This window comes from Mus caroli, unplaced genomic scaffold (genome assembly GCF_978045245.1).
Source record: "Mus caroli unplaced genomic scaffold, Mus_caroli_1 scaffold_16, whole genome shotgun sequence".
NCBI lineage: Eukaryota > Metazoa > Chordata > Mammalia > Rodentia > Muridae > Mus > Mus caroli.
Window position 1 is genome coordinate 36,565,847 of NW_028227271.1, and position 72,089 is coordinate 36,637,935.

A 72,089-nucleotide genomic window follows, 5' to 3' on the forward strand; every position below is an offset into this window, starting at 1 on the left:
TGTTCTATAAGAGGGATGGCAACAATGGAAAGGAAAGTGGGTCTCTTCTCAGGAAACAGGAAGCAGAAACAAAGCACAAAGTAACAACAACAACAAAAAAAAATAATGTTCAACTCAAAACTAAATTTAACCAAATACATGTGTTCAAGTTAATAATTTAAAATACACATGTTCAAGTAAATATTTAAACTATGATTTTATAAAAATAAATCACTAGATCTGTGGGTTCTATGTAATACACAGACCCTATCACTTTAAATAATTTGAGTGCCTTAACCATAAAGAATTATAAATTAATAATATATGTAATTCTACAGCGAATACATAGACCTGCAAATAAATCTTTGGAAATGAAGTTCTCTTACACAAAATGAAAACGACCAAAATGGTTCAGAAATAAGCAGAAAATCTAAATGGACAAAACACCCCTCAAAGGATCAGAAACGCTGTTCAAGATTCACTGTAAAGTCCCTCAGAATTAGTCTATTTCACAGCTGAGTTCTTTGTAGTCTGTACAAAGCGTGTATTTCCAAGACTCTTTAGAAACATCTGATGGTTTTATAAACATGAAAAGGTCAACAATGGAGTTCTCTTAAGCCAGTATGCCTGTATAACTGTGAATGCAACCCAACACCGAATTGTAAACTTACTTAAAACATTATATATATGTGTGTATATATATATATGTATATATATACATATATACACAAATATATATACATATATACATATGCATACACACACACATATATATATATATATATATATGTATATATATACCATTTTAAAATTTTAATTCACTTGTATAGTTCTCAGGAAGGAACTTTGTAAATGATATCATGATACAATGTCAAAGGGCTAGACACACCTGGAAACCTTACAAAGTCCTACAGACTATACCATAAATAGTAATTATTAAAACTACACATCTGTTTTATATAGGACCTGGTGAACAAATTTTACAATGTTAACTGATAAGTACTGTTTGGTTATTGCCATCATAATATCATAGAATTGTGAAAGCAAAAAGACCAGGTTATAAGAAAAGAAGTTAAGATTCCATCACTAAACAATGAATGGGGCTGGAACCCTGCCTCAACCCTGCCTAGAAGTGTAACTTCTAGCTCTTGTGTAGGTAGGGTAACAGAGAGGGAGGATAAGACCTATGAACAGCTGCCAGGGAGGAATCGACATACTTTTGTAGCTACTGTGACTTTAAGAAAAATACTAACTGAAAGTAGGCAGTGATTCACTATGTAAATCCATTCCTTCTCAGAGGATGTTTAACATGATGAAACTGTGAAGGCATTGCTCTGAAATCCTGCACAAGATAGGAGGCCGATTAATCCCATCAATATTCAACATTTTGAGTTCTCACAAATGCAGTGTGACATAAAGTGACACAGTAATCTAAAACACTGTAAAGGAATCCTCTGAGACAATACCTCAGAGGCTCTAAACTTACTCTGACATGTGACTGCTTTTCCTGCTTCCTCCAGCATCAGCACCATTTGGGATCCTGACACACTGCCTTTGCTCTGATGCCACTTCCCACTCCAGCGATCACAGTATGCCTTTGCTCATCTTTCAACTGAAACACATGGAACCTGGTTGGTGGTACAGATCTTTGATCCTAATACCAGGGTGTGGATCCAAGAGGTTTCTGAGTTTGAAGCCAGCCTGAGGCGGTGAAGAAAACAAAATGGTGTATTAATAGGTGGTCCTGTGGATTTGCTTTCTCTCCAGTCTCCTTCTACTTATTTATTCTTGCTACATTGCAGGCTGGCTCTTGTCCCTACTACTCAGTCCCAGAGGACTCATATCCTGATAACAGAGAAACTCAATGCTGGTGAAGTCTCTCTCTCTGCCATGTTGCCACATAAGAGGGATCTGGCTGGCAAATGAGTTCTTTCTAAGATACAGGACTCATCTCTATAGAAGATTGGAGTGTTGGCTGCTCGCATTTGAGTCTCTTACCAGGAATTTCACAAGGAACCTCACCCTTTCTCACCTAGTAACTGATACAAGTGAATTATGAAGGTTAGGATCTTTGTGTCAACTCAGGAGGTCCTTGAGTAGCTAGGGACCAAATATCCTTTGCTCTCATTCAGGTGTGGTTTCTAAGAGTGTACTTTAAAACCCTCTTCCTGCAAATCTGTCTCAGGGTCTATTTTCCACTGACCTGTGACAAACATCCACTGCACTGAGAGTGCTGGTCAACCCAGCTTGCTGATACCATATTGCTTAGCTGTTATGGTCTCCTCTGACAGAATAAGTCTCCTTTTCCTATGTCTCTTTTGTGGGGTCCTTTACTTTCTTCTAGATCCTAATGTCATGCCTCCCCCTCAAATCCAATCCTATTCTCTCTTCATGTGTATTCCTTCCTTGGTGATTTCGTTCCCTGTGTGGCTTAAAAGAGAATATGTATACTGAAAACCTATAAATGTCTGTCTTCGGTAACCTCAATTGCTCATCCCACAGCCTCCACATCTCAGTTAATGAAAAATCCATTCTTTTAGTTTCTCAAGCACAAACCTGATTTCTAATCAGTTTGGACGCCTCTATGTTTTTCAGACTAACTGTCTAATCCAACAAGAAATCTCTTGGCCACACCACTAAGGCATGGTCCAGAATCTGCTCCCATTTCACCTTGTACTCTGTTCAAGGCTCCACACTTGCTTGTCTTTACTTTTATTTTTTTCAACAGAGCAGCCAGAGTGAGTCTTTCTAAACATAAGTTACAATGTTGTTATAAGTTAAAATGGCAAATATGGCAATGACCACAATAGGTATACAACTGTAAACAGCACGTCCCTGATGTGACCTTTGCAATCAGTCTTCTGAATGCTTTCCTCCTAGAGCAGAGCATGCTGACTGGTTGTTGTTGTTGCTGCTGCTGCTGCTGTTGTTGTTGTTGTTATTGTCGTCAATGTAGCAAGAACCCTGTGGTCACACTAGGTCTCCAAGTTTGTACAGTGCCAATATGTGTGGTGAATATGTGCCAAGATGCATAGTAAAACTAGTCAGGAAGGCAGGGAAGAGGCAAAGTAAAGGAAGGAGTGGACTTCAACATTTTTATCTGAATAGAAGCATTTTTACTAGTTAAGATCTATTGAACACAAGTATTTCCTGTTTGAGTTTCTGTTGTTCTGACTCCTTTCGTGTAATTCATACTGCTGCTTTTTAAAAAGTTTTCAAAAAAATTTCCTCCCCATTAAACTCTCCTCATCTGCCTTTGCCTCCATTTTCTTCTGCCTCCCTTTGTCTGCTGTCCCCCAGTAAATCCCTTACAAAGAACTGTTAGGTTCACAGGTTCTCTCCTGCTCCACTATCTAACCATCCCTAGCCTATCTACCATTCCAACATTCCTACCAGCCCAACACAGACCATCCATTCAGTCCTGTTCTCCATTCTGTAAATTTCTTGTGTTACAGTTTTGGTCACTTTACAGTGGTTGCCCACCCTGGCCATCTATTTGTTCCAGGAAATCAAACAGACCTTGGGCTGTCTAAACACTCAGCATGTAAGAACCCTGCTGTCAAAGCAATAGGAATTCTGCTAACAGTATATGTTTCCAGACTTTTCACACTTTTGCTTATGAAGGAAGGCAACCTTCCAATTGTTGGTTCATATTGTGGATCATGGAGCTCTTAATGCATAGATGTACCAACTACATGTAAAGAACTACACTTTAATCTGGCAGAAAGGTAGCTGCTATTGTCAGCAAAGATACTTATGACAGACACCAACAGGAAACAAGTTCTTTTGAGGTTTAGATAATAATATATAAGGAAACTTAGTAGCCTCAAATCCAATGCATTAATCTAACACTGTCACTTAAAACTCCCCACAGAACAAATAAAGCATATATCTGTGTTTGATGTATGTGCATGTAATTGTAAATGCATGTGTGTGCATGTTACAATGTTTACTACTTCTATATGTATGATGAAGTTCATAAAAGAAGAAAAAAAGAGTGATGAAACATTTTCAAAGCATTTTCCCTTCAAGCCTGAGGACTTGAGTTTTGTCTCTGGAATCCATATAAAAAGCTAGAGGCAGTGCTCAACATCTGTAACCTCAGCACACCAAAGGTAATAAAGGAGGTTGAGATATGAGAATTATCTTAAGCTCATGCGGTAGCTAGCCTGGGAGACACAGAGCAGAAACAACATGAGAATACCTGTTTCACGAACAAAGAAGGAGGGACTGACTCCTGAAAATTGTCCATTCATCTCAACATGTGTGCAGTAGCACACACACACACACACACACACACACACACACACACACCACAAATTTAAAACATTCTAAGTGACATAACTCAAACCCAATAAAGACAAATGGCACAAGCTTTCTATCTTTGAATCTTTAGACGTGTTTAAATTGAAGTACACTCAGAAGTCAGGGTGCTAGAAAGGGCCATAGAGTCTGGGTGATTCAGGAGAAGGAAGTTAGACTCAGCTTGCATGATGGAAAAATAATGGAACAGATAGGGATAAATTGGTGGGTAACAGGAAGTCAGGGAAGAGGAAGGCGTATAAGAAGGCATAACTAACACTGAATGCCTTTGAAAAAGCTATGAGGAAACCTACTAATGTAGAAGCTTTCTAAAATATAGACACATAAGAGAAGTTTAAATAGAATTACCCTGTAACAGAGAAATAATGCCTCAACCAGGCACCATAGACTAGCAAATAAAAAGCCTAGTGCTGGGTATGTGTTACTTCTTTTGGAGGTGTTGGTGATTGGGGTTCCATAGACTGCCCCATCAAACACTACAGGATATTGTCATTGCTCTGTGCTGCTATCTATAAAATATGGGAATCTATTGCTCACAACATCATCATATACTTGAATCATAGTACATAGGAAAATCAGGCTGGTAACAACTTATAAACTTCATTTCTCCAGGCTACCTTCACAGTGCTGGAAATTGCTATACACATTATCCAGAGGAAAAAAGTCATTAACATATTACCCAACTGTGAACCCTGTGAATTATAACAACAACTGTCCTAGCAATATCTACCCGATGCTACAATAGTGACATGAAAGTTGTAGGAGTAACCAACCACATTTTGTTTGAATTTAAAGTTCTTCACATAACACAAAACTCATGCTTGGCATAGTTAACTGGGTCCAGAACCTATGACTACATGGTCATATACTCTCAGAAAGAAGCCAATACTATGATTCTGTTAAATTGAATAGTAATGAACTGTACCCTAAGTTCTATTATTTGTACCAATAAATCAGTGCGCCTCTCAACCCTCATTGGAGAGGCTTCTTTTCTTAGTGTATGCCAATTAACAGAGACCCACAACTGGTCAAAGTACAGAGAATATGAAACCGTGGTGTGTTCAGCTTTAAATGGGACAACTAATAATCCCTCCAAGGATCAGGGATCATCATGGGAAATGGGGCAGAAAAGGCATTAGAGCCAGATGTAGTGGACATCTGCACCAATACAGTATTAATCAGACAGGCCCACTGTACCCATGAACTCACAGTGGTCATGACTGCATGCATGAGACTTGAACAAGATAAAGCCAACTAAAAGTCCACATGGATGGGGAAGGCATCCATGAAATCCCTTGCTCCTACCTGAGGAGCCATTACAATGGATGACTGCTGGGTGAAGAAAAATCAGTGTCCCTCAGGAATACAGCCCTCAAGAAGCTATTTATGCTCTGGGAAATGGTCCTATACCCAGGCACATATGGGTAGCATTAAATGGACTCATTTGTTGGCTTGTTTGTTTGTTTGTTTGTTTGTTTGTTTGTTTTAAGAGCACATAAAGTTGGGAGGGGAAAGTTGGGGAACATTGCAGAAGAATTGGAGAAAAAGAAATGGAAGTGGGTTTGATTAAAAGAAAGAAATAATTTATACATGTATGAGTTTTTAAACAAAAACATTATTTAAAAAACTATGTGGATATCCTTTTTTACTGAATAAATTAATTAAGTAAATATTTATAATGACCAATCACCATTCAATAGCCATAATCTGTTCATTTTTGAGGGAAACAAGTATACTTTTTCTCACTTATATTATAGCTAGAAATTAGCAGGAACACAAGAAAAAAGCTTACTGGGTCATTGTTCACTGTTGCAGAACATATTATAATGAACAGCAGGATGCTATCCAGACAGTAGGAAATGGGAAACTAAATAAAGGCTATTATGTGTCTCTGATTATACAGTGTTCAGACATAATGGTGAGGTTTATTTCGAGACATGGTGAGTGAGAGTGAATTCCCTGCTTTGAACTAGGGCACATGAAAGCAATATGTCAAAAGTGTTTAGAATTTCACTTCACCTGGAAAAGACTCATGCAGACATTTCTGAATATCCTAGAACACCCCTGATATGTTCTCCAGGAAGTCAGAACTTGAAACTCATAAAAGGCATTGTCTTTCATTTTTGTCTTTTCCTTCTCTGATCTCTTGCCGATGGCCATCATTCTACCATGGGGCAGGGGGTTCCATTTCCACCACTAAGTCTGACCCGAGTCAGCTATCTCCAGAGACCTCAGATACTATCCCCATCCTTCTGGTACCAGAGATGAGAAAGGTCCAAAAGTTCTAAGTATCCAATACCCTTTGTATCTCCTTAACAAGAAGGGAAACAATTCTTCTCATGGAAGTCCCCACTGATAATCTAAGACAGATTTAGCTGCAATGTCCCATCTCTTTTAAGTTCAGACCTAAGTGACTGTGGCTGCCCTGAAAACTTGAAATTCCTTCTGCTGCTGTACCCCTTCAGATCTTACTGTCTGTTTCCTCCCCCATTGAGTCCCTTTTTTCCAGAAAATGACATATGTCAATATATCTCTGAATCTTCTCCCTACTCCTTTCTCAGGAAACAAACACCCTTGGCCTTGCCAGAAATTGTTGATCAAGTTTCCTAAAACACATATGAAAATATACTGTGAATTATACTCAGAAATCCTTTTAGTAAAAGCTAAAACATCTTAAGGTATTTTGTGTAATTATGTTTAATTCATTATATAGATTAAGTATGGATGATGTATTTTAGCAAATTTTTAATTTTCTCATTTTTCTAACAGTGAGCATAAATTAGGTTAGTAATAGAAAAAGAGCAACAAAAAATGTCTGAAAGATAAAAGCAGTGTCAAGTATGATTCATTTGAGCATCTATTTCTTCTCTGATTCTACTCCATTTAACTGGAAACTTCATAATCTTTGGGTGAGATTTTCCTCCCTCCATGCCAACTGTATGATACAACAGACACTGTTATTAAGTCCGAAAAGCCACAGATCCAATGTGAGCATATGATTTGGCAGAACCTACTAGACAACTTATTCTGAGATATTTGAATTGTTAGGGACAAAAACTAATTCTTCCTTAATAGCGAATGTGTTTCTAAAGTCAAAGTCCACAGTCTTTGAAAACATAAATCAGATCTAGAAGACTACTGTGGCATGGAGACTCATGTTATTAATTATTTTGAACTTTAAGATTAAAAGGAATACAACTAGGCCTCATTCTCACTCACTCATTCCTCATTCTCATTCCCCAGCCCTTAGATGTTTCCAGATCAGCTGTCAGACATCCAGAACCTTCTGTTAGAGCAGCCCAATGTTGCAGTAGAAGTATATTATCCAAGTGAGTAAACACAGGTTCAAAGGCAGGCTCTTTAGGTAGCTACTTATTCAACTTCAAACAAATGACTGGCCTGCTTTACAGCTCTGTTTTTCTCTTGATGCTAAGAAAACATTAAGGACTCTGTCCTGGAAAACCCCCCTTCCTGATATATTTTTTGTTTCTGCATGGACTACCAACAGATATGTGTTGAATGAATGAACTTCTCTGTTTGACACAATATTTTATTGTGCAGCAACTAACAGAGTGGAGCTTGGACTGCCCCTCTAAACATGTCATTTGGGATGGTATTTATTAACTTAAAGCCTGTATTACGTGCATTTTCCAAAACTGTCTCTCCTAAGGCATATAATATAATAATGATAATAGCTAACATATGACAGGAGAAAACTGGGGTACATTTCATGGTTCAAAATAACTAATTTAAATGAGCCTGCATCCCATCAATAGCACATGGAAATTGACAGAATTAATGGAGGCATGGACAGGATTCTGCAAGATCTATCCTTGCTCTGAACTTCTGTTTCCTCATTTTTGGAGTTGCTGTGAGGGTTAAATGAGAAAACACTCATATGATAGTCACACACAGTTAGTGTCCAAGTAGAGCTCTATTGTAAAATAAAAACATCATGACACTGAGTGGTAACAAAGTTAAGGATATTTTTTAAAATCTTGTTTCCATTTTCTTTATGCTTATTTTCTCCTCATTTCATGCATTTCTGGTTATTGGAGACTGAATGGAAGTGTATTTAGGTGTATAAAATAGATGAGTGTTTTTATATTATCAATGTCATCATAGAAAGAATGAGGCAAGGCTACACTAGACACTTCTATGGTGAAGGGGGCCAGCAGAATAGGGCTGTGTTCATACAAACAGTGCAGCAGGCCCTCAGAGAATCTCTGGGGGGGGGGGTTGTGTGGCCATGTGGTAACCCCTTGGGAATCAGAGATACCAATCAAGAGCAAATGGGCCAATAACTGTCTTCTATGAGTAGAATGTAGACACTCTGAGGCTGGGGACATGGTTCAGTGGATAAAGCACTTGGTGTTCAAATGTGGGGACTGTAGTTCAGATCCATAGAAGTTACATAAATGCTGTGTGGCCATGGCAGCCTGTCTGTTATTCTAGTGCTATTTCAGAAGGCAGAGATGATGATTACTGAAGCAAGCTAAGTCACTAGACTAGGTGGATGGCTGATCTCAGAGACACTGCTTCAGTGTACCGGTAAGGTGGAGAATGATGAAGACTTCTAACACCAAACTCAGGCCTCCACATACAGTTGTTATAGAGGGCCACCAGATACAACCACTCAGACATAGGTTATAGTCAACTGAATGTCTTTATTCCAACTGACCGGGACTACATTCAGGTATTAAGAACCCAAGTACAATACCAATTGTTTATGGTAAGGGGTTTTTTAAGGAAAAACTCACATACTGACATTTTTACTCAGCAGCAGTAGTGGGAGGAGATTATCAGCAAGCAATCAGTTTAACAGAAACTAATATATGTAGTTATCTGGAGTTGGAGGTTCTGCACAGGCAGGCATTTTAACAGAAGTTAGCATAAGTTAGCTGGGGCATCTTGACCTCATATTCCTAGAGTTGAGTAATTTTACACAGAACTACATCAAGAAGATAAAATTCTAGTAAAACCTAAAATAGCCTCAGCAAAAATACAAGATGGATGAATCTCTGCACTGTCCTGATCCATCTCTAAGTTACACATACACACATATCAGTGCACAAAATTGTGTCAACACTCATAAGAATATCTATACATATACATACAAAAAATAAGAAAGAAAGAAAGAAAGAAAGAAAGAAAGAAAGAAAGAAAGAAAGAAAGAAAGAAAGATAGAAAGAGAGAGAAGGGGAGGGAGGGAGGGAGGGAAGGAGGGAGGGAGGGAGGGAGGGAGGAAGGAAGGAAGGAAGGAAGGAAGGAAGGAAGGAAGGAAGGAAGGAAGGAAGGAAGGAAGGGAGGGAGGGAGGGAGGGAGAGGGAGGGAGAGGGAGGGAGGGAGGGAGGGAGGGAGGGAGGGAGGGAGGGAGGGAGGGAGGGAGGGAGGAAGGAAGAAAGGAAGGAAGGAAGGAAGGAAGGAAGGAAGGAAGGAAGGAAGAAAGAAAGAAAGAAAGAAAGAAAGAAAGAAAGAAAGAAAGAAAGAAAGAAAGAAAGAAAGAAAGAAAGAAAGAAAGAAAGACAAAGACATTTGTTCTAGAGCTGCATTCGCAGAAGATAGTGAAATTTGAATGGTAAAACAGAATCAGAGCTGAGCTGTCCTTATGCTAGTGGAAGGTATTTACATGCAGATGTGAGCACACTCCTTGACCAGATAGTAAATGGAATGATGATTATGAGAAAGAAGCAAAGAGATAGGACAGTGTCCTGACTACAACGTGACCAGAATTCCACCCTCAATTCTGAGCATCTATTGAAGAACCCATTTTATGCAGAGTTAGTGAAATGCTGAAGTGAGTCTGAATGCATTTGATAGGACAAACACTGAAAATATAGCCAGTTAGCATAAAGGAAATAGCTCAGGAACTTCTCTGTGTTTAGATTATTTCAATAGCTGCTATGGTGAGAACACTATGTTTGTTCAAACCGCACCCAGATGCAGGTTTAGGATGAGTAGATAGAATAATGGGGGAAGAAATCTGCCTCAATTATAGGAGGTTTTCTTGGTTTTTTGTTTTTGTTTTGTTTTGTTTTAATCTCATAGTTACCCAGGAATGAGGTGTGCTGATTCAAAGGATCTGAGCTGACACAATGGCTCCATATTCACTTCATGAACATAAGGACCTAGATCCCACACTCATGTGAAAAGCTAAGCATGGCCTCTTGCATCTGTAATAATAGCACTGGGAGGCAATGATGTAAGAATCAGTGGGGCTAAGTGGCCAGTTAGTTTAGGTAATCACTTTACACTGCCTTGTAGTTCCTGAAAGCTCTGTCTCAAAAAAGGTGGAGAGTAAAGAGAAAGAATATTTGTGGCCTACACACAACACACAACACACAGACACACATACACATGTGCACTTGCATGAAACATGCACACACTCATATTCCACACACTTATGATGAGTCTCATCAGTGGTGTGCAAACATAGCTCACATCAATATACTAAGGGGTGAAGATTCAGACACTGCTTGAAGATAAGATCTATAAGTTGCGTTTTATTTCTTAGTATTTGTGCCTCTACATAAACTACTCAGTGGCAAATGATCCCCACAGCCTGTCTTTAGTCCAGGGGTCAAGTTTTTTTTTTTTTTTTTTTTTTTTTTTGTTAAATGCTATGTGAACCTTTGCTGCAGTAATTTTATGAACTTAGCTCTCTTAGATATTGAGAAAAATAAAAGATGCATTAGTAAATATGTAAATAGAAAACTGTAGATAGGACATCTAAGGACCTGTGGTCCTTAGAGAATCATATTACCAGCTGAGAACCCTTCCTGATGGCAGGACCAACCCTTCCATGGTAGCTAGAATTACTTCCCTTTGTGGTTCCTAGGTTTTCCTTTCTTTTTCTTGTGGAGTTTTCCTTCACAAACGGAAACCTTTTTCCACTTGTTATACAGTCAACTTGTTTATTTTAGCAGCCTACACTTATTCTTAGTCAATGCCTAGTCAATGTGAAATGTGGAGACTGGCAGAGACTGTCCTCGATTGTGTTTTTTGATTTAGCAATACTTAGGAAAGCCTTCCTTCACAATAAAGACACTTGTACTTAGCACAGCCTCATAAATACATGCCTTAGCCCACTGTTGCATAGTTGTGAATGTGTATGTGTTGCAAAGTTTTACTACAATTCTTAATGGAATGAGAAACTGTTTGCAAAAGACCAAAAGGTTATCACTGAACTTGAACTGACAGCTACTGACCTGGGGGAGATTTATTTTTAGGTAGGAAATAATCTGTTAAGAAATTTGTGAATGGCTCATGGGAGAACTGGGCAGACTGCAGATAAATGAAAAGACAAGCCAGCTGAAACATGCAGAAGAAAGACTAAGCCACTGAAGTGCTTGGGAACAGGCTCCTGATGCCGTACCAAGCACACAGGGGTGGGGGTGAACCCAGAGCAAAGCTGATGACCCTGTGAATAAAGATGGAGAACCTTTGCCATTCCCAGAAGCAGAGACAGCAAAGATGTCTTGAATCTGCAACCTGGAGGGACTTCTCCTGTAATAAGAAGCATTAGGTAGGGGAAGTGGGGCTGGCACAGTGGCCACAGCGTTTACTCATGTTTGAAAAAAAACAGATTCAACCCCTGCTGCTTCTGCCCTTTGAGAAGATCTCGAAGAAGCTGCATCTGTATCAAAGACTTTGCATACCACTTGACCTTGGCTCAGTACATCTTGACTACAGTGATGAAATGTTGTAGGTCAGGTACCAAAATTACCCTTTGCTATCTTTATCCCCTTTAAAGAGCCTTTTATAATTAACCTCAGTATCTGACCTTACATCCTCCGGGCTTTCCCCAAAACTCTTTAGCTTGGTACACCTGCCTGCCCCCTCCTTCAGCACTCTAGTTAAGAACGTGATAAAGACAATATTTAAATAGCATAAACATCTCGGCCTCTCCAGAGCCTGCCTCCTCACAGTCCCAGCTATGCAGTTTGTAAACACATTGATTCCTGACTTTCTTTCCCGAAGCTTCTTTTATCATAGAACTTGTCAAGGAACTTGTCCTCAAATCTCTAATTCTGAGCCATGGTCACTGATGGGTGGCTCAGAATAAACGGCTTTCAGATCGTGGAGATGGTCTATAAAAGCCAGACTTTCACTTGCAAAGCCTGTTTTGTTTTTTTTGAAAGAAGCCAAATAAGTAGAATCTCTCCAAGTCTATTCCCAGCAAATATTTTTAAACACAAAAGCTGTGTGCAACAGATGTCATGGTGAAAGAGGCTTGGAATCCTCGAATTTCGGGAGCTTTATTGGGCGGATCATAAGTTCAAGGGAGCCTGATCTGGAAAGCTAGGCCCAGGGAAGAAGCCTGTGCTTTGCAGTAAAAGACTGTCCCTCATTTTCAAAACAAAAGAGAGTCACTTTGGATAGCAAAACATGAAAGGCTTAACCATTGACTGTGCAGCTTCCAGAGCAAATGTAGAATGTCCTGCAGCTTTCTAAAACAAAGGATTCCTAAACACTAGAGCTGAAGTAACAGGTAGTACCTTTCATTAGAGATGAAAATGAGAAAGGGCTGCCTAACAGTGTCTGCAGAACAGAGCTGCTGTCATGGGAGTTACCTGTTACCAGATCGACTCTTTACAATTAAGATTTCTGGACCTTGGAGCTGCAGAGATTAGGAGTGCTGCACTCATTAGAAGTGCAAACTGCTCTTGCAGAGGACTAGGATTTAGTCCCTAGCACCCATGTCAGACATGATCTCTTTTGACCTCCATGGGCATCTGCACAAACATACATACATACATACATATCCACACACATATACATAATTCAAAAAATACAATAAATATCTTTTTAGAAGATCTCTCTGCCCATTCTTAGGTCTCTGACTCAACAAAAAATGTGGCAGGCTCAAATACCAATGTTCATTGATGTATTCTAGAAGGTTCCAATGGACAGACCAACAGAATGATTCTGTGTTTGGTAATTGCCTATATTCTTTCTTTGGAATATTCATGGAGCAGAGGCAGCAGGAAAGACCCTGGAGATGGGGAGATCAATTTATCAGGACCTAGACAAGTGACATGCTCTTAATTCATACAGCCCTTTTGTAACAGGCATCACTCTGCACATTGCTTGTGGAGCGAGTAACAGGGGCAGGGGCTGTGGGTGATCTCTTTGTGTCTATTTCTCTGCTGAATGCACCCTTTAAAACATCAGGCGCTTTCATAGTCCTCTGAAGCAGGAGTTCCTTATGTCACTCCAGCTTGGGATCTGCCTCCTTCCACAGGCACATGTGTGAGGCACAGCTACCTCCTCTAATCCAGGTCCCTGATGAATGCCCTCTCTTCAGTCCTGCCTCTCTTATTCTTTCTCTTGAGCACAGCAGTCAGTAATCTCTATCTGTTTTTATCAGACATGGAATCTCTTTAGAATATTACCCATTGGAATGTGTCACATAATGGCTGTTCATCAATATACAGTGGAGATTGGTCCAGGGATCCACAATGGATGCTGAAATCTTCAGATGTTTAAGTCTCTCATATTAATTAGCGTAGTACTGGTGTAACTCCTATGCACACTTTCCTGAAGATTTGAAATCATCTCTTGATTACCTATCCTATCTACTGCCATGCAACACTCTACAATTAGTTGCTATATTGTAACTAATTTAAAGAATATGATGGGAGAGTGTGCACTTTCAGTACAAAGATTTTCCTAAATATTTTTGGCATATGATTGGTTGAATCTAGGAATGTGGAATATCTAAAAGTGGAGGACTAACTACAATTATTTGCTAGTTAGGTTAATGTCTCTTTTTTCCTTTAGAATGTAAATTGCATAAAATAAGAAACTTAACTCTAATATTCTCTCTCCTCCAAGCCTAGGACATGGGACACTGGAGAGCTCAATGAGTAAATATAAGAAGATACTCATTCAAGGATCCAACAAGTCCATGGAATTTAGGCTGTTCTATATACCTCAGATTTGGGTACTGTAGCCTCGTGCAGATTAGTCCAACAATCCTGTGGAGATATTTTTACCACACTCATCTCTGGGTCAGAATTTGATTTGCCTCCTAGGTGTCAGTAAGATGTGAGACATTAGTCTACAAAAATCAGGGAGTCTGGAAACAGCTTGATCAGGCTTGACTCTCATGGAAGTTCTTTGTCCCAAACAGAGACACAGTTCTTAGTACATCTCTTTGGAGATTGTATTACCATCAGAGGTCCTGGATGCTAGAAAATGGGACCTATACCCCTTTCCTTTGAGGCAAAGGACACTGCTATTTCTTAGCACTAAAGGCCATGGTATTGGTCTATTCATTCCTTTATTAAAATATCTGAGACTGGATAACAAATGTAGTATACACCATAAAAACATATTATTTGACTTTTTGGAGGTTGGGAAGTCAAAGTGAAAGTTCCACCGGGTTCTATGTCTGCCAATAACCCAATCTCTGCTTACAATTTGGCTACTTCCTAGATTCTCTTGTACATTCTCCAGTGGGAATGGATGTCTCCTCATATGACAAACAAATGGGCAAAGAGTATAGATAATTCCCTCCAGTCTTTTTAAGAAGGTGCTAAACTCATCACTGAGTGTGGGGCCTTCATTGCCTAATCCCTGCCTAAAGCTCCACCCCCCAGTACTAATGGACTAGGTTGCAACATAACTACCACAGACGACACAAATATTCAGACCATGGCACCGGGTGCTGCCTTAGTCATACTGAAAGTGAAGTGTTTTTCTGAGGAAGTTGGGAGTACTTTCCAGGGTACACCCTACATGTCACTTGGCCTAAACTGTAGAAGCAATGAAACTGGCACAGAACTTCCTGAGGAGGGCCAAAAGTCAGCCAGACAGAAGAGCCACTTCCAATGTAATAAGCATGGATGGAGCAATAAAATAGCTTGCAATAGCCTTTCTGAGCACCATCTGTTTTCACACTGTATGGAACAGGGCAGGGAGGTATCCAGGCAGTGTCTATGCTTAAGTGTGTCAGCCTTGGCTTTATCGCTTGACTCACTGCCTTCTGAAATTTTACTCACACTGAACCCAGAGAAGCATTCTGTCAAGTAAATAGGACAAGTATGGTTTCAAATCATCTGAATGTCTCCGTGTAGTAAGTAGAACTCCTAAGACAAGTATTTATATACATAGTATTTACAAGTATTTACAAGGGAAGTATTCCCCTTCTTGCCTTCCACTTTTCGCAGGCATCATCTAACCTTCAGTGTATTTACTTCTTGCCACAATCTTCCACCTACCTTCTTCCATCTCAACCTCTGTACCACAGAGGGTGGAGCATCTTGATTAAATTTCCCAAAAGAAACCCAGAAACTCTTGAATGCTACTTTCCTTATATCTTTCTCTGCTCAAGACCCAGCAAAAAACCATACCATCCTGAGGCCCAGAGGCCGTGGCAGAAAAGTTAAAGTCAAATGCAGGTTAATATCAAAAGGGGTGGCAGAAACAAGAACTGTAATGTGAATGGCGTCACTTCATCTGTCTTCCCCAAAATACCTCTTTCCTCATGGCTACTGAGAGGCAGGAGTAGCTGAGAGTAACAGAGTGACATCTGTGCCCCCATATCTTCATTTAAACCAGACATTCTTCTTTCTCATGACTGTAGGGGCCAGACAGGTCAGAGACACCACAAGAAAACCCACCGAAGCAACTAACCAGAGTTCATAGGGTCTCAATCAGGGAGCCTGCAAAGGTCTGACCTAGGTCATATCATATATGTTATGGTTGTGTAGCTTGGTGTTCTATTGGACTCCTGATAATGGAAGCAGAGGCTGTCTATGTCCTTGAGCTTGCTTTTGTGACCCTTTCCTCCCACTGGGTTGCCTCATTCAGCCTTAATACGAGGGGAGGTGCCTAGTCTTATCATAACTTGATATGCCCTATTAGGTTGATATCTAGGCAAGGCCTGCTCTTTTCTGGAGGGAAGCAGAGGAGGAGTGGATCTAGGGGAGAGAGGAATCTGGGAGGAGATGAAGGAGGGCAAACTGTGGTCAGGATTTAATATACAGGCAAAGATAAAACTTTTAAAATATGCATTTAAAAAAAAACAGAAACTGCTTCTTCCTTGCAAGGTTGACTGCATACATGCTCAATTCTCTTTGAGACTCTCTAAATGTCCCCTCCCATTTATGTATTTTAGTAATGAAACCTAAACTTTAAAACCCAGCTCTATGACTTGTAACCTGAGAGACTCACTTTAGCTGACTTAGCCTGTTTCTTACATGTAAAATAAGAATGAAGAATAATTACCTTACAAGGTTATACAGAGAGGACACAGTGCTATAGACCATGCTTTGGGAAAACAGCACATTCAATATGGAAGGTATATATTACTCAAAGAGCCTGCAGTTCTTCCCTTTGCCATTACCACATGCCAAACAGTCAGAGAGATGGGGCAAAGGGGCATCATAAAACAAGAAAGGAAGCATCTTTATCACATTCAGAGAACTGAGTGTCAACTCAAAAGCCAGAACTTGCCACTGAGTGAGTAGAATTCCCTTTCTATGATATAGATACCAAAGAAAAGGGGACCTAGAAAGACACAGAGTGAGCAAAACTGGATTGAGACAGAAAGAGATATAGACAAAACTTAAATTATCCAAGGTTACTATCAGTCCCCAGGGAATAAATGATGCTTGTTGGATCAGCTATAGGGAGCTTAGAGTAAGATGTTCACGGCTAGCTATGACGGTTAGTCTTGACTATCAACTGAATTGATTTTAGAATCACCTAGGAGATTTGTAAAGCATACCTAGTGTATGTGTGAGGGAATGTCAGAGAGCACTAACAAAGAAGGCCCATGCCAAATGTGGATGACATCACCTGAGTAGACTAGTATTCCCAAGAGAGGCCTTTCTCTGCTGCCTGTCCTAACATGATGCTACTACTCAATTCCACCATTCCGTTCGTGATGATAAAAGAGAAAAAAATAAAAGCTCCCATTCTTAAAAATGTCCACAACTGAGTGAGGAGCATACGAACACACTAACTTCACAGCCTCTCTCTAGGCTGAGAAAATACTACAGTGTCCCAAGTCAAGGACAATTCAGAGATCATTTTCTTCAATGGTAAGTCATGTGCCCAAGCTTCCTCCCTATGCCTGTTTCACCCTTAAAAGCAACACTGAGCAATTGGATTTGCAGTCTTAGACATGTGTCTGATAGGCCTCCCCTACCCCACACAAGGGAAGCAAATGGATGAGAGTAGGTATATTCAGGTATGGGTTGAGGTAAGTGGCTGTTCAGAAACCGACACAAAGTAGAAAACATTTGTACCCGCTGGGTTTCTGTGCATATGGTCCCAAAGGAGAAGTTTCCCTACTGCTGCTGTCACTCTGACCAATGGATTCTGACACACTTCCTGTAGCAGACACATGTATATGACCTTGGTTGAGAAGATGGAGGCAGAAGCATCTATTTAGGACTCTCCAGAGGAAGGAGATGCATGGGCAGGAATTTTCGTCTTCCTGCTCTCACTTAGGACCTTCTCAGGATGATCACAGCTTCCAGCTTAATTGGTTTCCATAAAACTATAAGGTTGTGCCATTTCTCCATCTGTGAAATGGGAATAAGACTAGGACCTAATGTTGTGAGAGTGGAACATGGTACAGCACACACAGGAAGCACACAGAGAACACTCATATTAGTTTACTAGTGTAAGTATGGCTTGTGTCCTGAACTAGCATGGACTAACTCACAGCAGCTAGGGCACCATTCCAAAGATCAATGGGGCTGAGTGAGACAGGTGGCCAGAAAGAATTCACAATGGACGCTATATGGGGACCAGGGAGGTGGTGGGTAGCACTCATGAACTATTTTCCAATCATACCTCTTTCTTTTGAGATAGAGAAACTAAGAGTAGAAGTAGGTAAGGATGTCTAAATTCAAGCCCAAAATGATAGATGTGGAAATCAACTTCACATCCCTGTCAAGCTCAGACAGCCTGGGTGGCCATTATTCCCCAAGCTCCTCTTTCAACAGAAGAAACTGCACAGAGTGGAAGCATCATCCACAAGAGTATCTAGTACAGGATGCTGCTGGAAATGGATGCAAACCAATTCATCAAGAACTGCCTTTTGCCTTGGGAATTAGTCACAGCTCCTCATTTCCTGGACTTCCTGGCAAAACACTTATTTGCTCTGTACTTTGAGAACATTTCATTTCATTCCATTTTTACTGTGGGGATTCCAGTTTCTCTCAGAAGTCCTGAGCAACTATGATGTTCCAGATAATATCCCAATTCTGCTGTTTACACTGAGCACCTACTGCTGCTGGGGAGGTCAGCACACACATCCAATTCTCAACACACCCAAGCCTTATAAAACACTCTGGGGAAAGTTTGCTCTCTTCAAGGTGACTGAAGCATTGAGAAATAATGATGTCTGCCTGCCCGAGGTTGTATAACTAGTAGAGAATGCAGCGTCAAGGGTCAAATCCAGATTCAACCATCCCCAAAGACAGCTTTTGATATTGTGTAGAAACTCAATTCAGGGGTGTTGTTTGTTTTGTTGTTGTTTTACTGGCTGTTATTTTAGTTTTTGTTTTTAAGAGATGAATAAAGCCTAGGTACCAGAAGAAAATGAATACTTGAGGATCCTACTTCACAGAATAAATTGCACAACCATCTAAGTGACACCTCAGTTCCCATAGCTGGAATGTGCTCTGAGGTTAGGATGTTTTCTGTAGCCTGGATCTTCAACATCTTCAACATCATATAAAGTGCTCAATCTCTTGCAAGTAATATATTTTTCTGCTTTAAGTTAATCAAGACGGTGCATTGACCTCAGTAGTCATAAAATTTTGAATTGTGTGTCTTGAAATTATTTATCACATGACTTGAAGACACCCTTCACCATCAGCCATGTAGAATTTTACCCACTAGTGGTGGTTGCTTGAGGCACCTATGAACAAGTATATATAGCAACATGGGCCCAGGTTATTGGAAAAACATGGCCCTTCACCTAGGTTGACTCAGTTACTACACAGAGCTCAGTGTCTATCACTGCATAGAAGATAACCCTATAGTTTTTATGGTCCTAGTCCATGAGTGAACTAGACACTATTTTTATGAGAAGCAAACTAATGAAAATAAATCCCATTCACTTAAGTGAGGCAGGAATTTATCCTCTCTGTAATTGATAACCTGTTGGACATCTGAACTTGCTTTGCCAGTCTGATGGCTAGTGCTAATTATCTCCTTGACACAATCTGGATTCAACTGGGAAGAGAGTCTAAGTGAGGAATCATTGAGATTAAATTAGCCTTTAGACAAATCTGTGGAGGATGGTCTTAACTGAATTATTGGAGATGAGAGGATCTATCACCAATGTAGGCTGCACCATTTCATGGACTGAATGCAATGGACAAAAATAGCTGAGCACTACCCACGTGGCAGGAGCTTGAAACAGATAGTCCCATCCACGTAGCTGTACATTCATTTTTTTCCTCTGTTCTTTTGACTACATGGTTATGAGTATCTGTTTTAATTTCCCTGTAGGGATGGACTGTAACTTGGAACAGTAAAATAAAATAAAGCTATACTTCCCCAAGTTGCTTTCACAGGGGTATTTTATCACAGCATCAGAAAAGAAAGTAGGACAGCAAAGTCCTCTTGATTCTCAGTTTAGCCACTGAATGAGTGAATGTCTAACATTATAAACCAAGGAGCAGAGTCATCAAAGGAAGTGAGGCCATAGAAGCATGCCCATGTGATATACCTCCCCAAAGTAAGCAAGTGGCCTTACACAGGGAGAGGCTTATTCAAGGCTCAGCCTTTGGAGTAGCATGGTAACAATGTCTTGTAAAGATGAGGACCAACTTGCAGAGATTCCACGTGCTCATTTAGTGCTATTTCTCCCATGGCCAATATACAGAGAGATAGGAACCAAGGTACAAAAGCAGTGGCATCATGATTCTGATTTTCTCTAAAACCCATTTTACAAGGTTTTGGCTTACTATCCCTGTACTTATGAGCTTCCTTGAAGAAGTTTCTGTATCCCTTTCAATGACAACCTTGCTTAGAAAAGAACTGTGCAGATTAGGAACATTCAAGTAGCATTTATTTACTACAAAAGACTACTAGGAAATCGTGAGAGAGTGCAAGAGGATCACAGAGATAATGAAGTATTCTAGTTTCTACAGTGTTAGCATTTCCATTACTTCTAAGTCTAAGAAAATGAAAGGTTTCAGATAATAATCTCTATAGAAGAATGTTTTGAGAGGATCCAGTATTCTCTGTTCAGAGACTTGCCCTGGCAGAAGACAGAACAATACACTTTAGCAAGACTGTTCGCCTCCTCAATCCCTTCCTGGAGACCTCCTTTTTGGCCAAACTCTACGTGAATTTAATTCTATTGGGCCCTTTGAGTGGAATCCACTAGGGAAGAGAAGAATGGAAGATAACCATTTTTCCATGTGGTGTCTAGAGGCCAAATGGAGGTGGAAGGTTTTCTAAATAGTCACTAAGTGCTACTCAATATTCTTTAAACTAATTTTTATATTCTAGTAATGAGCAATCAGAAATTAAATCTATACATACACACATGCAATATATGAAAATACCAAATACCTAGAAGCAAAACTAACTGAAGACATCCAATTCTTTGCAAACAAAACCAATCTCAACCATCCTAATGCTGAGACTATTTAATACAGTTCTTCACGTTGTAGTCATCCAAACCATAAAATTGTTTTTGTTACTGCTTCATAACTGTAATTTTGCTAGTTTGAATTTTATAGATAGAGGTCTGCTAAAGGGGCTGTGACTCACAAATGGAGAACCATGGTTATAAAACAGTGTCAGGATTACTTAATGAAAAATCTAAATAAATGGAAGGTTGTATCACATCTGGGACTTGGGACATTATTACATTACTCATAATTGACCTATAGGCTTAATGCTATTCTCATAATTTGGCATGCTTTACAATTATCTATTTGCGTGTTTGTGTGTGGGTAAATGTGTGCCACACCACCCAAGTTAGGTGAGAAGAAAAATTAAGGGAACCTGTTCTCTCCTTCCATCATGTGGATTTCAGGGCTTGGACTCAGGTCTCCAGGCTTGGCATTGTATGAAACTTCACCCAAGCTATCAAACCAGTCCCCTTTCTAATGGAAGTCAATTCTCAAGTTCACCTAAAAAACAAAAATTTAAGAAAGTTGAAATTTATTATTTGCTTTCTTTCCTTCTCTTCCTCTTTCCTTTTCACACAAAAAAATCCCACTATGTAATCAAAATTAGCCTCAAGTTTGGTATCCTCCTGCCTCAGCCATCAAAGTCATAGAACTACAGGTATGTTAAACCAAGCACAGCTGTAAGAGCTTGCTATATAGCGAAACCAATTAAAGTGCTGTGGGGGTGGGCCTGGGAAGCAAAGACAGATACACAGAGGGACCAGAGTAGAGACTAGAGATACAGCAAGCAATGTAAGGACACTTTGTTGGGACAGAGGTGACACTGAAGAGTGGTGACAAATGATCAATCTTCTCAGGAAGCAACACTGTGCCAACTGAAACACATATGGAGAAAATGAGTCTTGACCCCCTAATTTGTCCCTTACATATAAATCACTTTCATGAGATTTATACTATGAATGGAATGGCTTTAAAGTAAAACTTCTAAGTAACTCAAATGAATCATAAATCATAATGTAAAATGAAAAGTTATAAAATGTCTAAAAAAATTTATAGAAAGAATCTGTCTGACCTTGACTTTGGTGATCAAGTTTTAGGTAAACACTGAAAGCTGTTTTCAAGTGGGAAATTAAACTTTCAGGTTCCAATGAAAAGAAAAAATGAGCTTGAATTCATTAAAAGAAAAAGGCTTGTACTTATTGACTTTAATAAGAAATAAGAACTCATACATTTTTCCAATTGTACCTCACTACCCATTGTTACTGCAGATCTCAGTTCTCACCAGAAAGGTGTCTTTGTACAATGCATGGCAGTTAATACAAAGAATCTCAGAAAGCTGGCTAGATTTTCAGTGCCACACATAATTTTCTACCTGCTGAGTGGACCTTAAGTCATATTACCCAGCTGTTGGTTACCACTGATATGTGAGTGTCACTTCCTGCACTCTTGCCACACTGATAATTGTCCACATCCAAAGGTGTTGCAACTGGGTAGGGCTGTATAATTGCTCCTCTCCCCTGGCAGCTTGCATATGATTTTCTTGATCTATGGAAGCTAGACTGAAAGAAAGATTTAGGGATCAGAGCAAGTTCCAATCCTTGCAGTGCTGTGTCCTAAGTGTGTGGTATCTTCAGTAATAATGGCCCATGCTAAACCCCTGAGAAGCAACCAAAGACTACACTAACAATCTCTATTGTTTGGAGAGTCATTTGGGCTACCTTTAAAGGGAGGTTTATCATGCCTGGTACTGGGGTTCTAATAAGTCTATGGTTCTTGTGGGAAGCATTATCAGTCCAGTGGCTTAACTTCTCTGTGTGTATATATACATGTTCAAGCATGTGTGTATATGTATACACATATGCCTATATAATTTTAGGTAAACATGAGGTGATATGATCCCTTAAGGATTTATAAAAACTATCTTGGTGTCATCAGTATCCTTGTCCCTCCTTCTTCATTACTAACCTCCTTGCCTTTTCCCTAGTTCTAGTACCCTCCTCATTTCATTTCCTACTTCATAACACCTGCATCCTGTTATTTTCCCTCCTAAGCATCCCTATATTCCCTTTATACTTTTCTGGTTACTTCTGTGAGAACAGCCTATCCCCAGAATGAGACCCTTGTTGGTTGTCCATACAGAGTTGTCAGTTCAGAGTCATATACATACAAACAACACAACATACAAACACAAACAGTAGCAAGTTATTTATTTATTTATTCAAACATACATGCACATGCATGCTTGTGCATTGTATAGCTGTGTGTATGCATGCCTGCCTGTGTAACAAATATAATTTTTAAAAAGGTCATTGGCATGAGGATAGCTCACAAGAGAGGTTTGAGGGTAGGTAGCTGAGAGAGGCTGAAGGGAGGAATGACTGGTGGACTCATGAACTCAATAACTGTGGTTTACCAGAACATACTTGTAGCAGAAAACAGAAAACATTCTAGAAAACCCAGCTAGAAAACATTCTGCTAGAAAACATTCAGACCATACCCCAGTATGGATTGGGGATGGGAGCTCCTGAGCTCCCAGTCCCTAACAAAGTAGATATTGACAGTTGATGGTTTCTGGGAGAGGAAAAAGGCTGTTTTCTTTAAGGGTGTGGTCCATGATAGGTTAACCATAATCTATTGAATGGCATCACACTCTTGAGTATATGAGCAGGAGTTGTTAGACTCTGTCAGTTATAAGACAAGACAAGACAAGACAAGACAAGACAAGACAAGACAATAAGAGAAGAGAAAAGGAAAGGAAAGGAAAGGAAAGGAAAGGAAAGGAAAGGAAAGGAAAGGAAAGGAAAGGAAAGGAAAGGAAAGGAAAGGAAAGAAAAGAAAAGAAAAGAAAAGAAAAGAAAAGAAAAGAAAAGAAAAGAAAAGAAAAGGAGAATAGAGGAGAGGAGAGGAGAGGAGAGGGGAGGGGAGGGGAGGAGGGGAGGGGAGGAGAGGAGAGGGGAGGGGAGGAGAGGGAGAGGAGAGGAGAGGAGAGGAGAGGAGAGGAGAGGAGAGGAGAGGAGAGGAGAGGAGAGGAGAGGAGAGGAGAGGAGAGGAGAGGAGAGGAGAGGAGAGGAGAGGAGAGGAGAGGAGAGGAGAGGAGAGAAGAGAAGAGAAGAGAAGAGAAGAGAAGAGAAGAGAAGAGAAGAGAAGAGAAGAGAAGAGAAGAGAAGAGAAGAGAAGAGAAGAGAAGAGAAGAGAAGAGAAGAGAAATGGAGGACAGAAAGTTGGGCAGAGAACATGAGGGGATCCATGAGGAGATGGAGGGTGATTTTGAATGAAATACAAATACATTATATTCATGTATGAAATTCTCAAAGAACAAATTAAAGCATAATTATATATACATTTTAATGAATCATTGAACAATACACACACACATTGAAAAGTGTGCTAAAGGAACAATGCTCATAAAATGTAGAGAAGTCCTATATAATAACAAGAAAACAAATAACACAGTGTAAAGCAAGCAAGCTAAATATTTCAAAAGATATCACACTAAAGAAGATCACTGATGGTAGATAAGGGTATGAGAAGAGGTTCCTCATGGCTTATCAAGTCAGGCAAACTGAAACAACAATGCCATTAAATTATTAAAAATTACACACACAAAACAAAAACAAACAAACAAACAAACAAAGTTGTAGAAAGGATGTGGAATGATAAGAAACCCTAAGCATTTCTCTGTCTTAAGGTTACTGCTGCTGTGATGAAACTCCTTGACCAAAAGAAAGCTGGGGAGGAAAGGGTTTATTGGCTTACACTTCCACATCACAGTTCCTCATCAAAGGAAGTCAGGACAGGAACTCAAACATGGCAGGCACCTAGAAGCAGGAGTTGATGCTGATATCATGGAGGGGTGCTGCTTATTGGCTTACTCCTAATGGATTGCTTAGCTTGCTTTCTTATAAAACCTAGAACCATTAGGCCAAGGATGGTACCAGCCACAGTGTGCTGGGTCCTCCCACATTAGTCACTAATTGAGAAAATGCCTTACAGCTTTGACTACATCCTGATCTTATGGAGGCATTTGATTGAGATCCCTCTTCTCCGGTGACTTTAGCTTGTGTCAAGTTGATATAAAACTATACAGCACACTCTGGGAAAGCAATATGCTATGGGCACCTTGGCAAACAGTTTGTCAGTGTCTTACAAAGCTTACGTAGAGTACTGCCATGAGCCATAAAAATAGGAGTCCGAATGTTTACTCTGTGGATTTAAAAATGTATGTCTACACAAAGGCCACATGTAATGGTTTGTAGAAGTTAATGTACAGTCCACAAAAACTGGTAATAAACTGGAAATTGTCTGTCGGGTAAATGAACTGTGTCACACAGAAAAGCTCCCTCTTTCTGTTGATGCCTGCCCTTAAGGTCTCTGTAAAAAATTCCTTTAATGGGACTAGTGAAATGTATCAGTCAGTAGAGATGCTTGCTGCCAAGCCTGATGACGTGAGTTCGATGCTGGAATCCACAGGATAAAAGCTGAGAACCTATTCCCACAGGTAGACAATGTATATCCATGACCATGACACACATCTGCACCATGACACATATCTGCACCATGACACACATCTGCCTATGTACACATACATACACACATACACATAATTAATTAAAAAAATGACAAATGTAATTTTAAAACTTTTTATCAAGTCTAACTCTAGTTCAAAGGCAAAAAGTTATTCAGCAGTTGAAGTTCTATATGGTTCATATTGATTATCAATGTTCTGGGACTGAGATCAAGAAAGTATACCCACAAATATGTCTGTGAGGTTTATTTCTCCAGAAGGTTAGATCATGAGGGTTATCACCTACTGACTGTTTGTGTTTAAAGCTGATATTGAGGTCAAGGCTACCAATGGGGATTGGTTTTATCTGTTCTGAATTGATCTCACTGAAAAACAAACACACAAAACACAGCAAAATATAAGCAGACTCATAGAACCTCTTGTACCCAACACTAATGCATCTACTGGACCTGGAAAATGACAATGGAAAGAACAGCATGAGAGGTAGAAACAAATGAGTGAAGAGAAGTGGTTAAGAGACTGAAGAATGTCTCAATGGCCAGAATCCTTGCTGTCCTTGCAGAGGACAAGAGTCCCCAGCATCCAGATCAGATGACTCTGACTGCCTGAACTGACAACTTCTGAGAGTATGCCCTTTGCTGGCCTCGGAGGCAATTCTATGTGTACAAACACACACAAATAAAGATTAAAAATGAATCAATAAAAAGAGAGGTGATTAACAAATTGACTCTAGATATCACTGGGGGAGACACAGAAATGCCTTGTCAGTTTATGTAGAGCATCTCCAGGATGTCTAACAAAATGTTAGATAGGACGTTTAACAAAATAAGCATGCTGGAGAAGCTCAAGCATGAACTGGGAAACAGAAAGCTTCATTGTAAAGAAGAAAGTTCAGGAAAAGCTACTGTGACTGAGACAAATGTTGATGTATAGCGAGCTAATGGACATGAACCACCACGTCTAAGAACCTATTTAAAACTTAGATTTTTAACAATGACAAATAAAAGTCTTGTCCATGACAGAGGGAGCGGAGAAGAGTTTGTAGTGAAATCAGTAACCTTTCTTTACACATGAACACCTTGGGTGAAGAAAAAAGGAAGATATAGGGTGAAGGAAGATACTTCAGTAAATTCTGATCATGAAGCAGTAAACAGTACACACACACACACAGAGAGAGAGAGAGAGAGAGAGAGAGAGAGAGAGAGAGAGAGAGACAGAGAGAGACAGAGAGAGACAGAGAGAGACAGAGAGACAGAGTATAAATCAGTGGACAGTACAATTGGGAAAATAAAAGCAGCACAGAAAACAGGATCCATGGCCAATGAACATGTGAATGTGCTAAATATTATCAGTTGCCAGGGAAATGCAAATTAAGCTCATTGATTAGAATGGTTAAATTTTAAATGACTGAAAATGTCAATAATATGTAATGATGAAATTCATTGTTCCACTAGTAGGTTTATAAATTGACAGAATTGAATTTTTTGTTTAGTTTTTGAGGTTATAATACAATTGTATTATTTTTCATTTTCCTTCTCTCCTTTCAAACCCCATTTTCTTTAAAATTCATTATCTCTCTTTTCTTTAATTGTTATATATAATAGCAGCTTTCTATAGTTGCCTGTTGGAATGTGCTTTTGAAAACCTATATGCAGTGCCTGCTGAAGCTCCTTTTATACCTACTCATATACCTGATGGTAACAAGGATTCTGACAAACTCTACTCAGCTGTGCTCGTGTGCATAAGCATCAATGACGCAGATAGACAAATGGTAACAAAAGGTCCTGGAGCAGGCTAAGGCATGTAAGGAGTCCAGAGTACAAAGTGTAAGGAAGGTCTGACTCTCAAGATCTGGTACGTGCTGACCTGAAATTCTGTGCCACAACTAGAGTGGGTCCCTTTAGTGTTGCCTTTCCAAAAATGTATCAGATATTTAACCCCACATATATGATTTAAGACAGCTTTGAGCCAGGACTGCCTACTGCAGAGTCTCAAAGCCCCAATTCCCTGCCTCCAAACAGGAGAGAGTTTGAGCTGACATTTATGCTTGAGTTGTGTTGTGTTGTTTTGTTTTGTTTTCTGAACTAACATTCCACATTGACTTCTCTCTGGCCCCAGAATTCTCCCCATCTGCCTTCCCTTCCCTTTTATGGCTTTTGGAAAAATACCATTTAGTGAGTCACTTATGTAAAAATTCTTGCCTGAAATTCTGCTTCTAAGAAATGTCCCACAAGAAGTCCCAAGGTGGTAGCAGTAAGAGAGAAAACTGGACTTGCATATGTGGAACAATGAGGGGGAAATACAGGGTAGCCTGAGGGGATATGCGACCTCATGATTTCCCTGTTTCTGGATTTTGGTAGAAGATGCATCATTCCACATTGCATTTCGGCCAATCTCAATGAGGAATATATACTAGGAAGAGTTTTGACAGAACAGACTGTTACTAGGCATTCTGTAGGGAGCACTTATATGGCTTCCTCCTCAACCTGGCACCCTGCTTGCAGCAGGCAAGAGCAGAACCCCTAATGTTCTTATTAGAGCTCTTATCTTTTGCCTTGATAATCCAGTGTTTGCACCTTATCTTCCCCAGTTACTTCAATCAAAGGCCTTAAGGAGGCCTCTTGACATAATGGTTCCTTTGTAAAAGGAAAAAAATGTGAGACAACCAGAAGGACAAAAAGAGACATCTGAGAGGCACGTGGACACTTGTAAAGTCTTATTATCCACAGCTAGGAAGTCTTTCTCTACTTTGAAGGCAGAAATGTCAGGTGCCTAGGAGAGAGTAGGAGGAGAATGCTTGACATTTCCTCCTGCCTTTAAATCATTAGAATTTTGTTTCAGTCTTGTGAGTAATATCCCTCTCTCCACAGTGATGTCTCAGCTGAAAGAGCATGGCCTTTAGACTTAAATAGAGTGTGTTTGCTTCTGGACACAGGTCTTCCCGCTGTGTGCCGATGGGCTTTCTCCACAATGAGGCCGGTGCTCAGGCCTGTGAGAAATATTTCCCATTTGAACTCCACAGCATAAAAAGTGATGGGCTGTGGCATTTACACTCACATGCACGCACACGAACACACACACACATATATATGTGTGTGTGTATATATATATATATATATATATATATATATATATATATATATATGCATATATATATATCATTATGCCTTGTTTTGTATTGTTTTTAAATTCCCCCTCCCTCTGTACTCCTCTCCTCCTTTCCCCCAAATAATCCTCCCTTTTGTTTTAATGCCACATAAAATACTCTGGTTTCCTCTGTCTCCAAGTAATTGCCACCAAACCATACAGAATGACAAAATGGGATTTCCTGCCCCCAGAGGACTCAGTATATCAATGAAACTCACAACTGTGATGCCTGACAGCCGTGGGCTTTGTCTAGAAGGCTTGCCTGCCAGTCTCTTTTCCTCTGCTTTGTCTTCTGGACAGGGATTCTGCTTCCTCCTCCCATTGAATTTGTTTGACAGGAACTGCTCCCAGCTTAGCTGCTTTTTGTTCTAATACTCATCTTTCCCCATGTATGTGTCAGTTGTCTGTCACTGTCATTGGGAATTCCTGATGCCCTTCTTGTCTTAGATATGTGTCCTATTCCTATACTGAACTTTAACAAGACCACAGAAAGGCAGCACCCACTTCTTCCATCTCACCCAGAAGTCTAAAACTTAGTTTTAATAGGACGATATAGATAATATAAAAATAGCCCCTGTGAAGTGGACACAAGAAAGAAAACCCAAAGTGAGGCAAGGCTGGAGATAGAAACCCTAGGAAAGAAATTTGGAAACATAGATGCGAACATCAGCAACAGAATACAAGAGATGGAAGAGAGAATCTCAGGTGCAGAAGATTCCATAGAGAACATTGGCACAACAATCAAAGACAATGCAAAATGCAAAAAGATCCTTACTCAAAACATCCAGGAAATCCAGGACACAATGAGAAGACCAAAACTATGGATAATAGGAGTAGATGAGAATGAAGATTTTCAACTTAAAGGGCCAGCAAATATCTCCAACAAAATTATAGAAGAAAACTCCCAAACCTAAAGAAAGAGATACCCATGAACATACAAGAAGCCTACAGAAGTCCAAATAGACTGGACCAGAAAAGAAATTCCTCCCGACACATAATAATCAAAACAAAAAATGCACTAAATAAAGATGGAATTTTAAAAGCCATAAGGGAAAAAGGTCAGTTAACATATAAAGGCAGGCCTATCAGAATTACATCATATTTTTCACCAGAGACTATAAAAGCCAGAAGATCCTGGACAGATGTTATACAGACACTAAGAGTACACAAATGCCAGCCCAGGCTACTATACTCAGCCAAACTTTCAATTACCATAGATGGAGAAACCAAAGTATTCCACAACAAAACCAAATTCACACATTATCTTTCCACAAATCCAGCCCTTCAAAGGATAATAACAGAAAAAAAAACCAAAAAACTAATACAAGGAACGAAACCACTCTGTAGAAAAAGCAAGAAAGTAATCCTTCAACAAACCTAAAAGAAGACAGCTACAAAAACAGAATGTCAACTTTAACAACAAAAAATAATAGGAAGCAACAATTACTTTTCCTTAATATCTCTTAATATCAATGAACTCAACTCCCCAATAAAAAGACATAGACTAACATACTGGCTACACAAACAGGACCCAACATTCTACTGCTTACAGGAAACCCATCTCAGGGAAAAAGACAGACACTACCTCAGAATAAAAGGCTGGAAAACAATTTTCCAAACAAATGGTCTGAAGAAACAAGCTCGAGTAGCCATTCTAATATCTAATAAAATCGACTTCCAAACCAGTTATCAAAAAAGACAAGGAGAGGCATTTCGTACTCATCAAAGGTAAAATCTTCCAAGAGGAACTCTCAATTTTGAATATCTATGCTCCAAATACAAGGGCAGCCACATTCATTAAAGAAACTTTAGTAAAGCTCAAAGCACACATTGCACCTCACACAAAAATAGTGGGGGACTTCAACACAACACTTTCATCAATGGACAGATCATGCAAACAGAAACTAAACAGGGACACAGTGAAACTAACAGAAGTTATGAAAAAAATGGACTCAACAGATATCTACAGAACATTTTATCCTAAAACAAAAGAATATAAATTCTCAGGACCTCATGGTACCTTCTCCAAAATTGACCACATAATTGGTCACAAAACAAGCCTCAACAGATACAAAAATATTGAAATTGTCTCATGCATCCTATCAGATCACCATGGACTAAGGCTGATCTTCAATAACAACATAAATAATAGAAAGCCAACATTGACATGGAAACTGAACAACACTCTTGTCAATGATAGCTTGGTCAAGGAAGGAATAAAGAAGAAATTAAGGACTTTTTTAGAGTTTAATGAAAATGAAGCCACAACATACCCAAACTTATGGGACACAATGAAAGCATTTCTAAGAGGAAAACTCATAGCTCTGAGTGCCTCCAAAAAGAAACTAGAGAAAGCACACACTAGCAGCTTGACAAAACACCTAAAAGCTCTAGAACAAAAGGAAAGAAATTCACCCAAGAAGAGTAGACCACATGAAATAATCAAACTCAGGAGCGAAATCAACCAAGTGGAAATGAGAAGAACTATTCAAAGAATTAAACAAATGAGGAGCTGGTTCTTTGAGAAAATCAACAAGATCGAAAAACACTTAGCCAGACTCACTAAAGGGCACAGGGGCAGCATCCTAATTAACAAAATCAGAAATGAAAAGGGAGACATAACAACAGATCCTGAAGAAAACCAAAACACCATCAGATCCTTCTACAAAAGGCTATACTCAACAAAACTGGAACCTGGATGAAATGTTCAAATGTCTAGGCATATATCAGGTAACAAAGTTAAACCAGGATCAGGTTATTGATCTAATAGTCCTATATTCCCTAAAGAAATAGAAGCAGTCATTAATAGTCTCCCAACCAAAAAAAGCCCACCACCAGATGGGTTTAGTGCAGAGTTCTATCAGACCTTCAAAGAAGATCTAATTCTAGTTCTTCACAAACTGTTCCACAAAATAGAAGCAGAACGTACTCTACCCAACTCATTCTATGAAACCACAATTACTTTGATACCTAAACCACAGAAGACCCAAACAAAGATAGAGAACTTCAGACCAATTTCTCTTAGGTATATCGATGCAAAAATATTCAATAAAAAATCTTGCTAACTGAATCCAAGAACACATCAAAACAATCATTCCTCCTGATCAAGTAGGTTTCATTCCAGGGATGCAGGGATGGTTTAATATATAGAAATCCATTAACATATTCCACTACATAAACAAACTCAAAGACAAAATCCACATGATCATCTCCTTAGATTCCGAGAAAGCATTTGACAAAATCCAACACCCATTCATGATAAAAGTCTTGGAATGATCAGGAATTCAAGGCCCATACCTAACCATGATAAAAGCAATATACAGCAAACCAGTAGCCAACGTGAAAGCAAATGGTGAGAAGCTGGAAGCAATCCCACTAAAATCAGGGACTATACAAGGCTGCCCACTCTCACCCTACCTATTCAACATTGTACTTGAAGTCCTAGCCAGAGCAATTCGACAACAAAAGGAGATCAAGGGGATACAAATTGGAAAGGAAGAAGTCAAAATATCACTTTTTGCAGATGATATGATAGTATATATAAGTGACTTTAAAAATTCCACCAGAGAACTCCTAAACTTGATAAACAGGTTCAGTGAAGTAGCTGGATATAAAATTAACTCAAACAAATCAATGGTCTTTCTCTACACAAAGAATAAACAGGCTGAGAAGAAATTAGGGGAAACATCACCCTTCTCAATAGTCACAAATAATATAAAATACCTTGGCGTGACTCTAACTAAGGAAGTGAAAGATCTGCATGATAAGAACTTCAAGTCTCTGAAGAAAGAAATTAAAGAAGATCTCAGAAAGTGGAAAGATCTCCCATGCTCATGGATTGGCAGGATCAATATAGTAAAAATGGCTATCTTGCCAAAAGCAATCTACAGATTCAATGCAATTCCCATCAAAATTCCAACTCAATTCTTCAACGAATTGGAAAGGGCAATCTCCAAATTCGTCTGGAATAACAAAGAACCTAGAATACCAAAAACTCTTCTCAAGGATCAAAGAACCTCTGGTGGAATCACCATGCCTGATCTAAAGCTGTACTACAGAGCAATTGTGATAAAAACTGCATGGTACTGGTATAGCTACAGACAAGTAGACCAATGGAATAGAATTGAAGACCCAGAAATGAACCCACAAACCTATGGTCACTTGATCTACGACAAGGGAAGTAAAACCATCCAGTGGGAAAAAGACAGCATTTTCAACAAATGGTGCTGGCACAACTGGTTGTTATCATGTAGAAGAATGCAAATCGATCCATTCCTATCTCCTTGCACTAAGGTCAAATCTAAGTGGATCAAGGAACTCCACATAAAACCAGAGACACTGAAACTTATAGAGGAGAAAGAAAAGCCTCAAAGATATGGGCACAGGGAAAAATTCCTGAATAGAACAGCAATGGCTTGTGCTAAAATATCGAGAATCAACAAATGGGACCTCATAAAATTGCAAAGCTTCTGTATAGCAAAAGACACTGTCAATAAGACAAAACGGCCACCAACAGATTGGGAAAGGATCTTTACCTATCCTAAATCAGATAGGGGACTAATATCCAATATATATGAAGAACCCACGAAGGTGGACTCCAGAAAATCAAATAACCCCATTAAAAAATGGGGCTCAGAGCTAAACAAAGAATTCTTACCTGAGGAATACTGAATGGCTGAGAAGCACCTGAAAAAGTGTTCAACTTCCTTAATCATCAGGAAAATGCATATTAAAACAACCCTGAAGTTCTAACTCACACCAATCAGAATGGCTAAGATGAAAAATTTAGGGGACAGCAGATGCTGGCGAGGATGTAGAGAAAGAGGAACACTCTTCCATTGCTGGTATGATTGCAAGCTTGTACAACCACTCTGGAAATCAGTCTGGTGATTCCTCAAAAAATTGGACATATAACTATCAGAGGATTCCACAATACCTCTCCTTGGCATATATTCAGAAGATGTTCCAACCAGTAAGATGGACACATGGTCCACTGTGTTCATAGCAGCCTTATTTATAATAGCCAGAAGCTGGAAAGAACCCTGATGCCCCTCAACATAGGAATGGATACAGAAAAGGTGGTACATTTACACAATGGAGTACTACTCAGCTATTAAAAAGAATGAATTTATGAAATTCCTAGGCAAATGGATGGACCTGGAGGGCATCATCCTGAGTGAGGCAACTCAGTCACAGAAGAACTCACATGATATGTACTCACTGATAAGTGGATATTAGCCCAGAAACTTAGGATACCCAAGATATAAGATACAATTTGTGAAACACATGAAGCTTCAGTAGAACGAAGACCAAGGTGTGGATACTGTCCCCCTTGTTGGAATTGGGAGAAAGACACCCATGGAAGGAGCTACAGAGACACAGATTGGAGCTGAGACAAAAGGATGGACCATCTAGAGGCTGCCATACCCGGGATCCATCCCATATTCAGCCTCCAAATGCTGACACCATTGCATACACTAGCAACTTTGCTTAAAGGACCCTGATATAGCTGTCTCTTGTGAGACTATGCTGGGGCCTAGCAAACACAGAAGTGGATGCTCACAATCAGCTATTTGATGGATCACAGGGCCTCCAATGGAAGAGCTAGAGGAAGTACCCAGGGACCTGGGGGGGATCTGCAACCCTATAGATGGAACAACAATATGAACTATCCAGTACCCCCCTCCCCCAGAGCTCATGTCTCTAGCTGCATATGTATCAGAAGATGGCCTGGTCAGCCATCAGTGGAAAGAGAGACCCATTGGTCGTGCAGACTTTATATGCCTCAGTACAGGGGAATGCCAGGGCCAAGAGGTGGGAGTGGGTGAGTGGGGGAGTGGGTGTGGGAGGATGTGGGGGACTTTTGGAATAGCATTGGAAATGTAAATGAAATAAATACCCAATAATAAAAAAAATAGCCCCTGTATTGAAAAGAAAGATGATGTCACACAGTGTCGCGAGTCAAGTCAATGATGATCTCTGTCTTGTCAAAAACAAATGAATAGAGGGAAGCTTTTGAAGATAGATGTGGATACTTCCACACAAGGCCTTTTTAACAAGATTCATTTGTACTGGGCCCTGAGTGGTGAAGAAACCAGTCTGAGGAAAACTGCTGATGTGGTGAGGAGAATTGACAATGCTCAGGGACCAGGCAGAAGACCAGGTTGATATAGAAACATCAGGTACTGAGAACTGGACATGTTGCTGCTGTCAACTGTCTGGGTCTTAACCTGAAATAATGATACAATGTCATAGGAGGTCATAGCCTGGCATGTAATGGAGTGTTGTCATCGTATTTTAATATCATTGTACTATATAGAATTATGAGGGTGTGAGGACAAGGACATGAGAGCCTGTTAAGATTCTTTCTGATATAGACAGAAAGATGATATTTGGGCTGTGGATTCCATTGTTCAAGTGCTTGGCTAGCATGAAGGAGACTCCAGATTCAATACCAAGTATGTAAAAACAGAACAACAAATGACAAGAAAGGAAGAAGTAATGATGAAATTACAGAGATGGCCAAAAGTAGAAGAATTTGAAACAGGAAATTCTCTCAGTTCCAGAAGCTAAGTGCTAAGTACTGCAAATACATTTGCTTGAGTCTTGTGCTCATCTTGGGTATAATCCATGCTCCCAAAGGAAAGTGACATGGTAATTACCCAAAAAACTGATTACAGAGCAAAGTACAAAATGAAAATAAAGAATTGCTTAATTTAAAAAAAAAAACAAAAATTAGAAAGTGTTACAAAAGGTATTAAAATGTAGCGTCTTTGTCTCCCTCTTTCTCAGTTTGTAAGGATTTTAATTTTTAATATTTCTTTTTTACAGGAAACTAAAATTCTAAATTATTGACTAGGAGTTTATCATATCTACCAGCTACTTTACTCATTGCTGTGACCAACCATCTGACAAGATATAGCTTAAGGTTGGACAGATTTATTTTGGATCATGCTTTCACAGGCTTCTGTCCATCCAGGCAGGGAAGGATGGCAGAGAAGAGTAGCTTGTATTGTGACAGTATAGGTGTATATGGAGAGACAAAGGCAGAGGTAATGAAAGTAGGAGGTGGTGAGTTTCCACCTTCTTGACTTTCCATATTCCTCTTACTTTTTAATTCCACCTGGGCCCCAATCTATTGGATAGTTCTGCCCACATACAGATTTCACCAGTGTGGACACACCCTTGACATTTTTGTTCTTTATTATAAAGTCTCTGACCCTTCCTAAACTCTTCAACTCCATGATTTCCACTCCAGATATGGCCTGCCAGCTGGCTCTAACTCAGTGTCCATCCAGAGGATTTCTTGAGAATAAGATGAAAGGTCCAATCATGGAAAATCCAATCAAGGAAAATCAAGGAAAATCCAATCATGGTCATTCCCAGACTCAACAGCTTTGGTGATGGTGTCAGTCTCTGAGTTTCTGCCTTTATTGTGCCTGTTTCCATGAGAGAGATCATTCTCCATTGATCTATCTGCAATAATAATAAAAGAGATGCCTCTGTATAACCCAAGACTATACATTTTTGAGGCATGTATCACTGTATGACATTATTATTATTATTATTATCATTATTATTATTATGGAACTTGTTATGTAGACAAAACTGGACTAAATCTCACAGAGATCCACCTGCCTATGTATTCCAAGTGCTGTGATTGAATGTGTGTGCCATCAAGCCTGACTTCAGCTTCCTACATCTTAAGGCAAGTTTTTTCTAAGTTATATGAACTTGATCCCTCGGGCACCCTCTGTCCAGATGCCTTCTCACCCTTAATCCTATAACAGACGCTTAGAAGCTGCTTTTGCTAACATGAATTGATCCTTCACTTGGGCTCATAAGTTAACCAAACACTGTGACTGCCTGGAGCTTCTGACTTGTAATTCCTGTTTGAAATCACATAGGCATTCTTATTACTGAGGATCACTGAGGAGGGTCTATCTTCCCTGTCTACCTCACCCTCATCCAAGGCTGAAGGAACAAAAACAAGTCATTTTCTCAAACCCCAGTCACCTTGGACTCCAGGAACAGCAAATCCTTCAGGATAGACCGTCCGCAAAATGAGAACAATTATCTGTGATGAGAAGACTGTGCCTTGGAGCAGATCAGCTTGTAGGAACCAGGTTAGTCCCCTTGGGCAATGGTATACTTTACAAATTACCAATTTATCAGTTCCATAGCTGGGACATTAGAGGGACCATAGCTGGGACATTAGGATGCACTGCATCTTGGCTCAGACTGCATAATTACATACATTCCTTGCTCTCTCTTCTGATTCATTCCTTATTTAAATATAAAGCTCATCTCACTACCCATGATGAGCCTGTGGGGTTTTTTTGCCTCTCTTTCCAGCACAGTAATTGTGTCTCCTTTCTTGTGCTTTTTATCATTCTTCTTCTCTTTGATTAGTATATTGGTATGGGTGTTCAAATACAGCTTGTTGAGACTGTCATGGCTAGATCTACTGCCCTAAAGCTCCTGTTACATCTGACTATATTTGTAGATGAATGGGTCTTCTCCAGACTTCTGCTCCAAAGGCAACTTTTGCCTGTAGCTATTTCCAGCACTCAGAAATTTTTTGGTGGAGACTACTATCACTTCTTCTCAGAGCCTGGGACAAGTTCCAAAGTCAACAGCAGTGATGTCAGTTGCCTGTAGCAGCCTCAGTGAGGTCAGCACAACCAGCCTCACCCTTCCTTGGTGGGGCCTCTAACTTGAAAGGCCCTGGAGAATCTGTGGCTAAAGATTGCTTTGTTCTTAGAAATATTTCCCCCAGTGTTCTTTTCGTTTTTACTCCTACATGTTCAATGTTGGAAATGTGAAATGTAAAGAAAAGAGTTAGGTCACTGGAACCTTAGAATAGCTTTCTTGTTTTTTTTTTTTTTTTTTTTTTTACTATTCATTTTATTTTTTTTTTGATTTTTAATATTTTTATTACATATTTTCCTCAATTACATTTCCAATGCTATCCCAAAAGTCCCCCATAGCGCCCCCCACTTCCCTACCCACCCATTCCCATTCTTTTGGCCCTGGCATTCCCCTATATTGGGGCATATAAAGTTTGCAAGTCCAATGGGCCTCTCTTTCCATTGATGGCCGACTAGGCCATCTTTCGATACATATGCAGCTAGAGACAAGAGCTCCGGGGTTCTGGTTAGTACATCATGTTGTTCCAACAATAGGGCTGCAGATCCCTTTAGCTCCTTGGGTACTTTCTCTAGCTTTCTTGACATGTCAATGGGTCTCTGATCTGATCTGATCTGATCTGAAAATTAACCAACTATCTAGACAGAAAGGGAGTAAGTAGACAAGAGCCTGGGCTTTTGATGATGAGTCTAGAACCATATCTTAGGTTTTTCAACCTACCCCTCCCCAACATTCCTTTTATGTCCGGGGTTGTTTCTTTGTCTACAGAGGACATGCACTTTACTGCTCATCTCCAGCATCAGAGAAGAGCTACCTGCATCTCAAGCCTTCAGTTTTATGTAATGATGGGCTCAGTGGATCCTAGCACAAAGATGGAAGTGGACATGGGGACAATTTGGTTAATCAGCCTTACTTGATAGGAAGATTCCTCAGTTTGGATGGACAGTATATGGGAAGGCAAGAACACTTAGCTGTTAGAACTCATTTTCAAACTATGCCTTATATGAGTTTTACAACTATGGAGAGATTTATTAATCCCCATACTTCTTGCTTTTACTCTCTGTTTCAATGTTTTCCTCAATTAACAGACAGTACTTTCCAGATCTGTTACTCAGGGGTTTTGCTGTTTAGTCAGACAAGATAAGAAAAGTCCCAATGTAAGAAATGAGAGCAAAGAGAAGATATACCAGGCAAGGAAAGGAGAGTGAATGAGGAGCCAAGAAGGGGAGAAGGTCAGGAAGAAAGTGGTCTCAAAGCAAGAAGACTGAAAGGCTGATTTTGGTGCATTGCAAATCAGATGTCTGTGCAGGTTCTGAGAGATGCCAGAGAAGCCTGATGACATTTGGTAGTTGTCCTGAGCTTCCTCTGCTGACTTTACACAGCAACCTGACCATTCTGGGACACCACTTAGATTCAGTTCATACCGAAGGGTATGTAGACTCTCTCTCTCTCTCTCTCTCTCTCTCTCTCTCTCTCTCTCTCTCTCTCTCTCTCTCTCTCTCTCTCTAGTAAGACCTTAAAGAGTCTGATTTAATTTAATTTGTCTATTGAAAATGTTTAGGAAAACATCATTTATATTTGAACCATCAATATTCACTCAATCTGAGTGAAGAAGAAAAAACAGGAACATGCCATGCATTTTTTGGAAGATTGATTGATTGACTAACAATAGGTTTTTCTCTCATACAATATGTCCTGACAACAATTTTCCAGCTATAGCCTCTCCACTTACAGTAGAACTCAAGTGTCTTAATATCATGCTCTGAAGCTCACTTTGTTCAACCCTTCTTTTACATGGCTGCAACCTGAGTCTGAAGGTCACCAAGGGCACACATGTTAAACCCTTGCTCTCCAGCTTGTGCCTGTTAGGAATTAGGTGAATGTTTCAGGACTGGGGCACTGAGGGAGGATTTCATATCCTTCAAAGGACTTGTCGGGTCTCAATCTCACTCGATCCTTTGCATTCTGTTGATTTGTTCTACCCACAGTTCACCCATGACGTGAGACATCCTCACAGGCTTATAGTAATAGTCCACTGAACCTGGACTGACATTCCTAAGACCATGAGCCCCATGAGCCCTAAGGAACCTTTCTCTTTATGACTTGATCTTCTCTTATACTTGCTTTGATCACAGTAAGCTAGCTAATGCATATACTTTGCCTCTTCCTACACAAGTCCCAATACTGAAAAAACAAGGATGTAAAGGGGGTTGGGTCCTTTAATGGCTGTTACAAAAAAAGTAGATCAGTAGGTAGTGAAACTCCTTTGTCTTTAATCTGTCACTGAATGCATTTCTCATGACACATATGCTCTTTTAAGGTGTGGGGGAGCCAGGCAGGGACAACAGTGAAACATAGCTGAACAATAAAACCCATTTCACATTGTGGCAGGACACGAGTACTCATAAACGCACACACACATACACAAAAAAAAACATGGCTCTTTGTTCACCATGGGGTAGTGGTGGTAACATGTCTCATAACTGGAATTCAAGTCCAACTGTTTCCAGAGCTCATGCTTGTCAGAGCAAACCAAAGACTGGGTCCCTAGCCTGTCATTGACATTCATTTCTTCATTTAGAACCAGGCCTTTAATATGACTCTCCTCTGATCCCATAGCTAAGAGTTCTGTACACACAGTTTCACTAAGTCTTGAAACTACAATTGAAAAGGTGAGAGCTGCTGTCACCCCAGTATCACATATCAAAAACAGAGGGACACATTTGTAAACACAGCATCCAAAAACCTGACTTAAGATTCAAACTCAGGGCCGGGCGTGGTGGCGCACGCCTTTAATCCCAGCACTCGGGAGGCAGAGGCAGGCGGATTTCTGAGTTCGAGTCCAGCCTGGTCTACAAAGTGAGTGCCAGGACAGCCAGGGCTACACAGAGAAACCCTGTCTCGAAAAAAAAAAAAAAAAAAACCAAAAAAAAAAAAAAAAAAAAAAAAAGATTCAAACTCAGGCCACCAAGTACTGATTCTCTACTTTATGTGATTCCTGTGCCGTGCTGAAAATCAAATGACTGTCCTTCTATGAGATATATGAACAGACACGAACAAAATGGTTGATACTCTTTTTTACGGTCTCACACTCCCAGACATATCTATGTGAAATTGTTAATATTATTGACACTCTCAGAGGTTCATAAGTTCCTTATGAGCCAAAGACCAGACCTTATTCAGCTTCCTACCTTAGAGACTAACATGTTTCCTGAGTGTCAGTTGAAAAACACAAAGTGTGGACACTTTGCCTCTTCTTAGAATTGGGAACAAAACAAACATGGAAGGAGTTACAGACACAGTTTGGAGCTGAGACGAAAGGATGGACCATCTAGAGACTGCCATAACCGGGGATCTATCCCATAATCAGCCTCCAAACGCTGACACCATTGCATACACTAGCAAGACTTTGCTGAAAGGACCCAGATATAGCTGTCTCTTGTGAGACTATGCCGGGGCCTAGCAAACACAGAAGTGGATGCTCACAGTCAGTTATTGGATGGAACACAGGGCCCCCAATGGAGGAGCTAGAGAAAGTACCCAAGGAGCTAAAGAGATCTGCAACCCTATAGGTGGAACAACAATATGAACTAACCATTACCCCCCCCCCCGCCCGCCCCAGAGCTCATGTCTCTAGCTGCATATGTATCAGAAGATGGCCTAGTCGGCCATCAGTGTAAAGAGAGGCCCATTGGTCGTGCAAACTTTATATGCCTCAGTATAGGGGAACACCAGGGCCAAGAATTGGGAGTGGGTGGGGGAGGGTATGAGGAACTTTTGGGATAGCATTGGAAATGTAAATGAAATAAACACCTAACTTAAAAGAAAAGAAAAACACAAGTTAGTGGTTAGATTTGGAACAGTGAGCCAGAAGGCTAAACACAAAATCTAGACTCTAGCCCAAGGAAACTATAATAGGGCCACCCAGGACCTTCTAAATGATTAAATTTCTCCAGTCTTCTGTAATTTCCATTGTATACATGTTAGTATAAATGAATTATTAATAGTAACAGATTTATTTTATCATGCATTTTTATGTGTGTCACCCTTTTGTCTTACAAGTTGAATGTCTCTAATCCCAAGGTAGCTGCATCTGCTAAAATCTAGAAGCATTGCCTTTGACATGGCTCATGGGGCTCTGTCAAGTGTGAAACACATCTCCTATGTTGTAAGAGGTATGCTGAAGAAAAGAAATAATAATTATGTTCTGAAGCAGAGTAAGAATGCATATCTTATTAATAGCTGAGATAAATTGTGTATACCGTTACAGCTCAGTTGATAACGATTCGTCAAACTTTGTTACCAGCATCTTTAAAAGCTGATGTGAGTCATAGGGAGCTATTTTGCACAAGATTTGTCACCTTGATCAGAAGGGGAAATGAATTACTAAATATAAAATGCCATTTCACTGTGATTCATCGCTCTTTCAAGCTGACAGATGTCATAAAGGGACGCAATCTTTCCTCTCTTTCTCAAAAATGCAGGAAAGGGTCCACTCCTTCATCTCTTATCAACCAAGGAGGGATCAGAGGATTGCCAGAGAGTGAACCACAAGGAATCTGTGTGTCATCTCTGCTTTCTGACAACATTCACATTGGAAAAGAGGCCATAATCCACACACATGGTTTCCAAGAAAGTGGCAGCTCTCAAACGTTTTTATCCTCCCTGTATGATGCTGTGAATGGCTGTTTCCTTCCCACAACACACAGCAACAATTACATGGGAAAAGTGGAACGTATTGCACTGTCTCCCCTCCCACCAGTGCACTCCCTCCATAATTACAGCATGTAGAGATTATCTTCTTTTTACCTAAGCCTTTGTTTTGATTGACTTTATGCAAATCTCAAGGCATCCCCTAATATTTCTTGAGTGAGAGATGTAGAAATATAAGTGTGAAGCTCAAAAAGTGCTGAGCAATTAGTCAGAAAACCAGATGATGGAGATTAGCAATTAATGTGTGCATTGCTGGCAAAAAGTGAGTAGAATGCATTAAGGACCTTACTACTCTAAGGGAATTAAGGGAATTATGTCCCTGGGAGTGTCTAGTGACAAAGAAACTTATAGCTAGACACTTACCACTTGTGCATCATAATCTAGAATCAGGTATAATGTTTTAGCTCTTCTCCTTACTAGTAACCCAGCCTAAACATTAAACTATTGCAAGACACTGGTGTGTGTGTGTGTGTGTGTGTGTGTGTGTGTGTGTGTATGTGTGTTTCACTTATGGTATTATTCCTAAAAGCATCCATTCACCTTCCATTCAATAGAAAAAAGAACAAAGAACTTAGCATGTCCTAGTTACTGTTATTGCTATGAATAAAATATGCAAATAATACTGCATAGTGCTATTGCTATTTCATTAGCAATATTAATACAACTTTATATAAATGACACCAAAACCTCATTTAAGAGTTTTCCCTCAAGTTCAAACTTCCCTCCATGTGCATGTTTTCTCAACAACAAAGTTTCTACCATGAGAAATTGGGGCCCTAGATCCACAATGATATTATCTGAGGAATAAACACTTAAGGGCTTTCCATTTGCCAGTCTCTGTTTGTCCCTATGCTATAACTCTCTCAGATATTCTAGATGTCCTTTGCCTCTTCTGGCACTCGTTTGTCTCTACTTGCACATAAAGGGTCGTCTGTTCATCATTGTGATCCTGTTAATCTCTTGCCAGATGATGGGAAGGTCTCTTTTGTAACTTTACCACTGGTAAGGTGATGGGTCCCACACCTGTATTTACTGGCTAATCTACTTTTTAGCTTCATTCCATTCATTACTTTTATAAACACCTCCTGCCAAGATGCTATAAGTGAATTTTCTATTAGCTTTTCACTGTAAGCTTCCCATTACCTCTAACATTATCACCTAATGCAGGTGACCTGAAGGACACCTCTTTGCATTGCCTGCCTTCACTTGCCACATCTTCACCAGTCAGCCACAAAATTCCATCTTGGTGCTACATATTTCTTTAATTTGTCCTAGTTCATCATTTCTCCTGCCAAAACTCAAAATTAGTTGCCTTCTAACCATCCTTCTGCATATCATCTTTCCATCTGACATTCAGCCTTCTACCTTCTCCTTGGAAACCACAGCAATCTTTCTAACAGGGAAGCATGATTGAACCACCATCCTGCTTTAAGCCTCATGGCAACTCTCATGTCTTGTGGCCACATTTCTCTCATTTTATGCTGCCAAAATCCCAGAGTGAAGCTTCCATGGGCAGCCACACTGGATGAGAAAGGGCTGTAGAGAATGCCCCAGGCTAGCCACTGCCTTCTCATCAAGCATTGACTACATTGGTACAGCAAGAGCCTATTTAAATTTTTAGCCTTATTGTTTTCAAACATACCCCGTCCATGGAACATTTTAGTTCCAATGTCTCAGAAACCTCTGCCTTGTGTATTACATTGGTTTCTGGCAGGATTTGATTTTCTGATGGTCTCTGGGAGTCATACTTGTCTTCTTTCTCTCAGCTTACATTATATTCATTTCTGTTCACCACTGCATGCCAAGAGAGTCAGTCTGATTTGCTGTTTAATGGTCAGCTAGCACGGTGAGAATCTGACTATTCTACAAGAGGCAGAATGCAGCAGTGAAGCATGAGGGCAGTTGAGGAAGACATGGAGATCAAACTGAATTGGCTACTGGGGGCAACTGGCTAGAGATTTTCATGCTCTCATTCTATCAACTGTGGACATGGTAGCAATAAAACATACTTTCCTAGGCTTGTTGTAAGTATCAAATTGTTGTCGTGAGGGCATAAATATGTATGTGTGTGTGTGTGTGTGTGTATGCATGCATGTATGTATGTATGTATTCATTAGAGTAGCTCTTAACTGATTGATACTTCTACATGTACTCTGGTAATGTTACAACTCAATAGGTAAAACTCCAGGAGAAGGAGAACCCTCAACCCCTATCTTAGTCAGAGTTCTCTAGAGTCACAGAATAAATATATGGAATGAATCTCTCTCCACTCTCCTATACATATATATCTTTCATATATGTGTGTATATATGTGTATACTACATACATATACATGTATATATATATATGTGTGTGTGTGTGTGTGTGTACATATATACATATATACAGAATTTATTGGAGTCACTTACAGGCTGCAGTCTAACTAATCAAACAATGGCTAGTATGAATAGAAAGTCCAAGAATCTAGTAGTGGCTTAGTCCCACAAGGGTGTCTCACCTGGTCTTCAGTATATGTTGGAATCCTGAATAAGTAGTCTCCAAAGTGAGTGAAGAAATGGATACATTGGTAAGTTGTGCAGGCACAGAACAAGAGTTTCCTTCTTCCATGTCATAGTCTTCCAGCAGAAAGCATGGCCCAGATTAAAGTTGTGTCTCCCTGCTACAAGATCCAGATCAAGGGCACGTTGTCTTCTGACCTTAAGACCTGGATCCAAGGTGTGTCTTCCTACCTCAAAGATCAGGGCTAGAAGTGGATTCACCACTTCAAAGCAAGCATAATATCTCACATTGGTGTGCCCCCCCATTTTGAATTTTATTTTAATTCCTCTTATACTCAAGTTGACAACCAAGAATGATCATCACAACCACTTGAGGGGTTATGTAGATACCTTGGGGAGGTGTAACATAAAAATAACAGCGGGCAGATTAGTAAGAGGAAAGCATATGATTCATTTTTGTGTACATATGTGCACTGGTAACACATGGATAGTCTCTGAAACACCATCACATACTGGTGTCACACTAAGGAAAGATCAAAGACTTCTTGGCATAGTTCAATGAAGTGCAAGTCTGAATTATCCTCTTCACTTCCTGTCTCTCATCTGTCTGTGGCTTATGGTTTATGATCTATCTGTACTGTTTGTTGAATGAGTTTGGATCTATATATACCTGAATGGTGTTTGGGGAACCTTTCCCTAAAGCACTTTGCTCTGTATTTACTGAATGGATTTACATGTGAAGGGATGAGGGATGCTTGAGAGAGATCTTTAACAGAGTTTTAGAAGGGATAAAACTTTACTGACACCAGAAGACCCTAACTAACCCAGATAACAAACAATACTGAAAACATCACTGCAGAGAGACTTCTATATCACACTGCTTTCAATAATTATCAATATTTGTTTTATAAGGTCACTTTTGATCTGTTTGCTGTTTTCAATTTTTAATTATTACAACATACATACAAGCACATCACTTAATGGGTCAGGTGTCCCCTGGATCAGGGGCATGCAAATGTACATATATTCTGACCTACAGCTATTTAGTAGCTTAGGCTGCAAAAGCTGACTACTTAGAATTTCCAAGACAAATAAGACTGGTTGTATTATTGTTCTCTTAAAGGCAGGTTAAACACACAGGCTGAGAACACAGTAGGATAGCAGTCTTAGGTATTAAGTGACTCAAGGTATATTATTAACTCTGTTATGAGGTCCAGCAAAAATTCCAGTCCTTTGAATATAAGAAATATTTTCATATTAATTGTATGGCCACACATATATGTATCTCCAAATGAATAAATTCTGGAGAAATGGCAAGAGGATGCAATGCTTTCTAGACAAAGACTGATGGATGAAATAGAATGACAAAAAGTTCTGTGGAGTGGGACTATAAATAAAGAGTCACTGGAGAAGGTTTAGAGGTTAAGAGTACTTGCTGATCTCTCAGAGGATCAGAGCTCATTTCCAAGAACCCATATCAGGAAACTCACAACTGCCTGCAACTCTAACTCCAGGGGATCTATCTGGTCTCCATGAACACATATAATATACACATAAATCAAGTTTTAAAATAAAATTCTAAAGACTCCCTAAGAGATAAATAGCAGGATATGAAGCTGCTTGAGAAATTGGAGAATTTATTTATTCAGGCTCATCACAGACCTAATTATCACTCTCTAGGGATGAAAGTGAATTCTTGCCATCGAATAGGGAAAAGAAAAATCTCTTACAATGGAGCTTTGACCGTTCCTCTTACAAAGGAGGAATAGACAGAAAACACTACTGAGAAAACTGTTCCTTGTATGATTTATAGCTTGAAATAGTCAACATGACAGTTTGCTGTACATAAGAAGGTACATCCATAACTCTTTTAAAAGAGGCAGGGAATGGAAATTTAAAATAAACACAGCCTGCCTGGAAGTCCTACCCACTGAATTTTGCATCTTCCCACTTACCCTAAAAACACAACTCCTAATGTTATAATGGGACTACAAGAGCCCAGCTTTTGGTGGGCTCAAGTATCCCTCTATAAACATCACAAACAAGACCCCTTGTGCTGAGCTAGATCCTATTTGATTGTCCTAAGCCACCTCTTCCCTTAAGCACAACGACTTCTGAGATAAGCTATGCTGTCTCTCCTCTCCCCATCCAATTACACAGCTTTGAGAGCGTAAGGTACGGGTCAATGAATTGCATAATCTCCACCTGTCCCCTTCATCAGTGTGTGGATTTGACATGGTTTCAGTCTATGGTCATCCACAGGATGAGTTCAGCTTTGAAATAAATTATCTAGCTACTGCCTCCCAGGCTATTCCCAAAGCAGATGACTTAAAGTCATGTTAGGGTTTAGTTTCTAGATCATTTAAAATAATATAGAAAAAGTGTGAAATGAAAAAGCTGGAGGAAGAGAGCAAAGGAGAAGGGAAAACAGGAAAGGAGAACATTGTATGCCATGGTAATGGGAAATATCATTACTATATTACTGTATTTAGTAATAGTTTATATATCTTTCCACATATAAATATTGGGATTCATATAAATTGTAGTTTAATGCAGGTTATATGATAAGATGATTTTTAAAAGCATTACTCTGAGTCCTCACCAGCATGGGCTGTCACTTGAGTTTTTGATCATAATCCATTCTGACTGGTATAAGGTGGAATCTCAGGGTCATTTGGATTTGCATTTCCCTGATAACTAAGGATGTTGAACATTTCTTTAAGTGCTTCTTGGCCCTTTAAGATTCCTCTGTTGAGAATTCTGTTTGGCTCTCTACCCCAGTTTTAAAAATTGGGATATTTCGGGTTGTTAGTGTCTTCTTGAGTTCTTTATTAATTTTGAATATTAGCTCTGTCAGATGTAGAGCTGGTAAAGATCCTTTCTCAATCTGTAGACTGCTGTTTTGTCCTAATGACAGTGTCTTTTGCCTTACCGGAGCTTTTCAATTTCCTGAGTTCCCATTTATCAATTGTTGATCACAGAGCCCAAGCCATTAGTGATTTGTTAAGGAAGTTATCTTCTATACTGTTGAGTTCAAGGCGATTTCCCACTTTCTGTTTTATTAGATTTAGTGTATCTGTTCATTTCTGGTCCAGTCTAATTGCTGTTCTGTAAGGTTCTTTTATGTTTATAGGCATCTCTTTCTTTTAGATTGAAAATTTTTCTTCTATGATTTTGTTGACAACATTTTCTGGTCATTTTGCTGTGACTCTTTACCTTCTTCTAATCCTATTATTCTTAGGTTAGGTATTCTTATGGTATTCCAGATTTTCTGGATATTTTGTGTCAGGAATTTTTTTTATTTCATACTTTCTTTGGCTAATGTAATAATTTCTTTTATTGTATCTTCTATGCCTGAGATTCTCTCTTCTATCTCTTATAGTCTGTTGGTAATGCTTATGTCTGTTTTTCCTGTTCTCTTTTCTAGGTTTTCTATCTACAGGATTTCTTCAGTTTTTGTTTTCTGTATTGCTTTTATTTCAGTTTTAAGGATTGAACAGTTTTATATTTATTTCTCCTGCACAATTGCATGTTTCTGTATTTCTTTAAGGGATTTATGTGTTTCCTCTGTAAAGGCTTCTACCTGTTTGATTGTATTTTCCTGTATTTCTGTAATGAATTACTTAATTTTCTGGTGTGGTAGGCCTTTGATGGGTGTCTTTGGGCTGTATGAACCTGGATCAACAGGTCTGATAAAGGTATGTTGAGGGGCTGCAACATAATTGGGGTCTGGTGAAAATAACAGGGGCATCAGGGTAGCTGGGGTTGCAACCAGAGGACAGGGAAGATGGGTGCAAGAAAGTAATCTAACCTGTATGCTCCTGGATCAGATGGTCTGATGAAGGTGAGCTGAGAGGTGGTGGGATAATCTAGGTCTACCAGGGACAGCAGGTGGCTCAGGGCAGCTGGCAGTGTCACAGAGGACTCAGTGGGCTCCAACTTCATTTTGATCTATCAAAAGGCTCTCCACATATTGGGTATTTTTTTAATTATATTTAGTTATCCAAACTACCCAAATCCATTTTAATACTAAACAATGAAACACTATACTACAATCATGACAGCTACAACAGCAAATTTCCAAGCAATAAATCATCTCAAATGCTTATATCAATTTTCATTCTGAAGGTAGCCTGTGACTGACTTGCTCTTGTCTCCAAACTGATGGCTGAGGTTGGGATGGAACTCTCAAGTGGGCCACTGTAGAAAGCCTTAATATTGGGCCAAAGTGTCTTTAATTAGTTGGATCATCAGCTGGCTGACACAAAAGAGAAAAGTTACTCAGATTGGACATCTATTTCAACTGGATGGGTAAGTAGGAAGCTCCTGCAAGACCCCTGGAAAGCTCTAGGGCAGTTTCCTGGTGGTGTGGTAGAGTTATGAAAAGAGAAATTCACTCTAGTGTTTCAGAGACTCCTGGATCCCACACTCCTGGGTCCTATGATCCAGTATCTTTAGTTTGTGCCAGAGAGAAATACAGACTCATTCCATGCCATACCCAACCAAGTATCCCATGTACATTGAGTTCAGAGGACAGGAACAGCTCCCCTTTCACTTTTCCTTTTTTCATAGAAGTTTTCTCCTTGGATAGCCTTTCTAACCTTCTAGGGGTTCTCATGAGTATTAACTACACCAGAGCCTCCTACTCACCGTCCCAAACTAGAAGTGGGAATCCAAGAGTCATGAGAAGGGTCAAGGAAGTTTTGTGAAGCTGCCAAATCTGATGGGATAGATTTTCATGCTATTTATTTTATGGATTGCAAAGGTTCATATGTTCATTTAGCTGTGAAAGCTGAACTATTCCCAAGTTGTCTGAAAGGACAAAGACTGCACTGTGAGCAGCAGCAATTGGCACACACCTGAAAAGCAAGTGATCACGAATGCTCAAGAGTACTACAGTGACAAGGACACAGGTGGGAGTATAACCACATTGTGGTGGAACTGAAATTGAGAGAGAGAGAGAGAGAGAGAGAGAGAGAGAGAGAGAGAGAGAGAGAGAGAGAGAGAGAGAGAGAACGTTCTGTAGGTGTTGACACCATGTTTGATGCTCATCTTGGCTTCATTCAATTTCCACCATTTCCACCATTTCTTCTACCATCCCTTTCTCACATCTTTGGTGCTGCTGTAACAGATATGCACTGAAGTGGCCTCTCCACCACACATCTTCAGTGCCTTAGATATTGAAGGTGCAAATTCTGAAAATTAAAATTCACTGGACCGAACAGGATACTCTGGAGTCCAAATCTACTAGGGCAATGAAAGGATATTCAAGAACAATGAAAAGATAGAGAGGTGTTGTAGCCCCCTGTCACATAAGATTCTCAAATCAGGAAATGTTTAAACTTTAAAAAAGAGAGGAATTAGTCTAGCATCCATGGCCAGCAGAGTATTGCACATGGAAGAAATAGTAATTATAAGGAGGCTGGTTGTGCTATAAGAGTCTAAAGGATTCAACTGTTGAATGTTGCAGAGGTCATAGAAGATTCAGTGGGGTTCCTAAGGCAGAGCTGATAGGAGTCAGTGTCCTCAAAGCCCAGTGGTCTGTCTCAGGTATGAGAACCAGAGGAGAAAAAGATGAACACAAGGCAGAGATCATAGATGTGTGTGTGTGTGTGTGTGAGAGAGAGAGAGAGAGAGAGAGAGAGAGAGAGAGAGAGAGAGAGAGAGAGAAAGAGAGAGAGAGAGAGAGAGAGGGAGGGAGAGAGAAACCAAGAAACAGTTATGAAATAAAGATAATGGGAGCCACTTTCCTCAACATTAGGGAAGGGGGTGAGATAGTTACATTGAAAAAAACCTAGCATAAGCTGGAATTAATGGTATGGTACTAGACTATGACTGGAGACATTGTTCTGATTACTATGGGTGTGCTGATATGGCAGAGAAAATTCTAAATAAAAACACAGAATACTGTACTTCTAGTCAGTGTTTCCAAGTGATAAGTTTCTACTGCTGTAGGTAAGTTTGGTGGTTCTCCCGTAGTTGCTTTCAAATCCTATCGGATACTGTTTTACCTCTAATGTTGTGTTTTGTCATTCTAGACTTTTTATTTGGTTCTTTTTGTCTCTCACAATGTCTGCTTCTCTTTTAAAATACCATGGCTGTTCTAACATGCTTGAATAAATTTAGGAAATCTGTTCTAAAGTTTTTGTGTAGTGATTCTAATGATCTGGGTTGTTGCAACATCAGTAATAATTGTCTATTCTTGTTAACAGATTATATTTTCTTGCTTGATGTGTTCCTGATAGTCTTCAATATATTCTGGATATACTCATCTTGTCATTTCAAGGGTTCAGATTTTCTTATATTTCTTCAGAGAATACTGTTTTATTTTTTTCACTGGCTGTGAGAGAGTGGTCCTTTTCAAGAGTGGTCTGTGGGTTTTGCAACTACTACATGTCTAGAGTCTTTCTTACCCTAGGAAGAAGAAGTGATGGTCCTCCTTCTTCTTCCTAGATGTGGACTGAGGTGTGGTCTCATTTACGCCTTCTGTCCACTCCAGAGATGAGAACACCTGTGCTCCCACCAGTTCTGTACAGGTATCTTCTTTCTGTCCTGGCTGGTCTTGTCCTTCCTCTTCCCACGTATGCTGTCATCTCATCTCTGCATTACAGAGTCTAGAGGAAATCTCCAGGAGGCCCTTCCTTACACATCCATCTTTCCATGGTTTTTTTACCTCCTATTTTAATCTTCAGTGCCTATAATGATAATATTGTTCATCTCTTTCAGGAATCACATCAACGCAAGTTTCTATGCTGAAATCCTTCACAATTAAAGAAAAAAGTCTCTTCAACCCTGATAAAAGCAAAGCAAGCCAAACCAACAACAAAAGCAGGATCACAGAGTGGCTGCAAAAACTATTTTTATTTTTATAAACATTAAGCCAACTCCTTAGTTCTCCTGTGTGGTTTAGGAAAAGTTGGTAAATCAGACTTTCCTGAAGTCTCATTATGTAGTATCGTAGGTTGGCAGAGCTGTAGGGTCCTATAGCAACAAGATAGCAGAGATTTGCAAACATTTAATAGTGTTAGAAACAGTCCTTCCTCCCATCCCAGTTTCAAGCAATCACTTAATATAATTTCCTCTAGAGTCAAAAATTCCTCCAGAACTATCCACCAGTAAGCTGTCTGCTGACAACAACCCCTTACTCCAGAGGATCTGATATGTACAACTGGACTCAAAAATTGAAAATCAGATTGATTATTCCAAATCTATAACTGAACTGTAAAATATGGGAAGATGGCTATGGACAACTTGTTCCCTAGACAGAAAGAATCAAGAGGGAAGACATAATAATAATAATAATAATAATAATAATAATAATAATAATAATAGAAGAGGAAGAGAATGAAGATGCTGATTTGAAGGTTGAAGGAATGGTGAAACCAGACATACAAAGGGATGGTGAGACAGTACAGGCTACAGAGTAACTTGAGGGCTACCTCCAAATAATTGATAAATTGTCATGTCAACATGTTTCTAGTATGTTCTGTAGGCCCTAAATGATTTGTATTTGCCTGTATGGCATTCCACCATCTAGGGCTTCCTAAAGCAGGATCTGCTAACATGTAGCAAGACTTGGGAGGGAGGGGGCGGGGGGAAGCAGGAAGCTTTGCAGATCCTGGGCATCTGTAGGTGTCCTGACCTCTGACTATTGGCAGCTGTCCAGATGCTACTGTATGGGAACAAAGTCAATTTCTTCCTCATTGGGCCAATTTAAGGATCTTTCAAGGATAATTATGGCTAAGGTGGTTGTTTAAAGCACAGATCCATATTTAAAACTCCCAGGCTTAAGAAGGTAAAACTCACCTTCAGGCAACTCAAAACATAAACTCTCAAAGTAAGGTTATATCACGTTTAATCTTGAAAGGGTCCCCGGTTACATTTGATATATAAACAGAGTGGAAAACCTACAATATTAAGATGTGTGTGCTCCACCAGAGTGTCTTTAGAAGGAGGGGAAATGAGACAGGTCATTGTAAGGGTAAGTGGAGAAAACTTACTGGTGCATAATAAGATCAATAGAAAATAATTAATCCCAAGGGTGCTATCCACAGCAAAACATAGCAAGGAAATTGATCGGTACAAGCAGGATCTGCAACACTGATGCCAATGGCCTTGGGTCTGAGGATCTAAGGTGCTGTTTTGGCCTGAAAAACCCAGTGCTATGCCTCAGTGAAATATAAGGCATAGTTCAGTGGAATGTTCTTTCTTTAAATTTCTTCACATAACAAGGACTGTCTTGTTAGACTTTGTGTGCCTTTTCTCTCTCTGTGGCTCTAATGTGCAAATCAGTTGTTTCAGTATCAAGGGGATATATGCTCTGCATATATCATACACACAGACAAACAGACAGACAGAGATGATAGATGATAGCTAGATGACATAAAAATGTAAATGTAGAAAAATATGACAAAAACTATGGTTCAGAAATAAAACCTTCCCCTAAACCTATTATTTCAAACTAACAACTTTTGTTTTGCAAAACTGTACATGGATAATATACACACACTCATTTTATGAATGTGTACAATCAGCCCTCTGTAACCATGGGTTCAATTAACCAATCATTAAAATATCTAAATCCTTGTATTTATATGGAACAGACTACAGGAATTTCTTCTTGTTATTCTGTAAATTTCATTGCACAACTATTTACAAATTATTTACATGCTTTTAGGTATTATTATCAATATAGAGGTAATTTTCTTATGAGTCTTAGAAGCAGTTCTCCATGGATACTACTGCATGATGTCATATTCATATCTAGAAGCATACATACATACATACAAGCTATCTGTCTATCATTGATCATTCATATATATATTAGAATTTGAGAGAGGTAGAACACCAAAGACATGTATACATTTATAATGTATACATAATATATGGGTGTATATATGCATCCATATACCAGACATGTTATCAATGACTGTAAATGATTTAAAACCTCATAAGAGTATAAAGAGATTGTAACTCTCTGAATGCAAACAGTAGAACCCACTTCATTAGACTGTTGTAAACTAAAATTGTCTAATACATAGGGGTAGGGAGAAGGAAGGAAGGAATGCAGGCAGGCAGGCAGGCAGGCAAACTTAGAATACTTCTTCCTCTAACAAGGCTTCATTAGACATTAGAAAGAGTACATGGTAGAGGATGGTGGGAAAGGGGGATAAGTTAGTAGAGGGGAAAAAAGGAAGCATAGTACACAAATGATAAAATTTTTGTTAGAGAAGCAAATAGAAGAAGAGAAACTTAGAGCAATGATGAGAACAGGAGTGAGAAATTTGCAATAGAAGCCAAAAGGAACCTAAACTTTGGCTAAAGTCAGAAATTATCTATAGCCTAGTTCTTTCTAGAGGCCATAGATGCCAGGAACCCCTAAGCCAAAATTAATATGATCCCACCACTTGGGAGTCTAGTATGCAGGTTCCTGAAAGTTCAAAGATAGCCTGTACTACATAGTGAGCTCCAGGGCTAGTACATGGCAAGATACTGGAGATGCCAATAAGGGAGGTCTAGTCTTCCCTTATCCCTTTCCATAAAGGAATAGCCTTTTCCTGAAAACCATACTGAGGATATGATTGGGACTGTGAAGACCACAACACATCTCAACCCTCTTTTTCCCTTCCTCTATCACTAAAGTCTTATTAACTTCAAGGCAATGCTTCTAAATGGTAACCCACTGCCGGGGACTCCTCCAGCTGAACAGCCTCCCTCTCCCTCTCCCTCTCCCTCTCCCTCCCCCTCTCCCCCTCTCCCTCTCCCTCTCCCTCCCCCTCTCCCCCTCTCCCCCTCTCCCCCTCTCCCCCTCTCCCCCTCTCCCCCTCTCCCTCTCCCTCCCCCTCTCCCCCTCTCCCCCTCTCCCCCTCTCCCCCTCTCCCCCTCTCCCCCTCTCCCCCTCTCCCCCTCTCCCCCTCTCCCCCTCTCCCCCTCTCCCCCTCTCCCCCTCTCCCCCTCTCCCCCTCTCCCCCTCTCCCCCTCTCCCCCTCTCCCCCTCCTCCTTGTCTGGTTAATTTCCAAAACAGTTTACACCCACAGTCAGCAATAGAGCACAGGATGGCATGGTTCTGATTTGTGCCAACAGAAGGACCACCTGTCTCTACATGTTGTAAAAGTAAAAACTAAAACACATCACTCTCTGCTTAGGAGTCATATCAATTATGTCATGGGTGACATTCATGAGGAAGAGGTATAACTCAGAAACTATCTTTAAATCTTTTTACCAAGAGGTGAAAAGGCCTCAAACAACAGAGATCAGGAAAGGGTTTTCCCATTTCTGGAGTTTTGTCAACTGCTAGGAGGAGAAGTTGAACTCCAAGGTTGACGCTGGTGACTGGTCAAACACATGGGGAGAAATCTGTTTTCCATGCCACCCAGGATAATTCCAGGGGTTATCTACAGAAGAGCACTCTTTTTGTAATAACAGAGAATCTTCCGTACATGTACACACACACACACACACACACACACACACACACACACACACATCTGTTGGCTCACTTTCCCCATTTGGTCGACTACATTTAGAAAGAGAAGGGAGACCCAGACCATGGGCAGCTGTAGGACAGAGTCAACTGAAAATTTCTGAACTACTGTTTTGCAGCTAAGGGTCAGTCCAGCATCTCTGCTCAGGGAGTCTATCTTAAGAGTCTTACTGCTGAGAACAGACACTATGATCAAGGCAACTCTTATAAGGACAACATTTAATTGAGGCTGGCTTACAGGTTCAGAGGTTTAGTTCATTATCATCAAGGCAGGAAGCATGACAGCATCCAGGCAGGTATGGAACAGGCTGAGCTGAGAGTTCTACATCTTCATCTGAAGGCTGCTAGTGGAAGACTGGCTTCCAGGCAGCTTGGATGAGGGTCTTAAAGCCCATACTCACAGTGACACACCTACTCCAACAGGCCCACATTTCCTAATAGTGCCATTCCCTGGCCTGTGCATACATAATCAGCATCTGTTCCAGGTCTTTTGAGACTCTTCATTATGCATCAGTGAAAACTGCATGGATCTCTGTGGCAATATGGAGTGTGCTTTGAGCAAAGGAGGCACGTTATCAAAATTGACTTGAAGAAGATGAAGCCAGAATCACCAAGGGAGAGGAAGAAACAATGAAGGAGCATACAGATGTGTGGTTAACTTCGTCAGCTTGACACAATCAAGAATTGCCTGAGGAGTCTCAATAAAGAATGATCCAAATTGGTTGATCATTGAGCATATGTGGTTGTCATGGTTAAGTTAATTGATATGGGAAGACCCAGCCCACTGTTGGAGGCACTATTCCCTCAGAAGGAGATTCTGAGCTTTGTAAGAATGGAGAAGTCGAGCCTAGAACAAGCAAGCAAGCAAGCCAGTGAGCCTGTGATGCACTAGTTTTCTGCTCTTGTCTGTGGATGTAATATGAATAATTATGTGCAGTTCCTGCCTTGCCCACAATGATGGATGCTAAGCCTCACATTGTTAGCTGAACTAAACCTCTTTGTCCCTAAGATTCTTTATGTCAGGGTGGTTTGCCACAGCAACAGGAATGAATCAGAACTGATGGTAATGGAACAGGCTGATGATCACCAAAATGGGTGGCAGAAATCTGGTAATGGGGTAATGGCCATAAGTTAAAACCAACCTTGGTTGACATTGACACTGTTCTTATACTCACACCTAGAAATAGACTACTACCATCTCAAGTTGCCAGATAAAGAAGCCATAGCAGAGAAGAAATGAATGTATTAGCCAAGAGACAAAAGCCTATGTTCCTCATTTTTAGAGCATTACAAAACAGGTTGGATTCCAGATCCCTGAGATAGGTTGGAACCAATTCCATAGGCAGGCAGAAGAGTCCCTGGGTGAAGGGTGCTTCCAGCACCCTTTCTTCTGGAGTGCAGACAGGTCTTTCCTTCCTGAAGACATCTCACAGCATAGATATGTTAGCAACAATGGGAGCTTCACTTCTGCATTAACAACAAAAATCTCCCTGTGACAGTTACTGGGGCTGTACAATCTAACCAATGACCAGAATGGGCAGGGTCTTCCTACTCAAAGCAGGCTATACTCTGCAGGCCCAGAATTATTGTCCTCCCTAAGGGTCTGACCCCAGATACTTCTTCAAAGACTGTGTCTTATGCAGCTTCTAGAATCCCAGAACAAAGCTAGAAACTATCAAGAGGAAAGTGATGTGAGTGGAGCTCTAGGCTAGTCTCTAATTCTTAGACATACATACCTGTACACACTGCACATATGCATGGAGGCACATTATATTATCATAAGTTCAAAAGGGGAAATGGAGGCATAACATTTGTATATTCTCTCAAAAAAATCATTTTTACTATGGTATTAGTGCCAATGTCATTTACAAGGATACATGCTAGGTGAATAAAGATACAAAGTGGGCTGTGTAAAATTATATAATGTCATCATGGCTTACTTCACATCACCTTTGGGTATTCTCTGGTTCAAAAGAAGGTCACAAGCCACCACCACATACACAAGGGAATGGAACACACAGGTCATGAAAACCAAGACAAAGGTGTTGGAGGAACCTTAATGTTTGCCCATCTCAGAAACAAAGGAGATATGTCTATTGGTACTCTGAGAATCAGAAATTAAAGGAAAGTTTAAGGGAGAGAAGGAGGGAGAGAGAAGTGAGACAAAGACAGAGATACAGAGACAGAGAAAGACAGAGACAGAGATTCATTTCTGATTTGCCATAAGGAGTTTTCTTGGGTGCCTCTGAGAGCTAAAGAGTCTTAGGATTTCAGTCAGGCAGCTGCAGGTCTGGGTAAGTAGACAGTGTAGCTCTGTTTAGAGGTCAGCAGGTCCAGGGACAGTGTTGATCTCTTTTCATGTGCAAAAGCAGGAAAGACCAGTGCCCTAGATCAAAGCTATCCAGCAGGAGTAAATTGCACTTGCTCTCAGGAGTTCTGTTTTTGTTCTCTTAGGTCATAAACTGACTGAACAAGGCACCCCTGCATGGGGGAGAGAAATATCTGCAGCAGCCCACCATCTCAAATGTATTTTTTCATTCCAAACCATACCCATGTGTCAGTGGTTCTAAATCTTGCTAATGCTGTGACCCTTCAATAGAGTTTCTCATGGTGTACTGACCTCTATCCATAAAATTATTTTCTTGTGACTTCATAACTACACTTTTACTACTGTTATGGATTGTAATATAAATCACCTCATACATAGGATATCTGATATGTGACCCCTGTAGAGGTTACAATCCACACAGGTTGAGAACTCTTGCAGTAGATAAACCAAGAATAACATGTGGCTAAATAGTTGGGTTCCCTATGACCTAGTCAATTCATAGGAGTTAAGCATCATAATGAGGTTTTTCATGTAGAGGGGCAGCTTATGAACAGTAGCATCTGAGCCTGGGTTAGGGTGAAGCCTGTGAATCAGCCTGGGACAATGAATAAAGAGACACTCACTCCTAAGTGCAGGAGTAGCCCTTAGGAGCAAGAGCCTGCTTCCATTGTCTACTGTAGCATCCACATACTATTGATAGAGTCTCCAAGGATCTAACAGTGTGGGGGGAGGGGAAAAGAGTGTGTGTGTGTGTGTGTGTGTGTGTGTGTGTGTGTGTGTACAAAACCTGAGTTTTGTGCATAAGAAAATTTTAGTTTAAGCTCGGCGTGGTGGCGCACGCCTTTAATCCCAGCACTCCGGAGGCAGAGGCAGGCGGATTTCTGAGTTCGAGGCCAGCCTGGTCTACAAAGTGAGTTCCAGGACAGCCAGGGCTATACAGAGAAACCCTGTCTCGAAAAACCAAAAAAAAAAAAAAAAGAAAATTTTAGTTTAGACTTTAAAACATCCCAAGAATTTACTACTCATTGGCTCTTTTAGAAAAGCAAAATTGGCATCAGGATGGATAAGCACAGAGAAAACCATCTCTGAGTACATAAGTGGACAAGCAATAGTGTAAAAGGTTGGTGGCTGAGGGTAAGAGATTAAGAATGATTGCCATCATGCTTTAGAGGTGGAAGAACTGAAATTAATAACAAGGCAAATTCCTGGATGTTTAATTAGTAAAGTTCCTGAGATAATTTGAGCATTATGAGAATGGTTGAGATAAAGAACGAATTTGGAATTTGTTTCAAGAATGATTGACAGAGTATGAATATTGGAAATAAAGATTAGCAACAGGAAGGAGAAAATTCTTGTGCCGTATTGACAGCATTTAGATGGTTCATTTGTTCTCAGAATCCTCCTTCAGACTGTCCAGATCAGCAAGAAGGAAAAGGCTATCATATGGGTGTGCTAGTTTAGTATGTTCTTATATAAACCTTTTCTTAAAAAAAAAAAAATTAGGCAAGATAGTTAGGGGTGGGGGTTGGGTATGCTGACTCTCAGGCATCTCCTAATGGTTATGGGAGAATTTTCATGATGAGAATTCCAACCTCACATCTCTGCACAATATGATATAGTACACATAAGGGGTTGACCTGAAGGATAGCAAGTCACTGGGTATTGAACAGCAGAAGATATGAGACAGTCTGGTCCAGGCAGGTAGGATGCAGGACTTTGAGGAACATTAAAGCAGGCAGCAAGTCCAGTGAGCAGATTCAGGTCTCTTTATCATGTTTTGACCTTGAAAGCAATCAATTACCTCTTGTGTACAGCATCAACACTCCGTGGGGTGGAAGAGGTCTCTTCCAGTCATGACAGATAGCCACATTGTGATGTCCATTTCTCACTGGCTTTTGTTTCTCTCAGTGTGAGTTAAGCTCTTGGAGGGCATGTGCTGGGTCATAGTTATTCTCAGTTTTTCAGTGCATCCATTGAGCTAGTGTAAATGGAAGGAAAGTGAGTTCACAAAAATACGATCTAAACAGCATACAATTACAAATGAGTAAAGGATATCATCTCATTAAGACCTTTTCTAGAAACGGCAGAGAAATTCAAAAAGAAAGGAGATGAGGGTTGAATGAACGTGTTATTGAGGACAAGGATCCATCCAGTACCTATTTTGTTCTGACACCCTGCAGCCTCTCTCCTCAACAGCATCTCACTAACTCTGGATAATACATGGGAAGCATCGTTACGTTATTTTCATTTTCTCCCAAGAGAAGTAAGGCCAGGTGAAAAGCTGGCTGCCTCTGCGCTAAAGCTCCCCACTTGCTTTCTCATGCCACACTGGACTGGCACAGCCCCCTGTTTTCCTGTATTTGATTTCTCCTTTGTTTCTTGGGCCACAGCAGCTGAACCATACTCTACACGCCCATTTCCAATTATAGCCTGCAAGTCAGTGCTTCGGAAAATATAATTTACTCTGTTTTTCCAGTGAGACCAAACAGAAAACACAACTGTGTATTTAAATACTCATTAACCTCTTATAGTCCCCCTCTCCCTCTCCCTCTTTTTCTTCCTTCCATCTCTCTGTCCCAGTCCCTGCTTTCTGCTCCTCTTCTTTTTTTCCCCTCTTCTTCTCTTCCTCCTCCTCTTTCTCTCTCACTGTAAACTCAGAGTGCCTACATTTAAACATCTCACTAGGCATCATATGAAGCTAAGACTAATAAGAAAGTGTGTGTGGTGTGGAGGGCTCTGAATTGCTTTTCCCCTTAAGCACAACCTTCATCATGCCAGGCTGTGTCTTGATTCAATGCCACTATTTGACCTCATCACTTAAAGGTCTCCAGTACCTAGCTGTGTGGCTGTCCCTATTTGGACTTCACCTCCTTTAGGGAGAGTAGGTCACTACAAACCTGAGTACTAAAGTGCTTTTCTCTCTGAATCAAGACATCTAAGGTCTTCCCATGATGAAGTTTGTCCAGTCCATTTTACAGAAGGCTTGATCAGGGTTCCTTTAATGTCATTTCCAATGGCCACATTACTTTCTATTGTCTGACAAGCATGTTGTCTGATGAACTTCGTGCCTGTACCTATACCAACTCAAGGGTTATTTTCTTAACAGCACTGTTACTAACAGCAGCATCGTTTTCTCACTTTGCCTCCAATCAACCACTCAGGCATAACTCCTTCATTTTCATATTCCTCTCCTCCATGTTGAGACCTTGTTCTACATCTAAATTATTCCTTTGCCCACTTGGTTATGGAATAGTGATGTCACCTTAACCTCAGAATGCCCTGAGGATATACACATCTGTATCTCTCACCAATCTGAATGTTCTTTCGAAAAGTACTGTCCTTTATGAGATTAGTTTTATACAAGCTTAATGTATTATCTGGAAGAAATATTCAATGGAGATATCATAAGATGTTGTTACAAAGTTCCAGAAAAAAAGGCAAAAAGGCTGTTATGTGGCAGGTAGAGGAAAACAAGGATCTCTGGATGGTAAATGAAATTGAGAAGTCCAATAGGGAGAAGAAGGGATACGTTTTTAGGATTGCAAGAACAAGTCAACGCTATCTTTTGCCGGATACCTCTATATGGATAGTAGGAAAAACTACACCACCACATTGCAATAACTTCAAGAGAACAGAAGAAGGAAACTATATTCAGGTAGAGTCAGTAACAGGGCCTGAAGCATAGTGGGCTTTCAGAAGATAACTGCTTGTGATGATTAACTTTAATTAAAATTTGGCACAACCTAGAACCATCTGGGAAGAGTCTCAGGGAAGGGTTTTCTAGATCAGATGGGACGATGGACATGTCTGTGAATGACTGTATTGGTTTTTTATCAAATTAAGGAAGACCCAGCCTGAGAATGGGCGGCACCCTTCCCTAGTTTGGGACTTGAACTGTGTAGAGCAGAGGAAGTTAGCTGAGACCTATACATTGTTTCTCTCTGTTCTTGGCTGTGGATGTGATATGATTGTGTGCTTCAAAGCACTGCCTTGATATCACTGCAAAAAGAAAATGGACTATAACCTGGGTAAACTAAAATAAACCCCTTTCCAAAAAAGTTGCTCTTTGTTGGTATAATGTATCATAGCAACAGAAATGAAATTAGAAAAATGCTAGTGAAGAAAAAAATAACAGGGTGAAGACAGAGGCCTCAAGAAAATGTCCTGAGGACGTTGTTCTCATAATCTATAATCCTTCTAAAAGCATAAGAAAAGCACTTAAAAACACAGTATGACTTTTAAAGGCATTCAATTAGGTGATCAATTATATTAAGATATAAAATATATGGGAATGAGACTGTGCATCTCAGACACAATCAAAGGAGTTATATTTTCTTATCATTCCCTAGAATTTCAGTTCTTATTTTCATGCCAAAACTGTTTACTAGAGAACATGGAGCATGGGCATCACTAGAAAGATCAAAAGGCATTCTAGTAGGGATTTCTTTGCAATGTAAGTTGAGAGTCAGGGCCGAGAGCCGGTGGAAGTGAAGCAGGAGAGCAGCTGTCACTATTCTCCAGAGTCCATTAGGGATAAAGTAAATACTTCTTGAAGAAATGAACACACCATGTGTTTTGTGGACTAGGTGGCCAGAATGGAGGTCAGTGGTCCCCTTTGAACCCCACCTATCCCTGCTGGACTCATTCATGCTCTGATTCAACATGCACCAAAATTCCTTTCTTCAGTCTTGCTATCTGTCAAGGTCCACAAATCTCATGGAAAGCACACCAAGATATATATGTGTATATTTAATATGCATGCATATGTGCATGAATGCATCTGTAGGGTTAAAGCAATATATCATTTTAAGTTTCAGTGTAGAACACCGTGACTAAAACTGCTTTTCCCCTCAGATTGAGAATTAATAAATAAGAATAACCATAAAAATATCTAAAATTAAAAAAAAATCATTCGGGTTGGTTTGATATTCCATCAGAAGGACAAAACAGGAAAATCCCAAAAGCTAGGTATCTTTTCTGAAGAGTTATTGTTTAAAAGCTGACCTCACGTTTTGTACAGTTTGGTGCTGTAGCTTGCAAACACCTAATGCATCTAATAGTCATCACTTTTGACCCAAAAGAGAAGACTCACCTTAAAGGTTTCGTTTGATACCATGAGTCCTCATTTTGTGGAATTTGGTTTTTCTTTTTACTACCTAGCACCAGGCCTTGCACTGGCCTGCATACATACAGTGATTTTTCACAAGGTCCAGTAGGTGGCGCAAGAGAGCAGGCACTCTGGGCAGTGGCTACAGTGAGGTTTTGGACAAGTTGGAAGCTGACACCTGAATGTTAACTGTCCTCTTCAATTAGGTCAGTCACACATCCATTCAAAGCACATATTACTTCTGTAATCCTGGCGTGAGGTTTGGGCAGATACACTGACTCTCCGAGTCTCAAAGAACAAGGCCTGACTAGAATTTACTACCTATCCAAACATCTTAAAGTTCCATTCTTTTAAGGGAGTATGAAGGACTGGTAGATCTTGTTAGGAAAGGGAAATGGAACGGTTATGGACGGATAAGGGGGGAAGGATGGAACCAGAGAATCAACTTGGGAGGGGTAGAAGAGAGGGAGGCAAAGGAGGGATTATGGGAAAGATAGGGGCCATTTGAAGGGAAACCTATTATAGTAGAAGCCTCCTAAAATATGTGCATATATGAAGATAATGTAAATAAAATATCCAAATATCAGGGGAGAGAGAGTCCCAAGTGAACATCTCCTGTCACTCAGTGAAGCTCCCAGTAATAGGATTGGCTTACATCTAATCGAGTTGTTGGATAAAAGGTTCCCATGAGAACCTGCACACAACCCAGGCTGTTGCCAAGAGACGTTGGCTCTCCACAAACTGACAGCAAGACTCTGTTGCTAAAGACAACACCAATTCAACTCAGGGAACATGAAGTTGAGTTGGTGTCTAACACAGAGCCTTAATCCCTATGTTCTGGCATCTTTGGTGCATCTCTGCACACTACCAAAAGAGATACAAAAACACAAACCCAGCCCCAAGTGCTTTGATCTACAATACTGTTCTGCCTGTGAGATATGTTAGGGCAATGGTGGCAGAAAGCTTCTGGGAGTAAGTAGGCAACATCTAATTTGACTGATTCCATCAGATGGAACCCTTACCAATACTGCTTAGGTGATCAAGAACCTGAAATACACACACACACACACACAAACACACACACACGCATGCACGAGGGCGCGTGAAAATATTCATTGCAATGAGGCATTGGTCATTGGTCTGTTTCAAGGCCTCTGGCTTCTGCTACATCATCAATACTGTACCTTCACTGGGACTCCTCTTGGATATCCTGTTGTTACCCTGTGTCATGGAGAACCTGCAGCTTTGGCTCTGCAGGACTTGTCCCTTCATGACCTCCAGCACTTTATAGATGGAGTCGATATCTGAATAGGCCAACTCAAAGCCCTGGATCTGGGCCTGGGTGTAGCTGAATTGCTCTTCTATACTTGCACCACCAATGCCAGCTTTCCAGCACTTCCCCAGTGAGGGGAGGAACCAGCTCTCCTGTGCTCTTAACACTAAGTGGCTGGAGACGTGAGACTATCTTACACTGCCCAGGTGTCTCCACTTTAGTCTTTCTTCATAGTGAACAAACAGCTCCTCTTCTCTTTCTCTTTCACCTCCTCATCGTGTACTTGCCCATTGTATTGGTGACTGACCATGTCACATGGAGATAGTCACTCTTTAGCTGAGGTTAACCTGGAGCTTATTATGTAGCCCAATCTGGCCTAGAACTCTTAAGGATCTTCCCATCTCAATGTCCCACATGATAGAATTACAATCATGATCTACAAAACCTACTTATGTTAGAACTTGTCTAGTCACTCACTCACTCACTCACTCATTCATTCATTCATTCATTCATCCACTCATTCACTACTTGTTTATTCAAAACCTAAGTGTTCCAGGTACTGGCACAGGTAAGCTGCAATCAGTGGTTTCATTTGATTATGTATCCAGCACCAACTACATGTAGATCTCTGCTAAATCATGTGCCCATTTCATGGAGAAAAGGCTACAGAAACCATAATCAGTTTATCATATCTCATCTGGTGAGTGAAAGCCTTGTGCCTGGGCTTCAGTCTTTGTGGCAGCTGTGACTGAGGAGGTCTCCTTCCCATAGCATCTTTGACTGCACACAGAGCTTTTCTAGAACCAGTGATGGTTTACTTAGCAAATGCATCATCACTAGGTAACCTCTCAGGCTATGATAATGGGATGGTTTTGATGGCCAATTACTCTGTAGATACTGGCTGCAGCTCCAGTTCAGTTACTAATCATTGTCTATTTTGCACAGACCCTGGCCAAGCTGTGGATGCACCACCTGGCAGATTCCCACAATGGTCAGATAGGTCAACACAAGATGAGGTTTACCTCATCAACATGAGATGATGGCCTCAAAGGCATCAGCCAGGACCTGAGCCTCTCAAGAAATACCATTTTGCCAAGGCTATATGCTATGCCTGGTCACAAATCAACTCTGATGTATTAGCTTCCTGTCACAGTGACAAACATCTGGTGAAAAATCAACTTAAAGGAGACAATGATTATTTCAGCTCACAGTTACGTGTGTTTCAATGATGTATACTTGATTCCACATCAAGATCTGTGCCGTGGCAGTAGTCAACAGATGTTGGCAAGCCATCTATGCAGTTTTCTTCTCTCAAAATGCTTAAAGACCAGGATACTAACAAGGGTCTACCCTATACTGCTGTCAATGGAAAGAAAATACCAAGATGGTACCAAGACTGGAAATGTGTCAACTCAAGAGAATAACAAGAGGTTAATTTTCTGATCTTCTCATGTTAACTGAAGATGTTTATTTGCTAGTAGATGAATCATTTTTTTAATTAAACTATAGTCTGGTGTGCTGGTATGTGCCTGTAAACCAGCACAGGAAGGTTAAGGGAAGACAAATAGAACCCAATGCCAGTGGAGGCTGGGTAGTAGGACTGGCTAAAACAAACATAGCAAATAATTTGGCATGTAAAACAATTTTCAATAGCTAAATGTCAAATCAGATAAAGTTATTTTAGAGTATTAGCAAAGCACTTTTTGAACTTCTGTTCTTAAAGAAAGAATTCCAGGTAAGCTAATGCATCAGGAAGAGAGTGTGCTGGGCGTTGTAATGCTCACCTTTAATCCCAGCAGTTGAGAGGCAGAGTCAGGCAGAAATCTGTGAGTGTGAGGCTAGCCTGCTCTATATAGTAAGTTTCATGGCAGCCAGAGCACTATGGTGAGACACTGTCTCAAAAAGCCCAAAAGGAAAAGAAAATCAGAAAAGAGAAAAGAAAGCAAGCACATATAAGCAACTTCACCACAGTGCACCCTACAAAGAACGGCTGCAAACTCCTGGCTTGGTGCACAAGAGTTTTGGGTGAATGGAAGGATGCTGAAGAGACGTATTCCTTAAACTCAACTATGGCACTTTGAGAGTTGGAGGTGGTTTCAACTGACATGTGATAGCAAATTTACCACAAAAATACCTGTTCTGGACACGCAGGGGTCTTGTGCAAACAGGAAACTGTTAGGGATGAGGAATACATTGCTTTTCTCCTTCTTGATGCCATTGTATGTCTCCTGAGTGCCCAAATCACTGGTGTGCCAGCCAGCTCTGCTAAGAAACAGGGGCTTTTCAAGCCTTCTGGTGCTATAAAAGGAGGTCTGGGCACCACTGGTCTCTGGGGCTCCTTATCAGTTATGTAATCTGACGCATTTCATGAGCTTCTTTTAGACAGTCTGGTCATGCTCAGGTGATTGTGCTTATGGGCTCCTTGGCCTGAAGTGGGATGAGCCTCTGTGAGGAGACCAAAGTACCCTGATCATAGTGAGGCAGCATGTCTGTGAAAGCCGACAAAATCCCAGCTCTGGACAAGCCCAGAACAAAGTGTCCACTTCAACTCCACATCTTGAAGATGTAGCCTAGGGCAAATTTCTGTCTTTTGATTGGCACTTTATTTCATCTCAACCAGGAGAAGCTCTCTTGAGGCTGTGTCTGAAGGATGAGTGTCCATTGTCCAGGTAATACCCTGTACTTCTCATTCCTTCCAGGGGAGAAGAGAATGACTACATCAAAACCAAAGATAAAGGCTAGGCTCAGAATACCTTGCTTTTGGCGCTGCACTGTTTAATGAGAGAGCATTGAATTCCTATTATTTTGCCATAAGGAAGGTGGTGAGTTATTTGCCTTTTCTGTGGCAACTGCCCTATCTGAACTGTATCTAATTCCTCCCTGAGAAGCATCCTGGAATACCTGGATTGTGGTGGGGGTAATATGTGTACATGAATGTGTGTTTGTGTGTGTGTGTGTGTGTGTGTGTGTGTGTGTACATGTGTGTGTATGCATCTGTGTGTGTTTAAAAGGTTGTATTGTGAACTTGACACAAAACTAGGCATAACAGGAAAGAGGGATCCTCCCTATTGGATTGGCTATAGACACATTTGTAGAGCATTTTCTTCATTGTTAATTGGTATAGGAGTGCCCATCCCACTGTGAGCATTGCAATCCCTGGACATCTGGGCCTGAGTGAGTGGTATAAGGAAGAGAGCTGAATGAGGCACTAAGTAGATTGCCTGGTGGTCAGTGAGGCACCATTAAAGTCAAAGGCCAGAGGAGCAGCCTCAGTACCAACTCCCTGACCATATCTGACCACACACCTTGGGCAACTCACAACTTCTTGCTAAGCTTCCTCCATGCCAAGGTTCCAACATGTTCACTCTGAAGATGGGGTAATGAAAATGTTAATTACCAGGTCATCATCAAGAACCTGGTTCTCTCTCTGCCACCTTGACCTCCCTACCAGGATTCGAGACCTTATCAGAACCACCACGGGAAGACAAGAGGAAGCATAAACTCCCTAGTCCTCAGAAGATACCCTTTCTGTCCCTGTTGAATCTTTTGCTCATGGTGAGATGCAATTTTCCAGGTCGGCTGCAAATGAGTGATGTGGGCAACAATTCATATTGGTCATTTCTGAGGATCTCCTGTTTTCTCTGTCTATCACCATAACAACCAACATTCCGTGAAAAGAGGAGGGAGTTCACTGCAGCCAGAGTGGGGAGCCTACGAACAAAGCTCCCTGAGAGACGTCGTTTTTCACAGACTATTTAGCCTCTCAGGGACACACCCGATCCCCTGGTGTGGGCAGTTTCTTTTTCTGATCTCCAGGTGTTGTCAGCACTTGCATACTGAGGACATCACTCAAATGCACACAATCTTTCTAAAAGTCTATAGCTATCAGATTCCTGCAATAGCTCAAATAGAGAAATATTTGAAGTGCATGCTATAAGCCAAGAGGATGATAGACTTTTGGTATCTTAACCCCAAATTTTGGTATCTCTGGCCTGTGGCCTGGAGAAATGAAAGCTATCATGGAGGAAGGAATGGATCCTTCTAAAATTACCTCTATGTACATAAATGTTGTGAACTGTCTGTCATCTTTTCTCACTAGAATACCAGAATACACATTTACCATATCAGTGGCTGTATCTGACACCTCGTTCTCTGGGTTTCCTCTGCTTAAACTACAGCAGCAGATCCACATTGCAGTCAATAGAACAAGTGACAAACAAAAGTAATCCCTGACCATGAGACTCAGAGATGGATGAATCTTTCCAAAGGGGCATGGGACATGGGGCTCTGTTGAATAGCTGCCAGCCCAGCACCCATTAGTTTACTACTGTGCTCCCTGCAGAGTTCAGATAGAGGCTAGAGGACAACTCTAGTCTCTTAAAAGCTCAGCCACGTGGCAATCCTGGTAATGGCCTGTGAGCCTGCTGTTGTAATTTAAGTAGAGCACACGGAAGCATCTCAGAGCATAACATTCTGGCACTGCTGTGATAAATGTGTATACTGGTATTCTAGTAAGAAAAGATGACAGACAGTTCACAATGGAGCAGAAGGAACAGTGTAGACTCAGGGATGAGGATTATGTTAGCTTTCCTCCCTTCTTTTTTAATAGTGTCAGAGAAATCAGGGCTTTCTGGTCATGTGCCAGAGCTTTATTTTGGTGTACCTTGTAATACATGTCAGAGGTACTGTAGCACATGAAAAAACAGACACTGGGAGACAAAGACAATGACAAGCCACACGTGCTTCTGAGAATGGTAGAAGAGCCTGAATAATCCTGAAGACTTAGGAATAAAGGCAGGCAGCTTCCATCACAGCCTCGACCAGGAAAACATTCAGTTGCCAAGACCATTCCTCAGATCATCTACAAAGAGGAAGAGCCATTGCTTTATCTTGAACCTCCCTCCAGAAATATGGAAGCAGAGTTCCTGGTGGTTGGGGTTTTTAGGGGATATGAGGGTTCTTATTGGGGCATGTGCTATACATAGCATACTTCTTTGACTCAGATGAGATGACATAGAAGCTCCCAGCTTTGACAGGGAAGCAGTGCCACAAAGGTTTCCTGGTAGGTATAGGCTTTGGTGAAAGGAGCCATGCCTCATGGGGGTTTAGGTTCAACGGAGCTTAGCTGTGGGAGGTATGAGCAATGGAGAGAGATGTGGAAAGCAAGCTCAAGGATGCATTCTTGATGAAGTCTTGAATTTTGTGAAAGTCCATATCATCTATGATAGAGACATACGTGCCTTTTAAATGAACTCTCTTAGTGAAATAAGATAGTCTATTGTCTAGGCTATACTCATTGTCTTATATTTCAAGAGAGTGGCTATATAGTCACTCAGGGCTAAGTTTAATCCCCACTCTTCCTGTGAAATTTGAACACCAGGTGTCAATCCCTTGTTTTAACGAGAAAGAAAGTGATGAGTTGTGTGTGTGTGTGTGTGTGTCTGTGTGTGTGTCTGTGTCTGTGTGTGTCTTTGTGTGTGTGTGTGTGTGTGTGTGTCTGTGTGAGTCTGTGTGTATCTGTGTGTGTCTATGTGTGTCTGTGTGTGTGTGTGTACACATGCATGTGCACAGGAGCACATGTTTGTGCAGATATGTGGAGGTCAGAGTTCAGTCTTTAGTGTTGTTCCTCAGGTACTAGCTACATTGTTCTTGTTTTGTTTGGGGTTTTGGGTTTTGTTTTAAATAGTCTCACACTAGTCTGGACCTGACCATGTCTTTCAAGCTGACTGGCTAATGAACTTCAAAGATGTGCCTATCTTCCCTTCCTCAGGGCTGGGATTATAAGCATATGTCTCAATGTCCAGCTTTGTTACATGGGTTCTGGGACTTCAGGACTTCAGTCTTGCACAGCCAACTATTTACTGACTGTGCATTCTCCCCAACCTGAGGTTTGATATTTTTATTTAAGCAAAGCAAGTGTTAACTCTTTAAAAATGTGAGAGTAAAGAAGGGGTGCAAGAGAGCCCCGTAGCCTTTCTTCACCCAAAAGCCAACTACCCTTCTACTCAAGCACATCTTAAAAATATGCTTCATAAGAATCAGAATGTGTGCAGTCGAGGTGTCACAATAAATGCCTTCCTAGGGAGAATGGGTTGGTGGTATGACTTCAGAGCTTGGCCCGGCCTCTGCACTCCTTACTGCCCACTATGATGGTCATGGAGAAACAGCCACATGGTCTCTGATCCAGATGAGCTCTCCTCATGCCTGGTAAACTCCTCCCAAGCTCGTCAGCTCTCCAGTGCTACAACACACAACTGAGATCATCATATTAGAGAAAGGTTATTTGTCTGATGTTTCAGAGATATCTGTCCATGATCACTTAGTTGGCCTTGGTGCCCCTAGGGCCTGTGGCAGGGCAGCATGTCATGTTAGGGAGTGAGCTATGTATCAAAACCGCTCACCTCATAAACAAAAGAAAAGCAGTGCTCTGGAGTACCTTACTCCCCTTGAGGATACCCCTCCAAAGACCTAGTCATTCAACTAAAACTCACCTTAGAGGTTCTACAACTTTCCAATAGTAGCATTTTTACAAACAAGCTTTTAAGCCAATCACTGTTGGGGATTTAACACCAAAAGATGCCTTTTCAAAATTGTTTCATGATTCCTTAAACTGTCTCTATGCACCAGGCTGGACTCCCCCAATCTCTGCACTATCACACTATCGTAGTGATCAGGTACTTCTCAGGGGTCACATACTTCTTCACTAGCCCTGATAAAGCCCACTGGAGTGCCAAGCTATGACTCCAATGATTTTTTTCCCAGGGACCTTTGTGCTACAGATCCAGTGAAGCTAAATGGCTTTCCTTGTTTCCTCCATAAACTCAGTCAGCATCCTTATACTGCCTCATCGGCTAGGACCTGACCCCCAGAAGCCAATTGCCTCTTTACTCCACCCTAGGTAACATTCCCAGGTAGTATCTGCCTTTTGTCTTTTAATTATATGTTTAAAACCAACATCTCACAGGATGAAAATAGCCTGAGAGGGAAAGGAATTAAAGAAATGTTGGCCAAAATATTGTCATCGGTACTTAAGGTGTTTCCTGGAGTAGATGGTGACAGCATGGGAGATGGAACATTCAAGAGACATTTAGAGAGCTATGTGATCCAGAGGACAGACCCTCCCCCCAAACCTCTTTAAAAATGTATGAGATAGGCTGTACAGAGAATGGGGAATATGCAAGTTGCAAGTGGCAATTGGCTTTGCAGAATGCTCCAACCATCTCTCACTGAGATTATTGGGGTAAGATCAAGACACTTTCTAGTTCTGACTCAATTCCTTGGGATGCTTTGTGATCCCATGTCACTCCTGCCAAAACCAGCATGTTACCTACCTGGTTTTATAAATAACATTTTCTAGGAACACAAACAGGTTATTTCCCTGTGTATTATTTTTACCTGTGTTCACACCACAGGGCAAGGCAGAAGGCTTGGGACAGAGACCTGTTAGCCAGAAAGGCTGGATTGTGCTCTATTGGGTCCTTGTGAGTTTTCCAGCATGGCTTTAATTCAGGTTTTTTTTTCCAGGAAGGCGCTTGAATCTACTAGTTTCAAGAGAGGAAATTGAGTTGAGTGCTGGAACCGTGAAGAGTAAGGATTCCCCAGAAAGTGATTGATTTTTTTTTCCAAGAGAACCTGAGACGGGTGATTATTCTTGTTCTCTCTAATTTAATTCTCTTTCCCATTTTTTATTATTAAATCCTGAGCTAGCAGCTCAGCCTCGTTCTGGCAGATGTTTGCATAGATATGCCACTGAGCTAAATTTCTATTCCCTGGAGATTAGACGTATACATGTTGTACTGATTAAAAAATATTTTTTTTAAAAAATGAGAAATTTCTAACTCTACAGGGAAGAGGAAGACAAAGGCTAGAAGTCTGAAGGCCAGGTATAAAGAAAGAATTTCTTTGCTGGTCCCCATGGTTTGGGGGTGCCTTGAAGAAATGAGTTCATAGAGGTAACACCAGTAACAGATTAGCAATGCTGAGTGCATGACAGTAGGTCCTGTGGGTTGAACTGTATCAGCTAACAAGTCATATTTACACATATCTGTGATTAAGATGTATTTGAAAATAGTGGCTTAGAAAGTGTAATCGTTAGGATTTGATTATCATAGGTTCCACATGAGTCTTAAGAGAATGACTTTTAGCATTGTTTTTAGCAAATGATGGAAATTTAAACAAAGATATGTAAAAAAGATAATTCCATTGGATGAGACAGGCATACTTGAAGGACAGCCTTGTGAAGACATATGCATATACTAGGATTTTTCAGTGTTCAAGAACTGATTCTAGCAAAGTCTGTAGGTATTCAAGCTCTTTTTACATAACTGTGTGAAGTTTGCATATAACCAACAGATAGCCTTCTATACACTTTAATCATTGCTAAATTCCAAATGTCATCTATTACAATGCAATTTAGATGGATAGTTGTGCCAGATTGCTTAGAGAC